The 72,089-nt window shown below is 40.6% G+C and overlaps 3 protein-coding genes and 1 long non-coding RNA gene across 5 annotated transcripts in view; all 4 read right to left on the bottom strand.

The window, feature by feature from the left end:
* The window catches only part of LOC118106592 (CD166 antigen homolog), a 39,174-nt gene extending 16,459 nt beyond the window's left edge, over positions 1 to 22,715 (bottom strand). For both annotated transcript variants that reach the window (XM_035155269.2, XM_035155270.2), the window contains exon 1: positions 22,411 to 22,715. In XM_035155269.2, coding sequence (XP_035011160.1) covers positions 22,411 to 22,471 — 61 coding nt within the window. In that variant the 5' untranslated portion in view covers positions 22,472 to 22,715. The remainder of the gene's footprint in view (positions 1 to 22,410) is intronic.
* Positions 22,716 to 36,785: 14,070 nt separating this feature from the next.
* Positions 36,786 to 38,484, bottom strand: LOC118106492. Its single transcript, XR_004695212.2, has 3 exons — positions 38,394 to 38,484; positions 37,617 to 37,782; positions 36,786 to 36,896 (listed from the first exon to the last, which is right to left on the bottom strand). It is a non-coding gene; the product is annotated as an uncharacterized LOC118106492 (long non-coding RNA).
* Positions 38,485 to 55,153: 16,669 nt separating this feature from the next.
* LOC118106765 (zona pellucida-like domain-containing protein 1) lies at positions 55,154 to 59,814 on the bottom strand. Its single transcript, XM_035155537.1, has 10 exons — positions 59,718 to 59,814; positions 59,031 to 59,251; positions 58,460 to 58,644; positions 58,286 to 58,358; positions 58,045 to 58,142; positions 56,666 to 56,746; positions 56,171 to 56,339; positions 55,973 to 56,075; positions 55,455 to 55,475; positions 55,154 to 55,290 (listed from the first exon to the last, which is right to left on the bottom strand). The coding sequence occupies exons 1-10, from the start codon at positions 59,812 to 59,814 to the stop codon at positions 55,154 to 55,156; spliced, it is 1,185 nt and encodes a 394-aa protein (XP_035011428.1).
* Positions 59,815 to 62,960: 3,146 nt separating this feature from the next.
* LOC118106356 (zona pellucida-like domain-containing protein 1) lies at positions 62,961 to 70,704 on the bottom strand. The gene is made up of 12 exons (XM_035154819.2): positions 70,675 to 70,704; positions 69,373 to 69,495; positions 68,712 to 68,850; positions 66,752 to 66,972; positions 66,473 to 66,654; positions 66,010 to 66,082; positions 64,895 to 64,992; positions 64,475 to 64,555; positions 64,090 to 64,261; positions 63,904 to 64,009; positions 63,368 to 63,397; positions 62,961 to 63,147 (listed from the first exon to the last, which is right to left on the bottom strand). Exons 1-12 carry the CDS (start codon positions 70,702 to 70,704, stop codon positions 62,975 to 62,977), a joined length of 1,428 nt encoding a protein of 475 aa, XP_035010710.2. The 3' UTR covers positions 62,961 to 62,974.
* Positions 70,705 to 72,089: the final 1,385 nt, after the last annotated feature.

The raw sequence follows: 72,089 nt of genomic DNA, 5'->3' as shown, positions 1-72,089 counted from the left end.
CTGAAGCCTGCAGTTGTTTAATAACAAGAGTCAGTTATATTCAGGTTACACCGCAAGCACTGCAGTGTCGGAAAGGTTATCGCTCCTCCTGTATAATAGACTCCTTACATTTCAAATTCAAATAGACGTTTTTGAATATTCAAATAAAGCCGGGTTCAGCCCCTCAGAAAACTTTAAAAGAGTCTGTATTAAGGGAAAGGTTTTATCTGCACAGATTACACAGTTACACAATGAGAACTCAGCGCACATGTTGAGTTGGAGAAGACAAAGCTCCTGCTGCTCACCGAGATAAGGTAATCCTTCGTAACTAAAGTAGGTGAACAGTGTGAGTTGGCATTGACAAACGCACGCACGCACACACACACACACACACACACACACACACACACACACACACACACACACACACACACACACACACACACACACACACACAAAGCATATAAAGATGATCTCCTCTAGCAGTTGTCTATGTGATGAAGGGACGGTGAGAAGTGGCCTCAGTTTAACCTGTTGTGTTTAGTTTTGATTTAATAGTTTCTTATTGTTTTGATTCCCACATTGTTGAGTGTGTACTCTGGAAAATGGAATAAATTATAAATAACATATTAATTCTGGTGCGGAAATCACGTTCATCGACACCCATGTGGGCCCTTATCATGTACATGTCCTTTTCAGACATTTTTCAGACGGGGGGGCTGGCAGGAAAAGCTCAGCAAATTGTCGAGAGCAACTGACTCGGACATTTCTGCTCTCACATACAGCCCCTCTAGAAAATTTCAAGAAAATGTCCGCGGTGATTGTCTGAAGCAGCAGAGAATGTCACCCTGTATAACGAGCTGACTGAGGATTTTAGTAAAACTAGTCAAAACTACACAAAGACAAAGTCTAAATAGAAAAAGAATGACCATCAACACCAATTATACATATAATGCAGATGAAAAACCGTTGCACCACATTTGAGACGCCACATAGACGTGTCACTTCTTTATTCTCGACCTCTGACACGTTATTAGTTTTTAAATAATGTGTTTAAGTCATAAAGTATCCGGCTGATGAAACAATATCATTGTGTTTTTAAGCTGTTGAACAGGGGCTCAGCAGATTCACATGTATGCTGCTTCAAATCAGTGAACGAATCCAGTATTTGGCTGCTTTTTTTGTCAATTCTCCTGCATTTATTTTAGAGTCACTATTCTGGACACAAAAAAAAATTTGCTAATACCCTGGCGATGGTAAATAAAGTAATAGACAGGCGAGTGACAGAGACAGGAGGCAGCACCGCAGGAGACACTTTCATGTTCCTGATTAAGGCGCCTCTTTCCCCGAGAAGAGACAGGTGACGACAGCTCAGACATACGCTCACCAGGGAAATCAGCTACCTCCCCACACTATTCTTCTCTATCCCTGTTTGCTCCCTTTACGCCCTCCCATGTGTGTGTGTGTATGTGTGTGTGTGTGTGTGTGTGTGTGTGTGTGTGTGTGTGTGTGTGTGTGTGTGAGCCTTTCAGCTGCAACGTCCAAAAGAAAACGGAGACCCAAACTTATTAAGTGCTGAAAATGAGGATTGTGCAGTGAATGGAGATCCCATGGCACATGTCCACAAAGACCTGATGGCAAATAGCCTCGCTCCGGCGGTAAAGGGAGGGCAGCCAGAACCATTTCAACTAGATCAATAATGCTTGAGGAAAGGCGAGATTCTTTTAGTGATCGCTGCTTGCCTAAGAAGCGAGAAATCAAAGAGAACCTAACCTCCCGTGACATTCTGCTCCTCGTCCTCGTCTTTGCTTTAATAATTAAACATGTGCTGAATTTTGATTTGCCATATCAAGTATCTGAAATGAGAAGAGATCAGTGATTTAATAAGCCCAATCTCTCATTACCCGACGACCAGCAGAACAGAGGGACTGCTGTCACGTGGGGAGGTGTGGGAAGGTTTCAGGATATTTCTCAGACTTGGGTCCACGACGCTTCCTCGTAGCTATTTAGTAACATTCGAGTTCCACAGGCTGCTGTGTTGTCAGCTCTGTCGCTCTCAGTTCATTTGTTAGCCACTATGATGAGCACATGAGTGTATTTAAAATGGAAGTATTCCAGCTCAACTCACTGAGGAGGGATTTTTTTTTTTTGCTATACACAGCATCATCCCCACTCTCTCCATCTGTCTCTCTCGATGGAAGAGGTGCAGTCATGTCACAGATGGATAACTGACAGCACACGTGCACGACATCTCTTTCACGCAGCTTCCCTTTGTGTTGCAGGCTGAACCGCGGAAGCGTCGTTCCAAACCGAAAGTAGCAGACTTTCTTCTTGCCGACTGTAATTGCCTGTCAGAGTCTTTATCGCATGAAACTAAGTGCATCAGCTCGTATTTATTTGCCAGGCTGTCGAGAGCCGGCTACAGAAAATACTAACGTCCATAACTGAGTGACCCTAACTCTGCCGGAAGTACGCACCACAAACTGGGCTGTGTTCTGTTCTGTACATCCCAGTGAAACGGACTGTGCTGGGAGTATTTTTCTTTTGTGTGTAGGCTTCTTACTTCAGCAGCCTGGCTCTTTGGACGACCATGACTTTCTGTCGGTTACATATCATCAAGATATTTTGCTTGTTGCCTAAACAATGGATCCTTAGGACTTGGTTGACTCACTGTTTTTTCTAGTATCGATGAAGTTGACATTAGAATCATGAGCCTTTAGGTTCTTTGCAATGAAATTAGTTACAGACATTTGTCCCCTAATTTAGTTGCTTGTCCTAAATTGGTTATAGTTGCAGCGAACAATTACCATATTGACCCAAGTATAGAACGTTTTTTTAATCTTGAATTTAGCTTTGAAACAGTGGGTGTTTTCTTATCTTCGAGAACTGGACAATTAAGTGTTCATCGGACATTCTTTTCTTATTGCGACAGGACCAGTGGAACAGGGTGTTTTATTAATCCAGCGATGGAGGAAATAAATTCGAGATTAATTTAAACATGTTAAAAACTAAAAACACGTCAAGTCTTCCATTGTTTCAGCTGTAAGAATGAACCATAGACAGAATCAGCAAAAGATGCTGAAAAATGATTCTTGCTGCTGAGAGGAGAGCGTGTTAGTTATGGTGGGTTTGACATACTATCTTCTTTTATTTTCCATTTTTAAGAGAAAACATGCTGAAATGATAATAACGCTCTTCTTATTATAACAGTTTTGTTTCTGAAAGGCCGACAAATAATGACATTTGTTTTTTCTAAAGCATAAGAGGACGTTTTCGGTCTACAATACAAATCTATTTCTCAGATGTGAGTATAAAGTATGAGCCTGTTGAGGCACTATGGTATTGACAAAGGCCACTTTATGTAAAATGAAGTGCGCAGAGAGTGACGTGTAGATTCAGAGTCATTTTCCAAGCCTCGCTTTATGTCACACCATCTGTTTCCAGGCTCAGAAAGTTACCCAACGCCCTAAAGACATTGCCCTGGGTCATTCTGACCTTCAGAGTGGAGTGAGGGTCTTTTAGTGGGAATCAATCTGAAAAGATGGTCCATTTATAAAGAGAAAGACTTGGGACAAAGGTTTCATTTTCTGACGATAGTCCCCACAGGCTCTATCTATGGTCCAGCTGAACTGATCCTGTCTAGTCTTTCTTTTTTGTTTTTAATAAGCGATTCACTCTCTGCGGATTCTTATCTCCGAGTTTCATGAGAAACGTGGCCCAAAGTCTAAAACATTTATTAGTTTTAAGATGAAAAAGAGCGTGTGATATAATCTGACATTATATAGCACTAAACCGACGCACAGCCATGAAATGAAACAATATTAAAATGAGAAATTAGTCTCAAGTACAGCAGACACATTTTCTATTTTCACATTTCTCCTTCGACAAATAATCACAACATCACTGTGACCTCAAGCTTTGAATGAATTCATCCACTGCCGACATCCAGACTAAAAGTTATTGTCCTCATTGAAATAAAGCAAGATTATTTTTAGGATCTACGTTAAAGCCGAAACAATTGATTAAATGGCGAAAACATATTTGTGATGAAGATGATTTTGAGTCATCACAGAGTTCATAACAAGATTTAACTCTCTGGCAATAAATAAAATTAGGATTTGGGCAAAGTTTTGGTCCAAAACCTGATGATTGATACGTCCATGTGTGCAGATTAAAACAGGCAGTTATAATTATTGACAAGGGATTCAATCGATGACTGATTATATTCATCTGTGAGTAATTTCTTCAGTTAAAAATAAAAAATAAAAGAAGCAAATTCACACATTCACATGAAGGAATCTGGAATCTTTCCCCTTGAATATTACATTAACTACCATTCCATTATCAAAACAGCTGCATTGCTTTTGCTGATTGACTAATGCGCTAATTGAAAATTTGTTCCAGCTCTATAATTGACTTGTTTTTTGTCAAACACATGACAACCTTAAAAAACTAGAGGAAAAAAATAAATAAGAAGTCCCCACATTTTAACAGTCGGGACTGTGCAGAGGCGTATTTGTCACCTTGGGGCAAAACAAGCCTGTGCATCACTAAGGTGGAGGAATAACAGCAAATAGAGAATTATGCAGAGTATCCAACACACAATATTATTAGTGTAAGTCTATTACGCATAATAGCTGCACTCCTTCACCCCGGCAGCATGGACACGTTTTTAGACCACTGTGCTTCCATGCCACACAATAGCGTTCATGCCTGGCAAACATAGCAGCCAATCAAAGAACACATGTTAATCCTGCTTGTCATTAAGGACAAGAACTCTAATGTGTATTGAAGAGTTTTGATAAAATATAAGAATGCAAAAGCACAAAGGAGCGAGGCTCTGCAAAACAACCCTAGTGCAGCTTGATACTTCAGTGTACCTGAGCAATGAATAGCCCAGCCAGCCTCACCCTCCCGTCTCGCTAGAAGTGAAATGCAGTTTCCAGTGTGAAATAAATAACATTTTTTTTTCTAAAGAGACATATAGATAGCTCTCTCCCCCTCAGGCGAGGAAAACAATGTTCATTTGCCGCATCATGTGTGGTCAACAGACACCCAGAGACGACAGCAGGCGGGAACAGGGCTAATGCATTGCCTGCAGTCCCACCTGTCGGGTCCCCATTGTTGCCTTGTGACTGAAAATGCTGGCTCCATTTTCTCTGATTTCCGACTCGTTCTGTGGAGTCCTCAGTACTTGTGCAGACCTGCTGCTAAGGGATCAGGTTGCTGCTTCCGCCTCTCATCGGGGATTGAGAGGAGAGCACAAAGAAAGAGAGGGGAGGGGGCTCAAGAAGAAAAATACTTATTCTGCCTTTGGTTGTTTTTAAGCCACTTGTGTAATTAATGGCTGACTGCACAAAGGTACACAATGGTGTGATGTTTGATGGAACTTTTTAGAGGTCTACAAAACTTGTTTTTCTTACCGTGGCCAATGTCATGAAAACAAAGTTTGCTGCTAAATTTGGAAGAGATTTCTTTATTTTATTTTGCTACATAAATCGAAATAAACTGCAAACAAACTGCAAACGAACACTTCTGTTTTAGCAGAACTTTAAGTTTAGGTGAGGACAAAATCGAGGGACTGTCATCAAAAACTGATGTTTCCCGCTGATGCTTCAGATAGTAAAGCTTTCCATTAATCATCACCGAGGCTGAAGTGGAAATATCTCAACATGATGTCATGTTGTCCATTACTGAACCATCGCACAAGGTAATAAGAAGAACGCAGAGTAAAAAAAAACAGACCTCGGACTGCTTCTGCTTCGACTTCTAAAACCTTTTCGTCATTAGATGTGTTTTTCTCACACACCCAGGAACACTCTGAACCAAACAATCTAAATTTCTGCATCATTATTAATTGACTATCATTCAAGCTTTGAAGCCGGATAATAAGCGACATAAAGACTTTAAGAATACAAAAAAACTGCAACGGATTCAAAGACCTCTTACATCTTTCCCTTTGATGAACGAGGGACTTCAATATAAGATTTTGAAAGGCGACCATTGACGGATGCTTTTTAATAAATGATGTTCAAGTTGCTTTTAATGACTGTCTCGCTCTAAAGATGCTGACAGTGCAATCAAAGCAGACAATCCAGCATTGATTTAGCTTAAATTGTTCAGCTGAGTTTCATCAAAGCTCTGAAAACCAATATCTGTGGGGGGTTATCGGTTACTGGAGATAAAAGGGAGTTTGAATAAATGTTACCACAAGGCTTAGAAACACATCTGCTCCATTAGGAAGGAAAATAGACAAACTTTTATGTAGAATATCTAAGGAAAATTGCCACTTTTATTTCAATTCAATCATTTATTCAAACGAGGGGATGAAAGTTCATATTCGAACTGTAATGACCTGTTTGAATGAAGAAACACATAAGACGGTCTAAAGTAGTTTGCCTCTCGATCCAGTAGAGGGCGCTCACTAAATCAGCTCAACCTCCTACATGTAAGCCAGAAATGTTGCATTGTTTAGCTACGAAGGACGACGCTAGTAACCCAAGAGTTCCTGAGTCAACGATCACCAAACCAAAGTTTGTCTGAGAAGCTGTTTTGTGTTCAACACCCCGACCTGCTGGCACCACTGCAGGAGCAGCCCGTTGAGCTCTCACTAAAGTCCTTCTACAATTAAAAGTTGAATTAAATAAAAGTTGTGAAATGAAGTGTTAAACCTCGAGCAGAATCCCAGAGTCATTCTGCTGCATTTGTCTCTGCCGGGTGAGACAGATGGGAAGAATAAGGGCACATTTCAAGAAGGGTGATTATCACTCTAAATGACTTGCCATAAGGGCTTCTAGAAATTGATCCTATGGCATAATCATTAGTCTTTGAAACGTTCTCCTCGGTACACTCAAACACACAAGCGTCCGTAAAACCCTCTTTAAAAATGTCATAAATCGTGTCAGCGGATGAGCTGCATGGGTGAGGGGACGCGCTGCTTTTAAGACAGCAGCCTGCCGGAGTGATCAGGTTGTATAAGTGCACTCAGAAATCATGTCCATTATGTAGTGAATTATGTATTTGAGGGGTGCAGGCCAGGCAACCCAAGGGGCTAGGTGGTTTGTGAGATGCCTGTGGGTAGACTTGGGGCCAAATCATAGGAGAACTCTCGGCCCTGACACTAAACATCCAACAACAGCTTCCATTAACGGTGGGCCATTAAAGGCAGCATTACGCCATTAACAAAGCACAGCCACACCACTTCCCACTTATCCATTAACCCATCCTAATGCAACTCTGTGCCTAATGTCTCTAACCAGAAGAGCTGACATTACCTCACTCAAGTGTCTTGCTTATGAATGAACAGATTTTTAATATTCTCTATCAGTACCGGACATGATTGGATGCTGATGGATCTTCACGTTTGCCGCTATGTCACGATAACAACGTGTATCAGGTAAGAATTAAAAAAAAAACTCCCATCACAAAAGGAATCAACACTCGCCCCCTCCCTCCCTTCAAAGTAATTTCCCTAAAAATAGACACAGCCCCGCGAGCATTATCAAATAATTTCCAGCTATTAAAATGGAAAAACTGGGCTTTGCCTACTTGAATCCCGCTGCTGCGCAGATAAAGCTTGTGTTAATTAGAGTGGAGATTTGCAAATAATCATACATCATCATTCTGACTGAGATCTCTCTCGAACAAAGTCAACATGTGCCGAGACAGGTCAATCAAAACCTTTTCCACATTTAATAACCCCCAGAAATGGACGGAGGATCTGTATCTATATACATTTAATATATATAAACAAGATATAACTCTGCAGCCTGATCTATGAAAGGAAAAAGTGATTCAATACCAAAGAGGACCAAAGAAAGGATTCCTATTAAACTTGCTTATGAGTTAAATGTAAATGCAGCTTTTGTGTAAAGGATAGCAAGGCTGAGGCCAATTAAGTCTTAATTCAGCTAATGTGATTGGAAACCACTCATTTACATTTAATTCTTTCAGAGTCATTTAAATGTGATAACGCTCTCACAGGCCAAGGAGCCTTCAAACTTGATTAAACTGGAGCATCCTACGAGCTTTATTGAATTTGTCCTGCTCGCTCATGCCTTGTGATGAGCCAGCGTCCACATGCAACAACTCTTGTTTCTAATCGCGCGGGCTTTAAAATTAATGCTGTTAATCTTTCAGCTGCTCGAACATTTCTAAGAGTAATTCATGGGAGCTAAAGTTGAGCTGAATCTTAAATACAAAGATGGTTTTCTCCTCCGTTCTTTCTTTGCCAGTTGTTTTAGGGACAAGTGGCAAGGCAGACTTGGATTTTATTTTTTCAAGAATACATGAAGAATCCATCATATACGCAGTGGGTGTGTGATGGAAAAGAACATAGGAGGCAAAACATGTCCTGAAAACACCGTCTGCAGCTCAGATTCATGCTCTGAGTCTAGATCTTTGGGGTTTCAGCACATCCAAGTAAACTCCCAATTAACATGGAAAGGGAAAACTGCAGTCAAACTGAGAAGTAAATAAATGTTTACACTCTAATAAAATAAGTGCAAGGGTTAAAGAGGTGCAACAGATGGCGTGGTGCCCCAGATGGAGCCTCTAACACTGAGTAATGCTTCTTACTAATTAATACGGTGCTCTTTGAATTTCTGAAGTGTTTAAAGCGATATCAAAAACATCGGAGTGCAAGAATCTTCAAGTTCTCAAAGCGTTTCACACCCCCTCTCCCTGTTCAGCCACATGTCTTAATAGGCAGCTTTAAAATATTCCTGACACATTCAAAACAACCTCGCTGACATCAAAGTACCTCGTCGTTTCACCGGGTCTCTTCAAGTGGTATCACATCAGACAGGAGGTATCAGTTTTTTTGCACACAGGCCATAAAGCTGCCAGCCTCGCTCGCCTGGAGCAGCCCAGGCAACTAGAGCAGCACCGACTTTTAGGGTAAGTGTCTGCTCTCTGGATTATAGATTGAACATCATTTGTAGTCAGTGGTATTATTAGCCTAAAAGGTCCTAAGCACTAACATCTGCCAAGAGGAAGAAACAGGAAGAGAGACAGACTGGTACTGCGACCATTTATTGATTAAGTGATTAGTCAATATAATAATTATAATCAAGATGGACCAATATGGGCTTTTGGGGAGATGATGGTGATACCAATATTGAGGGATAAGCTATTTTCGAATACCAGTATATTGGCAGAAAATTGGGAATTATTACTTACATTTGAAAGTACAATATGAAACTTTGTAACTGTGTCACTCAATACAATAACAAAACATCTATTTTGAGGATGTTGTGAAGCAGCGTGGGATCCTGGGAGTTGTTGTCTTCAACACCTTTGCAGATGAAAATCTACCTGATGCACGACTCAGGCATAAATCATGTTCACGGATGAGATCATGTGTTAAGTTTTATTCAGGTTACGCAGGAAATGGCAACGAATAATAGAGATCCATTACAAGTGACAATAAGACCAGTGGAAGGAAAAAACTGCTGACTGGCTAACTGGCTAACAGTGTGTCCTTTGTCACACGACACTTAACCCGGAAGTCGAGATGGGCAAAGCCAGTGGTAAAGCACGTAAGACGAAATTAAAAGGCGACAAAATGAAGCATCACTGGGGATTTCTCAGAGGTTGAACATTGCTGGAAACATTTTGGATAATGTGTGTACACAATTCAACAAAATATTTAATATAGGTCTGGTTGTTTTTGGACATTTTAATAAAGAATTGTTCCATATTGTATCTTAAACCATAAACTTGAAAGCCGACACCAATATGTCAGTGAAGGGCTGATTACGTCAGATGTTTTGGGGGCCAAGCAATAAATTGGACAGGCTCCAGAAATGATAAACCATTTTAACAACTAATTCACTTTAACTGAAAATGTCAAACATGATACTGCTTCCATCTAAAGAGTAATGTTTCTCAGGTTTATATAACTATACATGGGAGATCTCTGGGCTGTTGAAGCAAACCATTCAAAGATGTCACCTTGAACTACTGACACTGTCTTGACAACAATAATGAATTGCTTCATTGTTAAAAGGATCTTTTTCAATTAAAACATTATTTTGTAATGAAATTAATCATTTGTTGAGGTCAAACCAACACTCTTTACTCACTCCTACACAACATTGGGGCTGCAACTAATAATTATTTTCATTTCCTACTCATCAAATGACTTATTTTTGTTCGGCCTGTGAAATGTCAGGAAATAGTGAAATAGCGCCCATCATAACTCCTGGGAGAATACGGTGATGTGTGCCTGCCCAGACGGCCGCTAAATATCTATTTTACGGTGATATAAAAAAAAGAGAAAAGAACCAAGTCCCTATGAGAAGCTTGAAATAGACTGGTTGACATTTTTGCTTTAGAAATACAGAAATCTCGTATCGATTACCAAAGCTGTCAGTGATTCACTTTCCACCGATCGATTAATTGGCTAATCGCGTCAGCTCTCTATTGATTAGTGAATTCATTTATCAAGAAGAAATGTCTGCTAAACGTTTTTTTCTGTTTTACATCATTGCAAATTTAATATCTTTAGGGTTCTGGACTGTTTTCCAGATGAAGCAGGCGCATGCTCTGGGGAACATGTGATGGGCATCTCCCACTTATTTTCTGACAGAAATATGACAGTTGAATTAGGGATGGAAATAATTGTTAGTTGCAGCCAAGACGCATGACAAACCCTTACGCTGAGTGTATTATTTTATATTTATGAGAACAGAGAGAGCCCTGCAGCAGGGTCAAGGTGGAAAGGTCCAGCACACCATCAGACTAAAAGCATCCTCCTACTGGTAGACATTTGGTGAATTTGATTAATTTTTGAAATATTGACCGAGCTGGCAGATACAGATTCCACTATTTACTCAATTGCATTCAGCTTTTTGTTCTAGTAACTGCGTGTCTATCTACCAGTATGTGTTTGTGTCCGACTATCTGTTGGCACCACAGGAGCTGTCTCCTGTAAAAGCGGCTCCGCCCGGCCTCGGCCCCCACGCTCCAAACTGCCTCAATAGGAAATCCTTTGAACATTTGTGGCCCATTGGTCCTGGGGGAGCAGTGTGTGTTTACTATTATATTATCTGTTTGACCATATTAGAGTTGCAATTGGTGCCTGAGGATACCAATCAAACCTGCTGTCACAACACACCCTGTTCCAGGTAAACGGATCCTTGTCCGCACACACAGCAGAGCTGGTAACAGACCCACACAACACAGCTAACCCTGACCAGAGCTGTGGAGAAAGAGGGAGATGAATCAGCCCAGGGCCCATCACATTTGCTATGTGGGTAAACAAGAAAGCATCCACCTATCGATCTTAAAGTGCTTCATTAGATGCTGCATGAGGCATGATAAATGGAAATATGTGCAATTAGTTTTATCATTGTCTGAATTCAATGCACAGCAGAACCTTCCAGTGTCAATAATATATGCCTTGTTAGGCTGTAAGCAACAGAAAATGTAGATATTTCATTTGTGCAGATGACGGCTTGTGAAGCTCTCATCTCTGGTAATTGCAGTAGCGCGGCTGATGCTTCCACATTAGTTGAGCAAAGAGTTGTGTGTGCTGTTGTGCACTAATAATGACAAACCTGACCTTCTAACCCTTCACTGAGAAACAGAGCAGGCAGTGCTTCCCATTCCAATAAGCCAAGCAGCCTGGTTGGTATTAGGAGGGCATGACGGTTTCGAATTGTGTCCTGCTTCAGGTTCTGGCTCTGGGGGGGTCCTAAAGCCTCGGCCGGCTGAACAGAGCAGAGAGCGGCGGGAGGAATACGAGGAATGCAGATAATACACACAAAGGATTAAGTACCTGCTTGAACATCAAATCTGTGTGGTTTTACATATAATACCCGTAGACCAAAATCTGCTTTGATGGAGTGCTGTGAAAGGTTGGACATTAACATGCACTGTCACACCACTGACTCTTCACACAACTTTCAGACTGGTAACATGATTTGTCTGAAAACTGGTGTGAACTCCAACGAACGGTGCCAGGCTGGTTTCTCAGGATGATGAATCTGTGTACTCTATAAAATGGCAAACATTTGCTAATGTGAAGTAAGCGTAAACAAAAGACATTTTATCTTTTGCCAAAGCAAGGTCACTAATGGTGTTATCCCCCCCCCCCTTTCTCAAAGACACATGGCAAATAAAACTGCCACGATAAACCCAATCTGACTCTTTTATTAGGGCTTTTTGTTTCTGTAGGATGAGATAACCCTTCTCGGTTTATGTAATTTGGCATATGTCACTGTCATCTTGGATGCACACGTCCTTTAAGGCACAATAATTTCATTAGTAGTGGCTATTACATTTTCCTTTCTTCCATCATGGCATGAGGAGAAGCCATACATCAGGGTAAGTGCTTTTAACCATCCACCACTGTGCTGCACATCTCTAACCCCCCCCCCGCTTCTTGTCATGTGTGGTACATGCAGAACACGAGTAGGAGAAGCCCTGCAGTTCTACCTGACAGTGAGCAGCAGAGAAAACACCCCATTTCACACAGAAACCTGTCAATAAGTAAAAATGCACCAGCGCCTCCTCCACCAGAGAAAGATATCTACAACATATCTACAATGTGGCCTCAAGAGCTCAGGAGTAAAAGTCTCCATAGGAATGTTCTGCACATACTTTCCCGCTTCAAGCAAAATGAGTCAGTGTGGTGTTCGGAGTCTTTTGGAGCGACGAGCTGTTTCTACTGCAGGGTCAGACAAAAGGAAAACAGGGGCCTGAGGGTGAAAGCTATAAATTGCAATAGAACAAAACACCCCTGATGATTTGTAGCACCTTCGTGGCAAAAATAAAAAGTAAAAAATATATATATTGGAAATTGTACCTGCAAATATGCAATGTGAATAAAGTTTGAGCCAAGTTCGCAGTGTGGCTACAGAAGCTGATGGAAGTTGGTCCACTACTTTGATCCAGAGTGAAAAATCCTTGCAACTACAGGATGGATTGCCCTAAAATTTGATGCTATCATGACGGCTTTCAATATAGTGCAGCATACTCTTACGTTGAAAGGTCTGAAACAGGAAGCAGTGTGGGTGGAAGCTCCGTATCCCATACTGACAGTTCTTTATTTAAAGAAGCTCGAAGTTAGACTCAATAACATGAGAACCTACTTAACAGCAGCATGTTAGCATTGTCACTGTGAGCAAGTTTGCATTTCATTCCGTATTTCTGCATTTTGTCTAAAAATGGACAAGATGGAGCAGTACCTCCAAAATTGAGGGGGGCAGTGTAGCCAATAGCTCAAGTGAGATGACCATAGGACACAAGCAAGAAATTTCAAAAATTTGAGGAGAAACTTTGGGAGTTACTTTACCTCGGCAGAAGGACGGACTCTTTACAACATGCCCGATACTGCATCTTTCGTAAGAAGTACATTATCAAGAGGTACATAAAAACCATGCCAACGTAAAGGACTCAGATATATGTCGGCAGCCAGTGACGGTTACATCGTCTGAAACGGACGTACCTCTTTCCATATGTAAAAGTAGAGCCTTAAGGCTTTTGTCAGATTTGTTTCTCAGAACAGATGCTGACGACCGTCCACACTGCGATCTGTGATTAGAATGGATTTGTGTGCCCAGATATCACCAACCTATCTGTATGATTTGCTGTTGTATAGACGGGCTTAAGTAGCTACTGTCAAACTGGATTTGACACGAGTCTCATTGTCAGTGCATCAAAAGACACTTTGAAATCCAAACAGTCAGAGCATCTGGACTGAGAGGCAGCTGCAGAGAATCAGATGTGTCAGAAGTGGAATCGTGTTTCAAAGCACTTCCAATGTGGTTTGGTTCTGATTTGCAAAAATTGCATTTCTTGTGGTTTTTCACTGTCCAGACTTTCTCAAATCAATCTGGGTACAATCTGAATATGCCGTTTGCCATATGCTCATTTAAGGTTTCAGTCTGAAAAAAAGGCCTTAGTCTTGTTTTATGATTCATTAAAAGCTCTCAGCAAAATTTCACAAACATGCTGAGTGCAAACAGAGCCAGAGAGGGAAGAATTACCTCTAAAGAACTAATTCCTCACCTGCATTCACTGTTCCCAGTTTTTTTTAATAAGAAGAACATGCATATTTAAAGATATAATGACCTGAGATGAGAAAAACACAAAACATTACTGAGGGCAATAGGAAATATGTTCATCCAAGCACGATATCAAAAGAAATGCCACCCTGAGCGGGAAGGTAACAAAGTTGTCTAATTATTAGAAAAAACGCTCAGGGAGATCTTATAGTCTGAACAAATATCCTCATTGTGACAAACTGTGATCTTGTCTTAGTTTGGTGTGTTCGTGTGTTTAGATAAGCGTGCTGTGGCAAGCCCTCCACAATGAGACAGGTAATCCTGAGATTTCCGCAGAAAGAGAGTAAAAACATCCAGGTCGCTTTACCCTAAAAGTCCCTGCCTTCACACTCACTAGAGGAAATGACTGCTCATTTTTCACCGTCACATTTTTTGCTGCTTGTCCCTGCACATTCAAATGAAATCATAATCATTATATGAGGAAATGATGTGTCATCTCCTCCGTATCTAATACTTGCGTAAAGGGAAAATGAACGGTAGCATAATAGGTTATGGCATCTTCATAGCTCAAAATTAAACACCGCAAAGTTCATTTAATAATGTCCTCGCTCTATAGACCAGCCAGGCATGGTAATAATGCAAGTTTGATGTGACAAGGGCATCAGGTAGACAGGCTGCCTGGGAGTTTACTAGTTTCCTTATGCGACCGCACTGCAGTGGAGCCGGGGTAAAAAAAAACTAAAAGGCATACTATTTGTACTAAGAGGATAAGTCAGAACAAAAGTCGTTATTTAAATTGCATCAATGGGATGTGTAATGCTTGGAAATTCTCCCCGGGAACACGGGGCTACTTGACCTAAGACGTCCCATTAGAAAATTAAGTATTGCATCCAATTACCAGACAAGCATCTCTTCACCCTCGTCGTAAAGTCTGGCAGTGGAAGAGCGGAATACTTAACAGCCAAGCAGAGCGCCTTATCATGAGACATCTAACACATCCACAAGTCATGCATTAGCCAGAGCATTGCTGCTAGCGGCGGTAATCGCCATGCGAACAGCCACCGCTTGGCTTCTTTGAATAAGTACTGAGGTGGATCCTGAGGAAACAGTGCAGCTGCTGCTGGTGCGTTCAGCTCACAACTAGACAGGTTTGAGTAACAGTTTAATCTGTTGTGAGGATTACATGTCTTCTCAATTAATCATGTTTTTTTAAAACTTTTTTCCATGAAGCTGCACATTAGGAAGAACATGCCCCGAGGCAATGATGGAAATCTTAACCGTCCAAGGACCGGGGGTGTGAAAGTGTCTCGCTTTCAAAGGGGAGTGAGGGATATTGATTTATGTACATAGAGAGGAGAATTTGTGTGTTTAGCAAGAAAGTAGAGAGAGTAGTCAAACTTTTTACATGTTTGATGAAAAAACCTTATATCTTATAATTCACTAACTATTTCAAATGTTTGCTTTTAGCAAAATATTTCAACTGTCTATCTATCATGTTTAATTCGTTCATTTTAACTATTTACTTTTAGCTGTATCACACGTTTATTGTTTTAAGTATATATTCTCTCTCATTATATAAACCACTTATTAGGGCTGGACAATCAAAAGGTATCAATACAATTTGTATCAATAGCAAGAGTATAAAACCACAACCTTCACACAGGAGCAAGTATTCTTCTTTAAACTAAAAAAAGAATGATATTGTGACATTTATTGTGCTAGTTATCGATATCGGCTTACATTAAATGTTTTGTCTTGATATAATTTATTGCCTCATCTCCCAGCCCTACCATTTATCCATCAGTTGCTTTATCAGATGACAGTGGGGTGTTAAACCTGACTCAGGTTAGTGGGAGGTGTGTGCTGTGTCATCCGCCTGTTGTTGTAGCTCTTTGCTTACTGGTTCTTTATAAATATATTAATAAATTCAATTCATGAATTAGTCCAGAGCAGCATCACACAAATTTATTATATGATGTGAATCATTATTTTCCTCCTTAGCACACATTTGTGAAGATGTTAAATAATAATTTCTGCCTTTTTACAAATTAGTTGGGCTGCTCCACAGTCCCTAATTGGGAATCTCATACACAGAGCAGTTTGAAATCAAGTAAAGGAGACTTTTATAAAAAATATAACTAACATGGTAAGAAAATAACTACCTGTTGTTATTTAAATTTAAAAATTACATCTACAGTAGTTTTTCCAGGAGCGTGTTTTGGACCTCTGGAGAAGATAATGGGTAGTCCCGAGAGCATAGATGACCTAAAGAGACAGGAGGACCACCATGGAAACTTCAATCCTGTTTCTTATTTAGGCTCTAACTGACTGACAGGCTTTTAATTCCAATCAGAAATATACTCTTGGTATCCCCTGTGAAAGAGTCTCCCTGAATGAGAACTACTGTCTCCCGCAAGTTCAGCCAAAGCAGCATGTAATCAAAGATAGCTCGAGGCACTGCAGCCGGCTGCTGCAGCCCATGAAGGAGGGATGGCGGACATCAGCACAACACAAAGAAACAACTTTCAAAATGGCAAGAATGTGAATGATGAGGTCAAACGGAGACACAGGACCATTCTGTTGATTCCCCAAAACAAGACATAACAGGGAGCGGCGCGACGTTTCATGAGGGAAAAATCGCCAAACTGCGTCCAAATGAATAGAGCATCTTCTCAGTATTGCGGGAGATTCGGATGCAACAGAGGCTGATTCAGAGACGAACGGGAAATACAAAACTCTGTGTCATGTTGTTAGTTGGCCGGAGGCTGGAAATGAATGTTCACCCTTTTGCACAAAAGCTGTGTCAACCCGGCCGACATCCATGAGCCTCCGACAAAGTCAATACAAAGGTTTAATACAATAGCCACCTCCTGTCTCGCCACTTGACTCTCATAAATACACAGAAATAATGACTTTATGGGAGTGAAGGCATAAATATCAGAGGTTCACTGCTGACCCTCTATAAGGGTCAGATGGAGCCCCTGCTGGTGCTGCTGCTCCCATGCGGAGACACTCGGCTGTCAGCGGTGTGAACAGTGTTACTGCTTTGTCCTTGTTGTATCTGTGAGATACATTATAATGAGAAAAAGAAGTTAGTTAAATGTAACTAACAAAGACAAAGGGCACATAAGCACCAATGGATTTCCATACACATGTAACCCCTTCACGCTTTTCCTTAAATATTCTCTGGGGTGAAACGATTACCATCACAGTTAATGGGGGAGAATTCATTAAAACAGAGCAATGACTCTAATGGAGGATTTGAACAAAGATCCGGGCCTTGTTAAATATGGGTGTGGCCACAGGCTTTTCATATGGAGGAGCGAGGCCCTCCCCAAACACAACCCCCCCCCCCACCAACACTCCAGTTGCTCATGTGAAGTGAGGGGACCGGCAGCAGCTCCTCCGTGCCCCCTCCGAGGGGCGTGTGCTGTTCCATATTAATGACAAAGAGAGGAGCAGGAGCAAGAAGTCACTATCATACATTCATTTGTTTAAAAGGAGCCTGCCTCACAATGTAGTCGGCGGGAGTCCACAGGAGAGCAGTGAAAGCCGGGGGCTGCGTCAATGACAAAAGACAGAAACAACCTCACTTTTTTGTCCCTGAAACAAGGGCTGCCCAATTTCAGAGTGCCGTTGGTCTTTCACCAAAACCAAGGATACCTTCATGCATTTCAATGGGGGTATTCCTGCATAAAGAAAGAAGCACGACTGCATAGCACAGTCATCTCTCTCTCCTGTTGTTAAGCCTTTCTTTATGGCTGAAACAATAGCACTCTGGTCCCTCCCCTTTGGATAACAAATAAACCATTATTTTGCACAGCGGAGCGAGGAACCTCTGTGCAAAATGAGGAAAGTGAGAAACAGGCGAGGGAGATGTTTGGTAACACATTGTAAAGCCTACGTCTGCTTAAAATGGTCTCACCTCAGTCTAAATAAACTGCAAAACAGCATGCACCAGAAGTCATTAAAGTGCTGAATTCAACCTGCAGGGCGAATTAAACAAAAACTAAATGGACAGCTGAAGGTTTAGTTTAGCAGAGATTATAAAAACTGAATATACCTCACACTCTTGGTCTAAAACTGGGACAAGCCAATCACCAAAGTGTAATTAAGATTCACTTGCTGCTGTTTTACTGATAATTCTGTGTGTAAAAGCGTCAAAGGCAAACAAAAGACCCTTTTTCTCATTGAGTCATTGCCTGAGAGTGATTACTTTTGCCATACAGGTCCTTTCATTTTCTGAAGGCGAAGCCACTCATACATCTCCCCACTCAGTGAGCCAGCAGTACAGGAATTGCTCCCTCCGACATGGAGGAAACTCAGCATGTTCCTGTGGGGGCTCATATTTCTTCACTGCTGTCCCACAGTTCGGTTCATTGGCGAGTTCATTGGCGCGACATTGGAAGAAACTGCTTTAGTGCTTTACAAAAAAACAAGCCTCTTAAAGTTTTAATCAAATGTTAAGGTAAGATCATTTAGCTGAATGTGAATGATGGGAACACACAGCTTTTCTTACAACAACTGCACTAACAAACAGGAGCCATAAAGAGACACTTGCCCCCTGCACGGCCCTAAAAAACCAACACTCCTCCACCTGTTCAGAGATCTGCCGGGGGTGGAGAGAAACTGGGAGGGTATGTAGGGGTGGGGGGTAGTGGGTGGGTGGATGGTGAGCCCACTGTGGGATGGGTGCAGGGCAGACAAAAGAAGAAAGAAACCAGTAATACATATCTATATTAAACTGAGTTACATCAGAATTACAGTTTAATGGAAGAGTGCTGTTGGCTCCTTATTTGCATATTGTCAGACAACTGATTAATCTACATTTAATATTAGGTCTACTGTATGTGAGACACCATACCATATGGTATAAATATGCATATGTTATAAGCATCCTGTCTCTGGGGACAAGCTGATGCATTGGCCTGCTGTCTTGTTTAGAAACTGTAAAGATGGGAAGCAGGTTACTGATCGACTCATGTATGAAATTACCCAAATACTAGATTTGTACTAAACACTATCTTTGCTCGTTTTGTGCTGCATAACAGATTATGTAATGACCATGTTTTCATTTCATCATAACTGAAGGTTATTTGTTTATCTTAGCTTTACATCACCCACAAATTCCATCTCTATTTCCCCTTCGTTGTAATTTAAAGCTAAATTTATCATTTTAGTAGTTAATTAAACTTGATGCTGACATCTAGGCTTTAAAGTGCTGCTGCTTCCAGGGGCACTGGGAGGAATTCTGCACCCCCTGATGGGAAGTGACACTGGGCTACCCCACCCTAATGCTGCCTTAATTTACAGTACAAACTCGGTGAGCGGCCCGCTTTGCCTAAGGAGCGCACAAAAGTGTCCCCCTTCCTCCCGTTCAATCAGCAGCACCTCTGCCCGTCTGCTCACATTACCGCTCACTTGTTATTCCAATCGAGGCCCGAGGAGCCGATAATGCACACAAACGAGCACATGCAAACTTAATCCTCCTTACCCAACATCTGCTTCTTTCTTACATCCCGCTCGCTATGTGATTCTTGGTTGAGTGATGACATCTGTCTCTCTTTCTGCCCAATACCGAGGTCGTTTCTCACACACACAAGGAAACAATCTGTGTGTGTACTAGAGAAGAATCCACTTCATAGTTTCGCTCAACGCAGAGGACTGAGGGAGCCTTTCAGAGATATTATGATCTGCCAAATCTGGGCTCTGCATCCAGTAGGATAATGGCACACATAGATGTCACCTTTGAGGCCATTTTAGGCATTCCTGTTGTAAAAAGCGAGGGGAGCTGTGTGGATTAGGACATGGTTTGTTCATTTCGTCAGTTTCAGACCTTGTCAGTCAGATTACATATGTTTTGAGGTTGAACTTAATTATTTAAAGACTGCAGCTTCTCCTCTTTCCTCGTGTTTTCATCCTTGTACTCCAAAAAATCCACTGCGTTCTGCAGTTTGCGAACTAGCCGTTTTCTAAATTTGATGAACTCACACAAACACATAAAGGTCCTTTGGGAGGGGAAGTATTAAAGTGATGGCACAAAGTTATGTACAGATGCAGCATTTCCATTCAAAGCCATGTTTCAATCGAGTTGCCATACTTCTCGTGGCTGCAACTGAATTTTGCATGAAGGGATACAATACTGTGCAAGTCACAAAGAAATCTCTCTTCAAAGAGGTAACAACCACGAGCAGTCTTCACACATCAAGAGAAAAACCTGCTTTTAGCGAGACGGGACACGCACCAGCACTCAAATACAGTGGTACAAAATCTTAAATATCACCATAACATACAATTACAGCAGCTCCTTCTTGTTCCTGTGCATTAGCGGCACAGCATTAATGAGGCAAGTCTGGACGTAACCTAGTTTAAGATGATAGAGAGAAGAGTGAATCTCTCTCAGGTGAAATTGGGTGACCCATGCGGGAGATTAGCCCATTAGCAAAAGGGAGAGCCCCACTTGCTTGACAAGTAATACCAGCTGTGACACCGAGCGCTGTGTGTCTGTTCAGGAGGGGCGGTGTGTGGGTGGTGGTGGTGGTGGTGGGGGAAGGGTGGAGACAAGGGAGTGAACAAAAAAACAGACGCATCTTTTTTCCAGACTGTTTGTTCTAAGACTAGTTCAGGCCTCGGTTTTTCTGTTCTCTCCGGTTGTGGCCGCGGCTCAGCCTTTAACACTGGAGCCCCTGGGGCTGTTGCTTTTTCATCTGTTCAGATATAATAAACACAGGCCTGTTTTTATTACGAGTATCGATGCAGTTTTTATTGCAAATCTAAAACTCAATAAAAACCCTTCAGTCCGGATTTTTTTTTCCATATTGAGAAAATTGGCAAAGAATGAGGAATATTCGTGTTTTCTTGGAACTCAAAAACAACTTCACATGGATCACTTCTCGTACATCTTTGTCTGACCATCTGTTGTGAGCACACATTTCGACCATTACCTAAGGCAGCATGTCTGCTAAACAAACAGCAGTGTGGGCAACCATAAAGTCGGAACCTCAACACCAACTCACTGCCCTCTCCTCTGCTCTCAAGTACACGGCACTGCAGCAGCACAGCGGCGTAAAAAGCACCTTAAAAGGGCCATTCGTTTCCTCGCAAATAAACCACCTGCGCCTGACTGATAGGTGCTGCACGGTGTTAATTTACAACAACAGGCACCACTGTAGTGTGACATGGTGGAAGGGAGTACAGTGGGATCAACCTCTCCGCCCCTTTCCTATCCAAGGGAGTGCTCTGAGCTCCTGTGCAGCTTTGCTTAATGGCCTGGCTGAGTGATGTGAGCACATGGCGCTGGTACCTGTTGGCCTGAGGGAGCAGAAAACCACAGAAAGGCTCGAGTCTAGTCTGCATTAAATACAAAGAGCAGAATTAAGAACAGCATCCTTTGCTCTTGTTTCAACTTTTTCAGACAGCCACCGTCTGTTTTTCAAAGTCTATTTTTAAATCACTACTTAATGCCAAGTTGCTGTGCACATCATAGCCAGGGAACCACAGGTCTTTGCTGGAACTTGGAAGCATTCACTTCTACGAACCATTACAACTGCCCACATCAAAAAATGACTCCCATCCAATGTGTAATTACAAGAGGGAGCGCTTTCCCCACCCAACAGGCAGCCCATAATTACAATAAATCAGACAGGATGTGCACAGCAGCATCATTCTGCTCCACAGCCTGCGTTAACAGGGGGCGACCACATACAAAATGAGGGGCATCATGATGACATCATGGCATGAGCGCATGAGGACTGGGTGATGATGCCTCACTGCCTCTCCCATCTTGTGAGGGGTAAAAAATAGAGGGGGTAGCACAATGGACCAAATCTGATGTCTCATATAAGCAGTTTATACACAGAAAAGTCACTTTTTTAGAGGTATGAGCAAGAATTGATCACATTAGATGGAACAATAAACCCTTTGGAGGTTTGGTGGACTCCTAAGAAACATTTTGTTCTGTTTAAGAGGATTTTCTTTTTAGAATTAATGGTCAATTTAGATCATTTAGATAATTTAACAAAAGGAGTGAAGTGAGCAATGCGTAATATATCGTTTATAAGAGGAGAAAACCAACATGAATGAATAATTTTGTGGGGGGGGGGGGTTTAAGAAAGGGAGGGACACTTCTATTTCTATGATTCAGCCACATTAAAAAACACACATTTAAAATAAACCCACACGATATGAGCAACAGTAGAAACTATATATTTCAGCTCACTAACTTATAAGTTTAAAAAAAACAGCGACGAGCCGGCTCCACTTCTCCCGCAGAGAGGTGGCGATAACCCGGCACGAAGTTTTTTTATGGAGGCACCTGCGTGCGACAGATGGGACTCCCCCACGGTGCCCGCGGCTCCAGCGGCCGGGGCGCACGGCGCGTGGAGCGCACCGCTGGCCGGTGGATGAAGACGGGGCTTACCTCGGTGGAGCAGCGCGGTGATGAAGAGGGCGCACACGCGGCTGGCGGACAACAAGTGCATCCTTGCGGAGTGTCTCAGATCCTCAGCGGCTGGTGTTTGGTCTTCAGAGGTTTGCTGGTCACCTGCTGGACTTTCTTTCTCTTTTTACTTGAAAGGTGGATTCAAATGGAATCAACGGAATCGGTCCTCGCGAGCGCAGGAAACAAAAAAATGCAGTTCAGTTCAGTTCAGTTTCTCTCAACGTGGCATGTGCTCGCCAACTCGCGCTCGCGTCAATTCTGGTGAAACAGGTAATTGCGAGGGGCACAGAGAGGAGCGAGGGCGGGGGGTGGTGTCTGGAGCTCCGCCCCCTGCGCGCGCACACACACACACACACACACACACAGGAACCCACCCCCATCCCGCCCATTTTCTTAAAACCTGGCTCACAACTCGCCCCCCTCCTACTCCCCTGTCCTCTCTCTCTCTCTCTCTCCCTCTCCCCTACCCCCTCCACTCTCATCTCTCACCACCAACACCCCAAAACCCCCCACTAACACACACTACATGCACACACATGCACACACCTCTCACACTCACACATGCAAGGGGAAACCCATCACACTTGTTTCATTCAGAAAAGGCTGGAACAAGCAGGAACAAGTGCCAAAAGCTTTGGAAGTGGAAGAGCACATTTCGGCAGAAAGGCAGTGATCTGAAATGAAATAGAAAAATATCACATATTTTCACTCTGAATACAAAATATGAAAGAATTAAGATTCACAGGAGATTATCGGAGCAGCAGCGAAACCTTAAATTTGAGGAGCTGGAAGCCGATAACATGAAATTAGTTGCAGATAAATATTCTGTCAATCAACTGAATGATTATTTGCCCTATAACCAAGCTCCCAACTGTGTTAAAATACTGATAATACCTGAGTAATGCAAACCTTTCAAAACAGAAAAATTGTTATGACATTTTTAAACATTTATTTCTTCATATCGGCCAATTGATTGTATTGAAGATTTGACATTTCAATTTTTCATTCCATTTTAATTGAAAAAAGTGACATTTTATGAGCTTATTACAGCAATCAGTCATCTGAAAGGAACTTGTATATGTAGGCGCCATACAGAGAAGTAAACAGTATGACACATTGAACTTTACTTTTACACATTCTGCAGATGCTTTTATCCAAAGTGACTTATAACTGAAGGACAGTTCAACACTAACGCTTAAGTACAGTAGGAGACCTTGAAGTGTTCAGCAAGAAAATGTGTAGGAGATAAGTTGAAGAAGTGTTTTCAAAGTCTACAGCAAGTGCTAGTTGGTCATGTTAGGGTGTTAGGAGAAGAGATGCTTTCAGATGAGATAAATATTCAACGGTTTCTTGGAGATAGAGAGGGACCGCCCTGCTCTTATGGTGTTTGGGAGCTTGTTCCACCACTGGGGAACCACAAACAAGAGCAGTTTTGAGTTTTATGTCCTTTTAGGCTGATCCTCTGTAATGGTTTCACTGAAGGACAATGCAGTAGTCAAGGCCAGATAACTATGGCATTTACCAAGGGCTCATCATACCCAGTAAGGTGATGCCTGATTTTTCTTAAGATCTATAGTGCAAAGAGGCCAGACTGTGGCCAGAGATTCATAGTTGGTCATCAAACATCACACTCAGGTTTATTTTGACCTAGGTTGGAAAATACATCTGAAGAACAAGCAGAGATTTTTGTCAAGACTAGGGTCATGCAAGGATAATTACAGGTTGGGTGTTGTCTGCACAGCAGTGAAATGAAATGCAATGCAAATGGGTAATTTGACCCAATCAAGTAGTTCAAATTGCAATGAGAAGGGGCCCCACCACTAAGCCCTGGGGCACCCCATGGGTGAGGGATGGGATAAGGATGTTTGTCTTTGCCATGAAACATTGCAGTAGCATCCGGGGAGATAAGATTCAAACCAAGAAAGCACTTTGCCTGAGATGGCCATATCGGACAGTACAGATGGCAGGCTGAGGTGGTTCATTGTATCAAAGGATGCCGATAGGTCTGGCATGATAAAAACTGAGGCCTGAGCTGCAGCTCCAGCTGCCCGTAGGGCTTCTGTCACAGATAACAGAGCGGTTACAGTGGAGTGGCCGCTCTTATATCCTGAGTGGTTTGGATTGAGAAGGGCGTTCCATGGAGGAATTATATCCATCTAAGATGAAGTAAAACTAGATGTCTCCCAAGATGGAAAGTGCCAGAATCTCAAAATTGTACTTAAGCACAGTTCTTGAATACTTGTTACTTTCCACCTCAGCTGACTCCATCTTGAACTCTCAAATACACTGACAGGAACATGCATACTGAGGTATACTTTCAATCATACCCAACCTTAGACTTGTTTCAAACTGAAAAATGACAGAGCATCGCATCACTTTGTGCCTCGCAGGCAGAAGTCAGAAGATTCATGATGAAACAACCTATAGGATGTGGGTCCAAGGGTAATTATAATAAGAACCTTATTTAATTATTATTAAAGTCCTTGCTCATGCATCCTTACGTTTCACTTATTTCAAAGAGCATATTCAAGAGCTACACCACAATTATTATGATCCATATAATTACTGTGATAATAATTTGAATTAATTTGAGTGCTTTGGTACTGAGAGCTTTCACTTGTTTTCACTTGTACTCATTTCCGTCCCTCTATTTAGTTACAAAGTATGTTGTGGCTCCAAGTCAGGTTTCTCATGTAATGAAAAATAGATTGTGGGGGTGGGTTTCTGTAGTACCACGCTCTAACACGGGTATTACAGTGACAACTTCAGCGAGTCCATTTCAGAAGTTGATAAAAAATAACATCCGAGCATGTAAAATGTCATTAAAACCACACTTGCTGAAAATAAAATGATTTACCACTGCAGCTGTAACTGCATGATCATGCTTGTCTGATCAAAAAATGTGTGTGTCTGCATATGTGCACAGTGTGTGTTGAACTTTTTGGCTAAAGAAGTAAGTATTCCTCACCCTGGGTGTGAAATTCATGTTGGTCTGTGATGGTTTGTGCAAATGGAGTGAGGGCACAGGCTGTGAAAACCTAATGCAATTTGATTAGAAGTTAACCGCAAAGCAATATTTTTCCCGCCTCAGTGCACTGAGAGAGAAAAAAAGAAGTATTTGCTTTTTTCCGGGTGGGTGAAAGTGAATGAGAACGCCCGATGACCAAGCCTGGAAGCATGGTGTTCAATTACTAAACAATACCACCTCAGTCAGAATTGGGATTTCAGCTGGTCAAAGATCAAATATGGAAAACTAAAAACACAAACAGAAAACACAAAAAACAAAAAACAACATATAAACACAAAATGTAGATAACCAAAAATAATCTGTGATAAACTTGTGAGCTGGTTGTGCTACAACGACATGTTATGCTTTGGCTTTTTACTGGAATGAAAGCAGCTGAAGCTCAGGTTGATTTTGTATTCACAAGAGAGCATTTTCAGTCAGTCCCCATGACTGGAGAAAGAGATTACACACAGAATAATAAATTACAATATATCATGTCACAGTGAGAAACTGTACCAGCGCCTGCCGTCTTTTATTTAATGAAAGAATGAGCATTCCTATTTTGACATCTTGTGAGACATCTTGTGACACCGCGCCTGCTATGAGCATGGAAACAAACAACCTTGCGTTGCTATGGACTCAGGCAATGAAAGTACAGATTTTTGACATTCGGAGGCGCTGCTGACAGGAAATCTTTTTTTCATTCCTCACACTGTCTCACGCTGTAGGTCTACACTAATTATTTCAAGTATAAAATTAATCAAATTCAGCTTTGTCAGAAAGAGCACAACAACAACGATAACTAGAATTGACAGTAGTGCAAAGGTTACAGACTTAACGGGATACTACTCATTTGTGGCCCTGCAGTCGTCAATTCTCTTTTGAATTCCTTCGTTTTCACCCCGGTTGGAGCATCAAATATGGCCCAGGTTAATTTGGCTCCTCAACAGGTTTTGTAAAAATCTAATTTCTCCCCGATCCCGCGGAGATATCGGCCTCCTCACAGCCGCTCCTGGAAGGCAGACGAGTGATGAGTCTCCCACAGATTGGGCTTCTGTAAACTGTGTCAAGCAGCGAACACAATGACCCTGACATTTTCGGCATGGCCAGGGGAGGGGAAGATCCACTTAATGGCCAGTCCTGTGCTGGCCGGCAGCCCCACTTTGGATCGATAATTGCTTCATTAGTTAATCTGATTGAGTGTGTGAGCAGCCTGTAGTCGATGCAGAGTTACCTCTCTTTCTGTGAGGAGTCTGTGTTGTATTGATTTCATTGTTCTCTGTAGAGCCTAACTTTCTCCGCCCAAACTAATCCTCACATTTACACGAGGAAAAGCTGAAATAGATCTCTTTGTCTGAGTTCCTTATGGCATCCATACCTCGCTTATATCAGAGCTGGTCAGTAGCAACTGCTTTTTGAAAGCAACTGTGAAACAAACGAGGAGACTAAATGGTTGGCAGGTTGTTCTATTTCTGAATGTTTAAAACACATCTGTGTAAAATACATTAATCATGCACGCAAAGGTACACATATGGTATTTGAACAGTTGTGTTCAGTACATCAGCTAATGACAGATGCTGTGTACGAGTGACTAATGTCCAATTAGTCATCAGAAGCCAGATGGGAAAAATGTATAATTTCTCATGCACGTTATTACACAGGATCAATACACTTGCAATAATTGATATATTGGGCACTTTGAGGTAAAGTGCAACAAGCTCTAAACACAAAACTGACATATTATTATTATCCATAACACGGCAAACGTCTTGGCATGCTGTTGCTTATTCACACAGCCAACAGGTATGGAGAAACATTACAAATGTAAGTCACTCTCTTTTAAGCTCTGTTTTGGCCTCCAACGGTTCTTAAGGAAAATATCTGGCTCTTTAGCTGCTAAATTATCACACATTAAAACTGTGAGCTGAACGAAAACGGAAAACTGTGAGGGGAACTGCAGCGGGGGGGATAATTCTCTGTGAATTTATGATTGAGCGACCTCACAGTTAATATACACTACTCACGTGAGCCACTGTTAATATTAAAATATTGATTACAGCAGATTTAATTGTTTTCAGCCTCCATGTTGCCTCTTGTCAGGTTATAATCTGGCGTCCTATGCAGTTGAAAGCTTGAAGACATACATTCAGCTTCGTGTTACATCAACTATACTGACTGATGCTTCAAGGCCACTGACTGTCATTGGCTTCCTTGTATCATTTCTCTGTCTTTCATGGTTCTTTATTATTCCGTTGTCAAATCTATTAATAGCAGAACAGTGGCAGTGTGAATAGAGGAACCAGAACAATAGATGGCAGTGACAGAGGGCTATGATACTACATGAAAATACTATCATTAAATAATAAGTGGTAAGCCACACTTAATGTTGCCCTAATTTATAGGAAATGTGTTTGATAATAGATGTTGATAATGAACATGAAGGAACACTAAAGTGACAGAACCAGGTAATTCAATGGAAGTGTCGTATGCAGAATCATAAAAATCTATTGAATAACACGGATAAGAAACAACTGCATTTGGGCCACCTAGTTTACAATACTTATCCTATGAATGGTCGATAAACATCCTATTGAATTGGTCCTCTTGTTATTCATGCACATTTTACCATCGTTTTGAGTATTAACTGCACTTCAGTCTCTTTCAGTAAGTCTTGTCATCACGTGTGAGGCTTTTACTCACGCTGCCTCGAGTCGGTTAATCCTGTATTGTCTTGCATGTCTGCACAAAATTACCGAGACAAATTCCCTGTGAAACTATTGTGCCCGGTGAAAGGAAGTGATTCCCTCAGGCCTAAGACCTGTTGGAAAGATGCTACAGAGAGGCGACTGCACTCAGTGTTTGCAGAATGGTGCTTCCGGAACACATGGGAGAAAATTACACACAGTTCATGTATACAAGGGATTAAACAAAGCCATTTTCTAAGTATGTGCGACATGCTTTGTCTTGTTTGCTTATAAACCTGTTCTCACACATGAATGTACAGGTTCATAAATTTTCCGAAGAACTTCTTTCACCTCTGACGAACGCAGCTGGAGATTGTCCTGATCAGACGCATTCACAACAACAGGAAATGTTCCAGAACATTAAAGCGATGGGTGGTGCCTGGGTACAGCATGCAGGAGGCGGGACCATGATGTATGAATTCTGTGGAAAGCAGTGTGATTTTGTTTACTGCAAATCGACACCGCCGTTGGCCCTTATCACCAAAAAGCTCCAGAGTCTCGTTGTCGATACAAGTGTCTCCTCCGTGTACGTGTACTCTTTTTCCTCCTGACATATTTGAATTATTTCCGTTTCACATCCGTCTTATGTCAGATGTGTCATTAACATGCCAACTAGTTCACCAAGTATTATCTGGATATTTCCCTGCTGTATTGTCACACGGACAAATGTGGACAATTTCATACAAATGTTCAAACTTCAGTGCATGTCTAACAGCAGCATAACATATATAACATATATTTGTCATGTTAAGAACCAGATTTGCCTCAACACTTCCAAACCAAACAGAGAGATCAACTGACAGCATTCAATCAAGTAACTAAAGGATTGATTGAGGAGGAGAAAGATAAGAAGCCAACCAAGCCTGTTGTGGATCTTTTCTTGTGAGTGAGAATCAATTACACCAAAGGCTAAAGGGAAAAAGAGTTCAGATGTATTACAGGTGAAACGTTCACACTCTCTCTCTGCCTGTGCTCTGCAGTGAATGCAGCTGTTGATGTGTGACATATTCGACCCAGTCTGGCAGCTTATAGGCCACTGGTTGCTGCCGTCTGTTTTTTCCCAAACTACCTGGTTGTGAATACAAAAAAAACATAATTTATTGACAACATGAAAGGCTGAGAAATTATTCATGAAGATGTAGGCCGGTCTGCTACAACTCAGGCATCTGTCAGCTGTCAGTATTGTTTATTTCTCACCTAAGCCTCAAACTATTTGTTGGTGTGCCATAATGGCGGCTCGTTGTCAGTGGAATCGGCGGCACTTAAATGCCGCCTGCTGCAGGCTGATGCTTTGCACAACAACGCAGAGTAAACACACATGGCAAATTCTTGTTATCTCTCTTTAATATGCCAGTGCGTATTTTGGGAACTCGTCTCCAGCCACTTTTCTCATAATGACGCACAACGCCCAAATGTTCCGTGAAATTAACTCTTAAACAAAAGATAAGTAGTGTTATAGCAATTCTCCTATTAGAATTAAAAAAGTTATAACTCTCGCCGTCGTAGAGGGATTTCAAAGGCGAAGTTGTCGGAATAATTTGTCTGCGCTCTGCTATCATTCGCCGCTGATTTTTTCTCGCTCTTTATTTTCTCTCTCTCTCTTTTTTCTTTTGACAATACAGTGGTGAAAGCAGGTTGACATTCTGTTTGCCAGTTAATCTTTAAAGCAGGAGGTGACGATACCAGCCGAAGTGAGATACCATCTCCTGATGTATATTGGAGTGAAAAGGGCATGTCAAGAATATCAAACGGACGACAGAGTAATCAAATATAAAAGAGGAAGACTTTCTTTTACAACTGAATCAGCTGATGCCATTTGTGGTCTGGGTGTGAAGATTAGTTAGGATTTGATCCAAATGTAGGAGAACTTTCACTTTCATTCACTGAGGCCTCACTGGTCCGTTTCTGAGCTTTATAATCCTGCTCTTTGTTAAACATGTCACCAGATGCAATTTGGTGATTTTATTTGGAGAATAGTGATATTGACTCTAGTGACTGTTAGACGTATATTTAGCAGCACAACATTCACAGCTCCTGACGAATCCATACAACAAAACAGATGCCAGAATGCCAATGTTTCACACAGTGGAACCATACAATGCCCTAGATGCTCCTATGTGACTGTACCAGGAATCCCACGAGGTTTCATGAAATCACTGAGCACCTGAGGAGCCTGGTTATGTTGACATTCACAGGTGAGTTTATGGAAAAACATTAGGATTCACTTGGAGTTGTGTTTGTGGACATCTCATGACTATAAATCAAATATGCTATGAACTCAAATCCAATCTTCCCTCTTCTTTTAGCTCTGTTTTGTTTTCCGCCAACTCCTGAGGGAAATATCTGACTCTGGAGCTGCTAAATGATCCACTCACATCAACAGCTAGCTGCTAACTGCGCCTCTCTGTTGTTTGATGCTGGGCACTTGGTGCGCTGAGGGTTTACTGAAGCTTTCCGCTAAAAAAATGTACCTGCTGAAAACATTTGCCTGCTGAAAACAAGCTTATTAGAGATTGAACTGTGATGTAACATTCTACAGGTGTAACCCGACATTGGACTGTTCACAGTTAGAGGGTGAATGAACCAAAACAGTCATATCCAGGCAGTAAAAACTAAAGCAATGCGCTCAAAGACAAAGACACGCTCTTCAGAGGTAAAAGGAACTATGAGTCTAAAGCTGTTTTCAGACATCAACTCTGGAAAATTGGGTGTGGACATTTTCCACAGTTTGCCTTTCACATATTAAGAGGGTAGCAGAAGATTGTTTTCGGGTGGGACACGTTCACAACAACAGGAAACAGTCCGGAGCATTGAGGTGAAGGGTGGCATCTGAGTAAAAGATGCAGGAGGTAGGACATGATGTATTGATTCCGCTGCTGGAACCACGTTTTGTTTACAGCACATCGACACCTGCGTTGGCCCTTATCGCCCAAAAGCTCTCGGATCTCCTCGTCTATCCAAGTCTTCGTCAGGGTCTTCAACGTGTATGCCACCTCTTCTTCATCCTGGACATTTAACTAGGGACCCGGCAGGAAAGAGCACCAGCAAATGTCCAGAGCCAGGGACATTTGAAGCCCCTCCAGAACATTTCAGGGAGTTCAGTGAATGTCTGAAAGCAGCTTAAATGTGTGTAGGTTTGTTTTTGCAGTCCTGCTCAACCTTGACTCATATTTTAATTGGGAATCTGACACATTTGTTATGAACAATATAAAAATTGGATATCAAGGACAACTACTGAAGTGAAAATGTAATGTGTCTAACTATGTAGTTCCCTTAAAAAGCCATTACAACCTCTTGAGTGCTGATTTTTTAAAGCCTTTTCTTTTCCACTTTATTTGTTAAAATATCTCGCCAAACCTATTTGTTGCTGCCTGACGTTTTCTGAATTTATGCTCATCTCCAACTGAGAATAGGACTTGTCTTTTATTGTGAGAGGATGACATCTGAACGCACTGCTGCTCACGATCCCTGTGCAGGTCCCAATTTGGTGACAGTTGAACACAAACATGCTGCATTCATTGTCATTATTTTTTGCAATTATTTGCAGATTGAATTGATTGCGTCACGTGGCTCAGGGGTGTTGCTTTTTGTTTTTGTCCTTTACTTCAGGTATTTCTACCAACAGACATTACTGATTGCTGCTTGTTTGTAAGATGTCTTAAGTGTGTCCCTAAATAAATTCCACATCATGCAGTGATCAAATCAGTCAGTTTGAAATGCTACTCAGAAACTTCTGGCTCGTCATTTCACAGACAGAGCTGAATCCCAGTATTTTTCATTTCCTGAGGATTTTTCAACTATAATAAAGGCAACAAATTAAAGTTAATGAGAGATCATTTGGAGTTAATGGTTTCAAATTATAAACTGCATTTACTGTAATTTACTTTACCTCTATAATGAGAGGGTACCTTTGTGTTTTTTATGGGTTTAATGCTTCCACATTTTTACAATAATGTCTGTCATCATGTCCTTTCTTTGGCCTCTGACTAGAGAACTCTTTGTTGCTCCTGTTTTGAAAAACCGTCACATAAATTAAGCTAGCTTGCTTCCTTGTTTGCATTGTGTGACAGGAGCACCTTACAGGTGTCACCCTACACCGCAGCCACGAAGCCGCTCATTGTTTAACGCAACAATGCGGATAAAGCCCTGCCCTCAACAGTCAGACCCAGAGATCTGATTAAGACTGTTTAAACAGCGGCGGTTGCACTGCAGACGAGGGGCAACTAAAGCCCCCGGACTCTGGAATGTGGAGGGATTGAAGCATCTTTGCCCTGAAGGTTTAATACTGATCTGGGACAGGAGCAGTGGTGGTGAGCCACACCCTCAGGGGCTCTGGATCTAAAAAAAGCCATAGAGTTTATGCTCATTGGCGGTGACATAAGATTACATAGCGTAATTAGCCACACCTGCATTTGCACTACACCTCCAAACAAACAGATGTTACCATAACAATCAGCTCTGTTTTCGAACCAGTTTTCCCTTCCCCTCATGCCGTGTCCATGACAATGCACCCTCAGTTGCAGAGAGGCAGCCGAGTGGTGCAGAGCTGGCTGCAGTCACAGCTCCCTATAGAGGAGGGCATGGTGTGTGGCATTGTTTCCTTCTCTGGCTGCTTGAAAGAATGCAAATGACCCCGGAACCTGCCCGAGGCCATGTAATGGACCTAAACACCCCCCCCCGCACATATCTAAAAATCTGTCCTTGAATGCATGTTTAGTGTTTACAAGATTTGCTCTATTGTTCATGTTTACATTTCAATAACCCTGAGGTGCCTCTGCTAACTTGTTTGACGTGTCTGCATTGGGGTTTACGTAATGATATGTTGTTGCTTAAATTTTTTTGGATTTAATAAAAGTCTTGTGAGATAAAACTATTAACTATCAACTGTTTATGGCCTTAAATTGTAAAAAACGTTATAGACAAGAACGGCTTGAATTGGTTTTTTGACTGATGTTCTCCAGACTTTGATTCCGAGTGTTCAATGCCTCTAAATGATACTATTTTGAATAATCAACATGAAAAAAATTTAGCTAAGCACTGACTGTGCTTTTTGTATATTACTTTGGGCAACAACAGCTTCTGCACGTGAACTCGTGGGACATTTATAGGGTAGTTCATTACTGAAGCCGACGTGTCCCTGCTCTGCTGCCTTCATTCTCCCGTGCTTACTTGCTCCATGCCTCATTCTAAAGAATTACTCTTTGTAGCTAATTTTCCCCATTGTTTTGTGCATTACATATGGAGATTAGTTGGCTGTGCCATTCAACCCAAACCTGCTCTGGTGAAACATCTCTGAATTTCTTATTACTGAGGTTGATTGGCTCCAAATAAGCTACTTTTTAAAAAAAATTTATAAAAAAAGTAAAGCAAGAAGCAACAAAACCTGATAATTCCAGATACAGATGGTGTTTATTAGAAATACTTTGAGGGTGGTGATGCCAGGCTGTAATTTGTAAACAGCTAATTTAACCAGTGGTTAAGTTTCAAGTTATGTTTTCACCCTGTCACCCTGAGTTACTAAATAAGTAACACCAAGTTTAAGAAATGAGAATTTACTATGACCATCTACAATGGACTTCCTAACCCTCTATTTAATTACCCATTATTCCTCTTCTAAACTGAATTCGGGGCGTGTGAGTTCCTGTTCTATGAAGGGCAAATCTAATTATTTCAAAAACATACTAAACACTAAAATGGCATTGCACCCCCAAGGCTCAAAACTCCCCTTACGTAACCACATTTGAAATCTGGATTTTGATCTGGATCTGCAATAAATAGCAAAATAGGCTGGTTGATAAATATCAATCCCCTATATATGATTACTTTTTTCCATCAAGATAAACTCATAATTCCTCTGAGAAATCAATGAAAATGTTTAACAAAAACATTCTATCTTACAATGTTAATACGTTTCGTAGAAATCTGCCATCCTGCTCACTAACAAACAAATGAAAACATAACCTCCTTGGCAGAGATGGTTACTAAGAGTAACTCTCTATCTCTGCCTTTAAAGAATGGTAAAAGATTTCTAAGCAGCAATGACTGACTTATTGTTGTTATGTCAGTTATCAACAGTTGCCTATTTACCTCACAGACTGTACTGTATATAAAGATGGACGACACATCTCCACTTCCTCCCACTATGCAGAAATGAAGCCAAAATATCCCAGATTCTGCTGCCATCTTGGAACCTCAGTTTTTTAATCAAATAAATAACAAACATACTGGAAAAACTGCCACTTGAACAAACATGAGTGTGATTAAAAAAAACTATGTAAAATGAAAGACACCATCTTTGACTTTTTAATTTGGTTGAGGTCCAATCCACTAACATGTGGAAGGCAGGAGTAGTATATACACTAAGATTTACACATCCAGCAGATACCAAGCAACATTAGAATTATTTTGGAGTCGTGTTACTGACCGCCTTATCAATGAAAGTCCAATAACCAGTTTCCTTTAGGCACTGCTCTTATCTAACTTAGTTTTGTGCTGTTTTGTGCGGTTTGTGTACACTCAGTTTTAGAGCCTCTTTGCTGAAATCGTCTCTCTGCTGCTGCTTGAAACGTAGTTGAAGAGACTAAATCCCAAATTTTGTATGTGGAAAACCAAAGTGATAACCTGATTTAGCTTTTAAGACGAGACAACAGAAGCAGGTGATAAATCTCTGCAGGCTGGTCACTTGAGTAATACCTTACACATCAAATGTAATTTTCTATTTGATAGTCAATGTAAAATAAATATTGATTTGGGCTGCCTTAATGCAAATTAAAAGCATATATTTGCTGTAATATCCAGGGAGCAGAAACATCATTAAATGAACATATGCATTCTGCACTTGCCATTCAAAAACAAGCCTTACATTTCTGAAATGGAAAACATTTAGAGTAACCCAAGTGTCTCAGTGAAGCAGCTTGTCGGGCGGCTGTCAGGCTGAATAAGGAAGTGCTGCTTATCATGCACTGAAGAGGAAGTTTCTGCAGCATATACCAAACAACTGGGCCCGAGAAAACAGACCCAGCAAAACTATATTAAAAAATCCTTCATATCCATCAAAAGCTCTGCACTGCTCTTTGCAGCTGTGAAACCTAAACCTGCTTCTTTGTCCCCGACTTACACCACGGGTATATCCGTGATGACCAAATTTTCATAATTGAATTTATGTGGCAGTAATTCTTTACCAGATTAACCCCAACATTCACTTAGGGTCAAAAACAGCCCGAGCAATCGCTCAAATTTGTATTTTGATCCACTCAGAGACTGTTTGCTGTTGCAATTAAGTGCAAGCAAATGCATTTGCAAAGTAAAACAAGATTATCAGTCCCTGGGCTGGGCTGCTCTCATAGTAAGTGGGCTGCTTACACCTCCCGTGAACCTGCCACACCTCCTAGCACACATGCAAAGTATTTAACATTGGGGCTAATATTACCAGTGCTGAACGAGTTTTTCTACTGCACGTACCAAATTACCACAGAGAATCATAATGGCAGGTTTGCCTCTTCCATTTCATTATGTACAAATTGTGTATACTTTACTTCACTGGCTATTTTCCAGGGCAAACAATAAGAGTGTGGATTGATTTCCTATCATCTCGCCAGCCATTATTTTCCATTCATTTCACTGCACTATTAAAATCTGCCTTGCAGGGATTTGAAACTTACATTGGACAGGTAATCCATCACTGTGAACAACTTGCTGCCTCTGATTTAGTAAAAGACTTGTTTGCATCAGGAACTAAAGATTGTCCATTGGTGCGTTCAAGGACTCTGACATCTGGCTTTTGACATGTTAATTGCTGAAACAATACAATAGGTTGATTAATTGATTTGTAAATCGACTGATACAATATTAATAATTATTTCGAGCAGAAAGTCCAAACATTCGATGTTCCCAACTTTTCCAATATAAGGGTTTGATGCTTTTTAGCCAGGCAATGTGGACCTAAAGATGGTAATCTCAGTGACCCCAGATTGAAATGTCTCAACAATTATGGATGGATTTCAACTAACTTTTTTGTTTCTTCTGAATTTGATTATCCTTTAACTTTTCTTTCGAGGATCATGTTTGAGTGTTCAGTGCTTAGCGCCAATTAACAAATTTGAGCAGGCTTACATGCCATCCAGGAACTGTGGACTTAAATATTATAAGAAACTTAGCTTTATCATCGTGAGTGTATTTAGCATAAAGCACCACTTCACATATATGGCCCCACAAAACTGCAAACATGCTAAACTGAAACAGTGAACATTGTAAATATTATATTTGCATTTTAATATTATCATTGTGACAATAGCATTTATTGCAAACCAGCATTTCACTTACACTGCCACACTGAGTGTGGCAGTGTAAGTGAAATGGCAGTGTGGTTGTAGATTATATTGTTGTCTAATTGAATATTCATCTGAAACTATAAGATAGAGAAGACTATTTGTCATTCTAATTTCAATACCAGTATTTTCTTTTAAGTATGTGCGTGTCATATTGAAATGTTCTTTCACTCGGCTAATATGGGGATATTGGCACTCTTAATGCAAACTGTTGCAATGCATAGGGGAGATAGAGGTGAGGGGTAATGCAATTACTCACCAGCGTCAACCCTGTTTTCACGTCGGGTGCCTGTATGGGTTGATAATGAGAAGGACTGCCTATCGCTTCCTTTAATAGGACAACCTCTTTAAAGTCTCCTTCTTTTTTTGTATATCGGTGTCCCTCTCCTGCAAAAACAAGCCACATTTCATTCATCTTCCAGCAGCCTTGGCAACTTCCACCACGACAACAAACCACTAATCTGGTCTAATACGTGAACAGCATAATGGCCCGAACAGACCTGCAAGTGCCTCTGCTCTTTGTAATATCTTATGTGAGATATACCCCAGAATAACAAAGGTAAGCCATGGTCTGTATTTGTAATACGGGGGGGAAGCAGTGTTAGAGACTGTACACTGTAAAGATGTGGACCGAAATGTCTCTGTATGCACAGGAAAAGACTAAATCTTTGAGTATTAAAAATGCAGTTTGACATTTTGTGAAATACAGTGTGGTTATTTACTACCCAGCTGAGAGTTAGATGAGATCTCATGTGTGAACAGAGGACAACAGGATAATGGACCATAGACGATAAAGATGGACGATATGACAGCTCCCAAAAAGATAAAGCATCTTAATCGCCGCCTGCTGGATGGCTTCAATGTAGGTCATAAATCCTGCTTACTCCATGTTAGTGAATGGGACATGGACAAAAATAAAAAGTACCCCCCCAAAGAAATTCTCAAAGATGATCTCGGCCATTTTAGTTAGTTGTAATCACACTGATGTATGTCAAAGAGTTCAGTTTTCCCTTAACTTTGGTTCTTGTCAGTTATTTATGTTGTTTGTTAGTTATCTGCTATAAAAACGGGGTGAAACGTCATGATTGACGACTGAGACGGACTCACAATTGGACAAGCAGATGTATCAGCAGGACCTCGCTGCTGTGGCGCCATCCCCGATCATTAATGCCTCTGTCTCCAAATGCCCAAGACGTTCGTATCCAGAATATTTGAGCTTTTTTTCAGGATTGTGGGAGGAAGTGGACACAAGTCATCCATCTTTATATAGAGTCTATGGAACGGACAGACATGAACATGTTAACAGTAATCCACTCTAAGTCTGGGCAAAACAGCATATTTGCCAAAATGTCTAACTCGTTGCCGACTGGAGGCCTGCAACATTACTGAAGATCTTAGAACTAATCCCCAGTTTTACACCAATAAAATAAATTATATACATAAATATGTATACCAAAGGGACACCTTACTTCCTCCTTTCTAGCTTAAACTAGTTTATAGCGTGGCAAGGTGTTAGCTTAAGTTAACTAGCTTATAGCATGGCAAGGTGTTAGCTTAAGTTAACTAGCTTATAGCATGGCAAGGTGTTAGCTTAAGTTAACTAGCTTACACTAGGCAAGGTGTTAGCTTAAGTTAACTAGCTTATAGCATGGCAAGGTGTTAGCTTAAGTTAACTAGCTTATAGCATGGCAAGGTGTTAGCTTAAGTTAACTAGCTTACACTAGGCAAGGTGTTAGCTTAAGTTAACTAGCGTATAGCATGGCAAGGTGTTAGCTTAAGTTAACTAGCTTACACTAGGCAAGCTGTTAGCTTAAATTAACTAGCTTATACTAGTATAATACTTGTATTGGCTGTTAAATATCTTGTTCTACTCATTCAACTTACACATTCTCAAACACGAAGCACTCTTATGAAGGGACACAGTAGAAATACACAAACTCTTCTTCAGCCAAGTGTTTCACGCACAGTCTATGGTTTCTCGACAGTAAGGAGGAATTAAGGTGTCCCTTAAATCAACAGCTCAGGGCTCCCCCTACTGGAGCCCTCCGGTTACTGCATGATATCAATGTTGGATATAAGATAAGATAAGATAAGATAAGATGAGATGAGATAAGATAAGATTTTTTGTACCCACAACGAGGAAATTAGCTAAAACACAATTCCACTGCCGAGAAGCAGCTGCTGCGACTGTAATAACTGTTCTACCATGAGGCTTGGTGAAACATGAAAATACTCAAAATATGAAAATATGACCCAGTTAAACTCCATTACTGGTTCAACACTGGATAAGTACATTATTCCATCCTACACATCTGCAGAGGCTCTTTCAAAACGTATCGCTCAAATTACCTACAGCAAACATCTTTCATATTCTGCAGAGCCACATTCTGGATCACGATTAACCACATACATGTAATTTTCCAATGTAACACAAAATCAAGGTTTGTTCACCTTTATTGTCACGTACAAGGATGTTAATTCATCTGTGTGAAAGCGGTTGTTGGTTTACATTTGTTTGACCATCTCAAGGTTCATGTTTCTCCTTACGCTGAATTCCATTTTTGTGTTAAAGTAAGACCAAAACTACCAAAATAAGACAGGTTAAAACCAATCACAGTTTCATTGAATGCCATGTTGTCATCTCCTGTAAACGACCCTCACGGTGGTATCTCTGCTTCCAGGGACGTTTTAGCTGCTGAGGCCCCCACACGGCCTTCTGGCTCTTTCTCTCCCTCCAAGCCAGTCGTCCTTGCCGACACTGAGCACATTCCACACACTGGGGTCAGAGGTCGCCTCCCCAGCCTTCCCTGAATCCTGACAGCCGGTACCCTCTCCAATTCAGAGAGGAGACCTCTATTTCCAGAGGCCTCAGAGCAACAATGAAGTGCTTGTGAGCGGGTCCATCAAGTTTCCTCGGTAATGAATCACCGGCCGCTGCTTCCACATTCATCTCTCACTCACTCACTTGTGATTAGTCGACTGCAAACAACACATTTTGTAAGAAAATGAGCGCCATCAGCCTGAGGTAACCCCGAAGCCTTCTGAAACAACTGCTTTTAATATTTCATCTCATAAATCTTTATTTCTCACTTTATTATTATTTTTCTCATGGCTGCCTGTATTGCTCTTTGAGGAAATATTGATGAACAAATACAAAAATAAAACATCTGATTAAAGAGATTGACTTGACATTGCTCCAAAACACTTTGGCTAAATCAGTTTTTCAGCTAATTTGGAAATCTTCGGGTGACACACTCCTCCTGCACCTTCTCATTTACATCGTACGACTTTATGAAAAAGGAGGAACTTCCCAAAGCTTTTACTCCAGCAAACCAGTGGAGAATTAAAGGGCTGAGAGAAGGCTTTGCATTTTGATTCTCTGACAGAGACCAATTAAAAGTCAGTGGTGTTGTCCAAGGCTGCAGGGCACAGGCAGACTGACAGCCTCGGTGGAAAACAGCCCACTCAGGTGCATGTGAACCAGCATCCTTTAAAGCGAAATTACACCTCTCATATATCATCACACTGCGATGTTTAATGCTCTCTAGGAGGTCATTTGTAATCCATTTTCTCTTAACTCAATATGTGTCCTTTTATTTTACCACTGCAAATGTCTCCCTACATTTCCCACAGAATTCCCTTATTTTTCTGTGTCCTTATATTTATGTACATTTCAAATAATAAAATAGGGACGATTGTGGTGAAATCAGCAGCAGGACAACTAATGGAAAATGAAAAGAGTCAGGCCCCCATTTTCAAAACACATCACGGCTAATTATGTAGAATGCACTGGGCCCACATATAGATGTTGTCAGATATGAAGGTGTCCAGAAAATTGGGTCCTGATATTTTATGTAATCAGCTTTCACATAAATCTGCGGCAGGAAAAGTTTGGGAAAATGTCCAGAGCATCTGACTCGGACATTTACGTTATCACACTCTGGAAGCTTTCAGGAAAATGTCCTGAGTTCAGTCCGTGTCTGAAAGCAGCTTTAGTAAATGCAGGGAAAGAAATCAAATGTTTAGGGAATATAACCATCAAGCAATATTTCCCAATATACCAATTCAATTTCAAATGAATATTTCATCACTAGTCAATGTCAATCCATTACTTTCCATCTTACATTAGTCCAGAGGTAATTGTAACTAAACCTTGACTTCCTGCCATCCTGCCCATATATTGTCTGAACTGGTCCCCACAGAGGTTGCTTCTGGGAAACACAAGTTTTATTGTGCGCACAAGCATTCTATGAACACACTCGCGTTAGCAGACACATCTCCAAGGAAGAAGTTCACACACCAATTTCACACAACTGTTATTTGCTGACTTCCGACTTGGAGAATAGAGAACACACCTGATTTCGGCCCCTATAATTTACTGTCATTATGTTTTTTATACTCCATGGTTCCAATTCATCCTCAGATCAAAGTTATAAACATTGACACTATTATTTTCTTGACACAGCTTGCGTAGTGAGTGTATAGCACCCCCTGGCTGTATTTATTTTACATCTGTTGTTATTTTGTTAGTCTTTGACACCTGTACTTCTTCCCTTGTACGCCATCGTTACAACATATCCAAAGTGTAAATTGCAGGCTTTAATTTCAAACATCCTTGTTCATTGAGGAAGAGGTATCTTCTCTTGAAGTGTGAAGGACACACACTAAAACATTTGACAATTACGATGTTGTCTTATTAACCTGTATCACTGCTACACTGAATAATGGATGTTCCATCAGCTGACCTCTCTGTGGTCTGTTATCCGAGGTAATCAGACAAATAAACAACAAAATGGAGCCACGAATTCAAGCTGCATCCTCAAATGTACCTTTAATGGTTGAGGGTTTTGCCTGTTGGGGGTCATATTACTCCCCTCTCATCAATTTGCTTTCAAATGCACTGCCGTCTCTCTGAATGCAATATTGTGCTTTGGGATGTTTTTCACATAAACATGCCTGGATTAAAAGTTTATGTTTATTAAATGAATTTGTCAGGGGAAAATCCACAAGTACATCAGCCACAATAGTGGACTGTGCCTTACAGACAGTGCCGAGCCATCCCCAATTCAAATGTAAATCTGGTGAATGGAGGGTTTTCAACATTTGTTTAGAATAGAGAATGAATGAAGTTCAGCTCCAGTCCAGTCATGCATAACTGGAGATAATCCAAAGCTGAAAATCAATAGAATTTTAAAAAAACCTAATGATTTTTGCACCGTTTCAATATGAGAACATATAAATCTAATATAACCCCCATTGCATCCTTTTATTGCTGCATATTTAACTCAGTCAAAGTGAATATATTTATTAAAAATCCACATCTCTCTTGTTTGGGATCCCAGATGCTGAAAAAAGCAGCAAAACAACAGAGACAGAGGCCACTCCCTCACCTTAAACAGCTCTCAGCCGACGCAGGAGATTCGGTTTGCAAAAAAATGAGAGAAAACACGTCTGAAAGGGTATAAATCTTTAATCAAACGGTGGTGATGTGCCTTGCCTCCAGCACTCACAGTACCAAGCTGGAGAGCAGATGCTGAGATCTCAGATCTTGCCTCCCCCAAAACAGGATAAATCCCCTTCTCCAATACAAATGTGTCATGGGAGCAGCTCTCTGTGCACCGAAGCTGCTGTGTTTTGGGTTCCCTCCACACAAACTCCCACAGGGACTCTCTGCTCTGTTGCAGCATTTCTGAAAGGGTGAGGAACAGGAGGTATTGAAGCACATGCTTAACGGTATTGCCTGCAGTTAAATATCTAAAACAGTCCTCGTATAAACATGCAAAAGGGAGATTGTTTATGAGGTTCACAGCAGAATGAGCATGAGCTGAATAAGAAAATGACACCGGAAATAGGATTCATGAAGTGTAGATTATTTTGTTACTGAGTCAGGTTTCGCAAACAGAAAGGATTCTCACACACTGTCTTCTTACAATATGAATATCGACTATGTTAAAATGAAAAATAGACTACATTTTATTTTAATAAATCGAAGTTGCTATAGTGTTTATTTATGACTTCCTGCAGTGCTAACCATATGAGTATCTCTCTTTCTCTGTAGTTTACGTTACAGCCATCATAACAGTGTATAGATTTTATGATAAGTGCTGCTTGCACATCGTGCATTATGGCAGCGGTAAAAGGAGGAAGTGATTATTTATGAATGAAACAGATTAATGGCAGCAAGAGATGGAAATTTCAGCGAGATGTGGTGCATTAGACTGTGGACGTACAGTGCTGCTGTAATCAGTGCATCAGCGAGTATTATTTGTACAACTGTATTCATGTAAAGTGTTATCATACATGGACAAAACATTCATTATGGGAAAGTATTTTAGCACTGCACAGGCACTTAGTCGCATTATGCAGGTTTTCATGTGGCTCCGGAGCCAGAAAGGTTTCAAACTATACAGACATTTCAGGAATATGCTCCTACTCATGTAACCACTGCTGCCATTCAAAAATTCTACTTACCAGCAGAGGAAATGTTCGAAAATGTTCTGCCACACGCTTGCGCACACAAAGACGCAATGCAACCTGCAATAATTTCTCTCAGTGAAGTCAACAGTGACTTCAAAGAGGCTATGTTCAACTCACTGCCAGTGTTTACTCGTGCAAAAAATGAAATGCACGTGCACCCACAGGAGAACACACGTACTGTACATACGAGAAAGATGAAACGAGGGGAAATAAACAGCAAACAAAGGCAATTGTATTTCTCTAATTCTATATACATGCATTTGAATCTGTGCATAATTACGATGCACACATGCCGTTTGAAGGAGGAGTAGAAGTTGTGTTGGTGTATTAAGAAAGAAAACGTCAAACAAAGGATGCGTCACCATTGGAATGTGTGAATAGGTCCTTTTTGAATGTTTCAAACTATACTGAAACTTCACGAAAGAGGAAATAAGACAGGGAGACGGATGCTGCCGGAGGAGGAAGAAGAATGGGTAAAAGGAAAGTCATGTTCGCACCTTAAAGTGAGGAATCACTCCTTCACCCTCTATCAGGGAGAAAAATGAGAGGATGGTTTAAAAAAATGCTGATGAAGACAGAGGAGACAAATTAAGAGCGTGCCAAGTAATTCATCATTCTGCTCTATAGACTAAAGGTGGAACCAAACATTTTAATGTGTGTGAGGGGAGTTTGGTACGGTGTTATTGCTGGACAAGCAAACAATCCAGAGTAATGGAAATGTGATTTTTTCCCCCGCTTATTTCTGCTGGTCATGACTTCATCGTTGTCACACATAGACGCAGCTTGATTGAACGCATCGCCTCTACCTCTCGCACATGGAGGTCAAAGTGGAAAGTGAGTGGGGCCCCTGTAGCTGTCAGAGTCTTGGTTCGGGACACTCGAGATGAAGTCTTCTAGTCGGGAGACTGCGGGGTCTGCACATGCAGGAAACGGAGACAGCGTTGGTCTGTAAATGGGTAATAATTGATTTGTTTGGGCCATTCAGGGGAATAGTGCAATACGCTGCAAACACAACACTGACTTATGATCTTTTTGTTGTTATATATGTTTACTCTCCCTTAGGGTCTGTTTTTAGTCTCTACCTACTCCTGGGGGAAATTTCGGTCTCTTTAGCTGCTAAATGCCTCACTACGTTCCGCAGGTAGTCGCTAACTAGCTGTAGCTGCTGGGCAGGTATTTTACAGGCGCTTTTAAAAGGTTTTTCTAAAGGAAACAGTAAAGCTGTCATTGACAAGACCAAGCTAATGAGCTGAAAGACGTTAAAACGCTGCAAAGAGCTGAGGGGAACCGCAGAGTTGGATGATAAATGTAACTTACAGCCATTTTGGACCATTGGTAATATAAAAATGATTGACCCAACTCAAATAACCACAATGAAGACTTAAATGTAACCCAAGACCTAAAGCTATATTATTATTATATAATTACTATTTCATCATATTTCAGTAAAGCTGGTTTTTCCTGAATCTTTTTGGAGGGACTGTATGAGAGAAGGCATTTATGTCCAAGTCGGTTGCTCCACACATTTCCTCCCTTCCTGCCAGCGCCTAAAATATCCAGAAACTGTTTGAGTGAGCCCTACGTGAGAATAAAGCAGAAACATCTCTGTAAAATTCAAAGCGAGTGAGTAGGCGTATATAGACAATGTTTCTGTACTGTAAACAAAAACATGGTGTTTCCGCAGCTCCATTTCCATTTACTGCTCCACCCAGACACCACTCCTTGCCTGAATGTACCATGAGTTTTCCTGTTGATGCCGACAATCTCCTGCTGCGTTCCTCATATGTGAAAAGCAAGTCTAGAAACAGCTTAATACTGTTCCCACATACTTGGCATTGTGCACACGATGCACACAGAATAATAGCTGGCACAGTCAGAGACAGAAGGAGAAAAAGATGTTGTGATTAAATCACCAAATCTGAAAACAGCCTGGACCCAAAACTTTCATTGCAATAACATCGCCCAAAACCAAAGAGATACTCGGCTCTGTGTCGTGACCTGTCAGTTTCTGGTTGGAGTTTATTGCTCTTGCTATTCTACTGCCTAAAGTGTACTGTCTGTGTGAAGAAAGAAAATACATTACAATTTAATTCAACTCTATGGTCCACTGTAGAGGAAGCGTGTCTTTTACTTCACCTCCGCAGCATAAAACGTTGCAATCTTATGGGACATTAGAGACAACAATACCATGTAAAACAATAATAACTTTACCTAAGACACGACTTTAGTGAAAATAGAGTAATTTAATTCTGGCTCCGGCATCCCATTAGCATTTGTCATCACTCTTAACTCTCGGGAATGCGGCTCTGTAGTGAGTAGTGGGAGTCTGACTTCACCGGGGGGGATTTGTCTAAACCTTTAGTGCCGTTGTGTTTGCCACTGCTTTACATCCCAGGAGCTCTCCAGCTCATCCCGCTTAATCACTGACCTATGCAAACACAGAGTGGAGCCTACTTCACATAGGAATGTATGCAATTATTGTACATTCTGTATATCCTCCTGCATGCCAGCTCTGGAGAGCGTGACTGGGTGTGCACGTCTGACTACGCTAATAACACACATTCACGACTCTCTAAAATAAAATCACAGAGCATTCAGCTTTCGCTTTTTCAGAGACCCGCAGTCAGAGAGCCAATGCATAATGAAAAGGGTTGGTTCATCCAGGCAAGCCCCCTCCCTTCAGCCTGGGGTTGTCTCTCTCTCTCTGGATGTCTGGCTCCTTCTATGAATTATGAACCATGATCCCCACTGGCTCCCCAATGACCACAGATGGATTGGGGGTAAAACTGCCCATCTCCGCCGGCGGTGTGGAAGGGCATTTGTATTGTATGAGGGGATACGGTTGTTTGTGTTAGTGCTCTGTGTCCTCTTGCCCTCTGTGCGTCACGTCGGTGTCAGGTTAAAACAAGGGCTGAATGAGTGATGGATTCCTTTGTGTGAACAGGTGTGACCGGTGTTTGTGTTCCAACTGGCAACAACAACAACATCCAAGGATTTTTCTTAATTTATTTCATGTTTGTTTTTTTTGTAGCAGTGTGGAAATTACGAATAGTGAACAAGTCCGGGTGCTTTTCGGCCGACAGGATGACTATTATCTGGTTCTGAATCCAGCTCAATATGACCACCACACAGCATTCATTCATGGGGGAGCTTCACCCACAGTCCTTGAAAAGTTAATTACTAATCAGCTGATTGCATTCAGGAATAGAAATAATCTTTTTGAGGAGTTTGGGTCTGGCTTTTAAAACTGAAAGCACTCAATGGCTGTGTTTTCTAAGAAAAACACTTTTCCCATCCTTTTAAACCTGACTGTGGCTTTTGACTCCACTGATCACGTGATCCTCCCTGATATTATTCTCCCCCAAACGCTGAACTGCAGCTTTAAAGCAGTTACACTTTCTCCGTTGGTAATGAGAATTGTAGATCCTCTCCGGTTAAAGAAATGGGCTCTGCGTGGTGCCCCTCTCCTGCAATATGTTTCCCCGGGGCCACTTGATTCAAAGAGATAATCTTACCTTCGACTGTAATGGAGAGGATACAACTGCATGTGAGGGAAACGCAGACGGAACCTCCCCTCACTGTCTTTATGACCTTCAAAATTGAATGTTTGAATGTAATTGAGTTTAATATAAACAAGTTGTAGGTAACAAGAGTACGATTGCCTCAAATGCCAGACAGCTTGGACCCACGTCACATTATACCGTCTCCGCTCAAGGAATGGAGTCAGTCGGTTGCTTCCCTACTTTGTTCCAGACCATAGACTGTGGAGAAAGATGGACGACATGACAGCTCCCCAAAAATGACACAAAATCAACTGGATCGCCCCCTGGTGGCTGACTGCAGCATGGGCCATAAACCCAGCCACCTCCATGTAGGGAAGCAAAAAGAAAATGACATGTTAAATGAATTCATCCCAGAAATTGTTCTCATTCTCTGTTGTATCTAAACTACGATGGTGAACAAAGACATCATTGTGTTGACTGAACCTCAGCATGTTAGCATTATCCCGTGTTGGCATGTGGGTGTTATTTACCTCAAAGCACTGCTGTGTGTAAGTACAGCCTCGTTGAAATCTCTGCAGCTCTCTTTGCACGTTCAAAGATTTATACTCTGCTATGATTCTGCTAAAAACTTCCAAAATGCTCCCTCTGTTACATCCCATTTATATCACAGCAACTTTCAAAAAACGATACGGATCATGCCCAACAAGTGCACCATTGTTGCCGTCTCTCTTTCCATTTTAGGATAGATATTGATTACTTTAAAAGCACATTTGAGCAAATCCCCAAGTTATGACCCTGACCTTCACACTACCCATTAGATATTGTGTAAGGCTTGAGATCCCCACATGAGGCTTCTCTGGCCCTGCTGGCATAAAGGCCTTTACACTCCTTTACTCTGTAAAGTCCAAATCAGAGATTATATCTTCTTTAGTCATGTCTAAGACTTATTTTGATAACCTTTCTGTGGATTTACTTTATTAGATATCCTAGTGATTGCTGCATTTCTTTGCTTCTTTTACCGCCTCCTCCTGTCTCTTATCACGCTGTGTCTTTTAAGTGTTTTATATAAATATAAAAATAAAACGAACCTTCAAAATGTCACATTTTATTCACAGTCCTTCCTCAGTGTGCCGTCTACTTGAGGCAACCATATTTCCTTTTTATAGACAGCGCGTGCAAATATATGACATGGGTGATAAATCAAAAAAACGATGGCATTCTTCTTATCTTCCCGGTGACATATTCCCCATGCAGCACCTGCATGGGCCGCATCCTCCAGAGACACGAAAGCAACTCAAGAGGAGTCTCAAACATCACAATGACTCGGCAATGCAACACTAAATAAAACAATGATGCCATACATGACTCAGTGTACAGATCTGTAGATACTGAAAACCATCGCTTCACCACAACAGTGCCCAGGCTTTTACGGCGCTGCTTCAGCAAAAGGCTTCCCCATGTGTACATTATTGATGGGGCTTAAATTGAATGTGTCTTTGTTCCTTCCATCGATGGACACAAGGCGTGTGTCTCCCTTACGTGGAGAGTGGTGGTGAGTGGTAGGAGAGGGGTGGGTGACTCCCCCCCCCCCATCCCATCATGCAGCAGGGGATTCATCCATCACATTAAGAGGTGCCGCATTAATCATTAACAAGTAACCCCCTGTTGAAAGGATGATGGACAGCTTGACAAATAAGTTAAGATAAAGTGGGACAAGGTGATGCTGGCCTTTTTCACTTTTCAAGCTATTTATTCAAGACACGACAATGAGAGATCCAAATACAGACGATGACACGATCCCAAATAAGTACCGTTGCTCTAAAAGGAAGAAAATAATGGATAATGGCTCCTCTCTTAAACAGTTTTAGACTCAACTAGACTGAACTTTCAGAGCGAATCTTCAGAAGCTTTCAGAATCCGAAGTGGTTGAGCACAGATGACACTAAATACATTTTCTCTTGGGTGACCAGCTCTTCTTCTTTTTTTTGCACTCACCCAGGTGTGCGGGATACACTGAATATCTACAAATCCTGGCTAAAACCGTTGAGAGGATTTTACCTGCATGTTTGGAGAAAGACTAGAGCCGCTCACCCAGAAAAGGATTATTCAACCCTTTTAGGGGGATTTCACATTTTAGCTCTCTTAATTCTGAGTTTGCACAAAGACAAAAATCTCCAATCTTTGTTTGTCCTGACACAAGCACCTAGTTGCTTTCTAACCTAATGAGTTGTGTAATCAGATGCCGGAGACATAAATAACACTATTTAAAGTTAAGCGGATCAAGTGACTGTGTAATGTGAGTCAGAGAATCATCACTCAACTCTGCCTTCAGCCTGCACACTGCATTTTAACATCTTTTGGCTGCTTTTGTTTTATAGCCCAATTTACATCTGCAGCAGGCAACTGTTTTCAATGAAGACGCTGCACACATTACCTGTCCAGATTAAAATAGCCTTGACAAATGTGACGACTAACTGCAGGAACATAATCGAGCGTTTAGTAGCATTTTGTAGTAAAGAGTCAGATGTTTCCCCCGGGGATTGATGAGAGCCAAGACAGATCTAAACTGAATATTAAATGCGAACATTGTGCCATATGGGCTAGATGTATAATTATCTATCTATCTATCTATCTATCTATCTATCTATCTATCTATCTATCTATCTATCTATCTATCTATCTATCTATCTATCTATCTGTCTATCTGTCTGTCTGTCTGTCTGTCTGTCTGTCTGTCTGTCTATCTATCTATCATCAGTATATAGTTGTATTATTTAAAAAAGACAAAATAACATCACGTCAAGACACGTGGGCACTGTTCAGGAGTAAAACAATCAAGGTACATAAAGATGGATGACATGACAGTTCTCCAAAAGTGAAGCCAAATTGAGGAATGAGGAATGGTCCAAAGTAAAAAAAATAATGTATCTGTATTTTGTATATTTTTTTTTACCAGAGACGGTTTCTGTCATGGGTTTAAGGGAGTCTCTGGGAAGTGACATCATGATTGACAGCTGAGGATGACTTGTGATTGGTTGGGCGGGGGCATCAGCAGGACCTTGGTAGTGTGGCTCCAGTCCCTGATCACTGTTCAGAATATGGCTAAAATATTACGTCACCAGTGTTAAATGGCTCATTTGTGACAACAGATGATTTACAGCATCGGACCAGTGTATGTGTAATTGAATTAAATCAAACTGCAGTGCCCGTGCTCATGCAATTAATGTCACCCAGAACAACAGTGTGACTCGATATGTTTTCAAATGGTTTTAGAGAAAATGAAGCAGTAAAGCACAGAAGAATTAACTACATCAATTTTTGCCGACACAGAAAATACATTATCTTTTCATTGTATTGGTGCAGTACGAAAAAGAATGTCAGGAGACTTATCCTTTCAGTATTTACACAGCCAATATTTCCAAACAGAAGATGGTCATGAGGCTATTAGAGTTTGGTCTAGCATAAAAAAAAATCATACGGAATGTTTTTTGATGACCTCAAAGATATTTTAAATTAAAAGTGACTTTGAATATATTGCTCAAACAAAAAACAGTGCTTTGTGTTATGACCTTTTTTCTGTTACAACATTTTCCAGCTCACTTTGGCAATCAGAGTTCCTGATTGCGTCCATTTAGAGCCAAACAGCTTGTCACATTTCACATTTCAAAATCCCCGTACTTATTTTAATAATAATGATTCAAACTTTTGTTACTCTCATTCAAATGTTTCATAACAACTCATTTCATTGGCATTTAGCTGAACTCGCTGGGATCTGATTAGCTCCAAGTTTTATTCTCCATCCCTGAATTTATAACAGTCCAGTTTTTTCTCTTTCTGGAGTTGAATGCCTGACTCTGAATCTCCACAGCAACCGATTTATTTTAGAAAATCTATGCTTATCACAGGATTAAGCTCTCATATTCACACATCACAAGTTGCGCTTCAAGCTACACGCCAATCAAACTGTTTTCATGATCAGCTCAAACTGTCTTCCCTTCTTTTGAGTTGTCTGTTTGCCTTAGATTCTGCAGAGATCAATGAGTGGAAATAATCTTCCCTTGTAAGACATTCTCGGTCAAGTGGGCACCGGCACAGTTTGTTTGAAACAGCCCCTGAAGGCTGAACAGTGTGTTCTGGTGTCCTACATTCACCCTTGTCCACTCCCACTCCCCACACTAATTGGACCAGCACTACAACCCCTTCACATACACAGCACTGATACTACACTTGGACATATGCTGCCCTCATTCACATGCTGCATCTATACGTAACACGTAAATACCAGCTGCTGACTGAATAAACCTTGTCAAGGCCTTGATGAAATTGCCAGAATGTTGAGATTGAGGACGAGAATGAAGTTGTGATTTAATTTATCCTTGCAGTCCACCACTACCAAACATTTCCTCCACGTTCATCCACGTCTGTGTTGTTCTAGACAGTTTCTTGCACAATATATTTCTGGAAGTTACAGTAATGTAGTGCTGATGTGACAAAAGATGTACGATTTCGTTATTTGTGAGACCTGCACTCAAGTTTATCTTTAAAAGATGCTCCACATTTTGTATTTAAACCAGGCGACAGGCCGATCTTCTAATATTCTCCATTAAAATGACACATAACCTATAATTATGACTTTATTCTTCACCAGCCTTGAATGTTAGTAGTAACTAATGTGGCCTGGAGCAATTAGCCTCAAGCAGAGATGACGAGCAGAGGTCCGCTGAACTCACTTCTTAGTAACTGCACACCGACAGATCACACCTTTTTATTTACAGTCTGTTTAATGGATGATGACTCAAGTGGCATCATATAGGGTAATCTATCTGACAGCTAGCTTCCACACGCAGTACAAACCTGTCAACATGTGCTATATCAATGCAGTTTTCCTTCAAATCTTGGTTGAACAACAAAAAGTTGCTGATATAAAACATTCAGTTTAGCTTGCACTTTCCTTATTTCTGAGTTCAAACTCAGAGTTTTTAGAAAAACACAGTGCTCATATGTCCGTTAGCTGAAGCTAGGAGACAGTTAGGTAAAAGCTAAAAGCCCAATGGAAATGGAGACTGGGAGAAAACTTGCTTAACTCTGTCCAAAGGTAAGAAAACCTTCTCCCTCTGAAGCCCCACAATAAACTTGTAGGAAAGATAAGTTAGAATTTAGCTAGATTAGTTTACTTTATCTTAGCTTAACGTCACATAAAGGGAAAATGGGGGAGCACCTAGCCTGGCTCACTCTATACCCAACTCTGACAACCAGTCAGAAACTGCCAAATAACTGTATTTAATATTTTACAGTGAGCTTAAGTTAGTATTTAGCTTAGCTTGGCTTGTTTTAACATAAGTAGTAGACATGGGGAAACAGCCTGGCTGAAGGGTGGCCACCCACCAGTACCTCTGAAGCCCCTTAATACAACAACAACAACAACATATTCGATTTCTCAAAGAGAGCTAAAGTGAGGATTTAGCTAGGTTATCTTGGCTTAGTTTGGCTAAACGTAATTTAAGGAGGAGAAACAGCTCGTCTGGCTTGATTTGCACAACACAGATGTCAAAATCTGCCCCTTGAGTAACTAATTGACTAATTTGCTGATTAAAAATTCAGAACCTTTGTATATTTACAGGATTTTGTGTACTGTGGACTGTTTAAGAAATATCCACACAAGATATATTTGTGAGCTTTAAGTGTGTTGTTAGGTATATTTGTACCTTGAGACAGAGACAGACTACTTTCCAGCCAGACGCTCTAGTGTCCAGCCTGGTTGTCAGATAGGAAAGTGTCGTCAATCTTCTCATCTAAGAAACCAATATTCCCAAATCTTGGGATGTATAAAACACATGCCGGAGGTAACAAAGAAAAGCTGCCCTATAGGTCTCTCATTCTTCTGGCTCTGATGTGACGTGATTATGACATTACACTTTGCACAGCTTCCCAGCTACATTCATTACAAAAGGTTAATGGAACAGCTGGACCCTCCTGCATGACGTTGCCCGCTCAGCAGTCCAGCAGATTGAGTCTTACCTTTATAAAGTTTTTCACATTTACCTGCCTTGAACCCATCCCCGCTTGTTTGCCTTTGTTTCACACTAGAACATCACATCACATCAGCTCGTTAGCAGGGCTGTCACTGTTTATTCAAAGCCGTCATATTCCAGGAGTCTTCTTATTCATATGCCCGCCCTGAACTACAGCTGGTCCATCAATTTTTCATGATTTTGCTGTCTACTAAACCTTATGTATAGCCTTAAGACAGCCTCATATGCATATTAATTAGAATGGAAATGACAGGACAATTATTCTTTCAGCTGAGGACAAAACAAAACGTTAGGCTGATAAAAAGAAAGAGCAATTTCATCCTCACAGACAGAATTCATGTCTTCTGCAGAAAATAGTCTTAAATAAACACAGATCCGACGGCAGCAATACAAATGCCGCTTACAAAAACACGTCTCACGACATGACTTGATTTAAATGTGATAAGATACAATAAAATATGCATCGTCAGGAGCAGCAAGTGCAATATACAGATTTTTGACTCTGTTTTCCCCACAGCTATTAACATTTTAGAGGGCAACACAGCTGGTTCCAAAGGTTAATGTCCACGCCATTAGAGAGCGACAGAGCGTGCGTTTATCCCTGTTTTTTAATTAAATTACAGACAACTCACAAAGGGTGATTTATCCTGAACATACAGTCACTGCAGTTCTAATGGAGCGCCAGTTCCCAGCTCAGCTGATTTATCCCCCTTATGTTTCAAAGTGGGTCGTCTTGTCATGGAGTTTGTCATGGCCTACTTAACAAAACAGGAACTCATGATTAGATCATTTGTCTGGCCAGCTGATTGCTTTGCTCGTTGTTTTTATGGTGTACATGAGGTGACATCTGGCTTTTCATCGTCCAATGACCACATAAATATGAGAAGTAGCGGCGACTTGTGAACTTTCCATCCCTTCACAGAGCTGATATATAACTTACGTTTGAAGAGAAATACGCTTGTGATGATGTCAGAGCAAAATATTCATTTAATCCTGATTGATTCAAAACATTTAGAAATTAATATCTTGATTCTCAGGCAGTATTTATGGAAATTTCTCGATGCTTAACAATCTACAGTACTAATTAAATTAATTAAGTAATGGCACTCTGCAGGTGCTTATTAGTGACATATATTAGTCCCTGAAAATATGAAATTAAAGAAATGGTGATTAGACACCCTCTAGTGGAGGATCATTACAAAAACATGACTCCACAAACCCCAGCATACATTTTTCTTTTATCCTTTGGCTTCAAAGCTCAAAGGGAAGGAGCCTCCTGAAAATATGAATTTGAAATACAACTATTCATATTGAACAGCTCCACTTTTTGTACGATCTACATTCCTCCAGTCATAAAACAACACGGGGGCTCGTGTGTCAGATATACTAACTCTTGTGAACTCAACTGAAGATGAGGAAAATCTTCTTGTGTCTGCGAAATCGTTTCATGTGGACTGTGAAATGCTCTCTCTGACATCGGCGCTCACAGCACGCACAGTTTAACTGCAGGTGAGGGTCTAGTGTTAGAAGACACAACCTCTTGTTTCGTATCCTCCAAGCTTTAATAGTAATAATGCATGCGTGACAAAAACAAATGGCACAAATATACACAGCAGACATCATTGACTCTGTGGAAATGGACATAGTTTCTCAGAACAGTTGCCACAGTAGATGATACATTATTACAAGCATTACAACTAAGTAAATCCCCCCTGATATTATGCAGGCTTGAATACCTCATCCAAACAAGCATATTCTGCAAATAAATAACTAAATGCACCTTTTCATTCTGTTGTTATCGATCCTTTTTAAATGATAGATTTTTAATTCAGCCATGCAATCTGTATGAGCAGCAGAATGCAGAGTAATGTCTCTAAAATTCAATCCATTATACATGAATTTCTACATACAACACGTCCGCTCTGGCTCGCCCAACAATACAAAACAAATCTATGCTGCTTGTCAAACCATCACAAGTAGGAATGTGAAATCCACTTTCTGTGTCATTCAGGTTCAGGATTCATACACAGATTTATGGATCGGCGTGTAAAAAAAACAAAACAAGTCTGAGTACGTGAATCAAAGAATATTTACATACTGACAATAAATCAAATTTTATGTGAGACAGAAATGTAAAGATTCACATTTTCGCCATATATATATATATTTTATTATTTTTCACTGCAGCTGCTAGAGGAAAAGTCAAATATGGTAAAATGTTCTTGACAAGAAGATTGATGCCGCTCTTGTGTCTGTTTCTTATCACTGTGGGTTAAGACAGACCCTGGCTCGCCAAGTAATATCTTGTTTTTCAAATTTTTACTGAAAACAAATCTGAAGACTGACAGCTTGCTGTCAATGAGGAGTTTCGTATTCTCTCTTTTATTTCTGTCTTTTCTTTTCTTTTATTCTCTTTCATCATCGTAATGGGTGCATTATACAGACGTCACCTTCCATAACTTGTGGCAGTCTGTGAAAGGTCGGACAGAAACATTAAGTGCTCCAATCAATAGTTTGATTCAGTACATCAGAGTCCTACATACATACATTAATGCACCTCCACCAGCTTGTGAATGTCACCCTGTCAAACTCATTATGTCATTTAGCCTCTCATCAGCATTATGGGCGGCTGCTAGCTTAGCCGCTTCAATTTTCGATAAAAAGAAGCCGCCATCAAAATGGCCGTCACCCCTATCACAATGAGGACGGCCACGGCAATTCCCAGGCCGACAGACGCGCCCTTGCCATCGGTCTGGGCACCGGAGAGCGCTGTGCACAAATGAGAGTGATACCATTACGGGATGCTTAATTCCAGCAGGATAAAAATAAAATGTTAAGATAAGAAGTGATTTCATTTCTGGAGGAATCTAATTAGTAGAAAATTTGTGAATGGCTGTTCTCATGGCAATCAGTTCCATAAATCACATACTTACCCTCGTCTTTGGGGAGAATGGCTGCAAGAAAGACAGAACAAGTCAGCCTTTCGTTATGAGGGACCATTTCATTTCATATTTTCCAAAATATTATATTTCCCAAAGATATTTGAGAAATAAACTAATGATAGTAAGAGATAGAGTAAAAGCCGAGGAGAGCAGACAAACTGCACCTAGCTGAGTTTTTCAGGGTCTAGACGATTAAAAACAGATTAAAAGCAGTAGTCAGACTATTTTTCTATTGACAAATTTTTCCCGTGAAGTAGTTTCTATAATTGCCCCCCCATCTGTGTGTTAAAGTGCTCATGTTTTGGCCATTTACATGTTCCCAATTTCAGACGGCCAATCATAGCCACCTGATGTTTTCCTCTCTGTATGTGACTCGCTCTGCTTTGGGGAGTTCACTTGATGATGTCTGAGAAGTATCTCAAGGGAACTGTTAATACTGACTTTGAATCTTTTGTCTGACTCTTTTAAGACCTCATTTGCACAGAGACAAGGACACATAGAGGACTTACAGCTCTCCGTCTTGGCCCTTATAGCCACTGTGAGCACGGACGGCTCAGTGATGCTGTCCTGGACGACCGTGGTCTCCACGCTCCTCTTCTTCCTGCTGCATCTCTGTGGATCAGAGCAGACGGACAGACTTTGAGTTAAGGAGGATCTGGCTGGAACTGGAAATTTCTGCTTGAAATGCATGTGGTGCCATCCAGTACCTTGAAGGAGCTGCAGGTGCTGCGCTCACAGAGCCGAGTAATGCAGTGCAGATAGTAGGTGGAGATGGTCTGGTTCTGCTGCTCGATGAAGCGGAACGCTGGGAAGTAGAAGCGAGCCTTTTGGCTATCGCCGTTCTCCAGCACGGTGGTCAGCTGATCTAAGGAGCACCTTTCAATAAAAGGCGTACCTCACAAGTGCCCCATTTGCACATCACATGGATAAATACAATCAGTGAATTAATGATAGAAAGGCAGGGAGTTGAAATCAAGACTAGGGCTCCCTTTGAATCTAGAGGTAGCTGCGGTTTACTCATTACACGGACGACAGGAAAACCTGCAGGTATGTGTGAAAGGTTTAAATTTAAAGCTGGACTGCTGGACCGAGAGACAGAACTCATTATCAGGCCATGACGGACTGGAAGAAACGTACAAGTTACGAAAGGAAGACAGCTCACACTTTATTCGCACAATGTTTTAAGGTGTTTTGTGACTTACGAGACAAACAGATTAAAGGAGCTGTCGTTGGAGGGCAGCGGAGACACTGAGGCGTAGCACCGGTCCAGAAGCACGAAGTACCTGTGGAGAAACAACGAGGTCCCCAGCACCGAGTCAGAGATTCCAGGTCACAGGTGGAATCCTCAGATTTACAGTCTATTAACACAGTCCAGTGGTTGGAGACTAGAGGAGATGGAAAACGTGTTTTTATGAAGCTATCAATCAGCTGTCAGTTCCCATGGATTATCAGCATCCAGGACCTGTTATTTATCAAACTGCTAAGAATTACATCTTCGAATTTAGAGAAAGATTAAAGTAAAGACATTAGATTAAAACTGCTTTTCATATTTAGCCTTACAACAACTAAAATACTAGGTTGGTTAAGAGTAGCTCATAAATGACTGCAGTGCAGAAACAGAGGGGATCACACAACAGCTCAAATTTTGGAGTGAATTAACAAAAAATGGAAATTGTGCACCATGAGTAATAAGTTATAGTTGAAGTGATATTGTAGGATAATGTTTTTTTATTTTATATATAATTTTTTCGGGTTAATTATTGTAGGAGTCAGTCCACAAAGAACTTTTTAACTCTTGAGTTTTCTCTTTATAGAAGTTGTGGCAGAAGTGACTTTGAACTTTTGATAATCTAAAAATACTCCATTACAAGTTAAACAATCCTGCTTTAAAAAGCCGTAAAAATAAAGTAATAGACCATGTACTCCAAAGTACAAAATACTTTTACTTTGATATGTGTATCAAAGTAAAAGTATTTGTTTTGCAGAAAAATGTCCCTTGAATTGATATATCATTATATAGCATATTACATTAATAGGTCATTAAAACTGATTCATTTTCATTTAAGAATCATTTACTACTGTGTCTGCTCTTGGTGGAATTTTAATGGATTTTAATAGTTAATAGTTCAATATCAAACTGGATTCTTTTCATTATACAACATATCTGTATATATTGGTAGTTTCTAATATTGGGTGTCGGGTCTCTTTAAATGCCACAAGAGAAATCTGAGGGGTTGTGAGATGATAAGTTTCTATACATTTTTCTGACTTTAATTCTTTATTTTCTCCATTTAACAAAATATTGAATAATTCGGCCTGAACCTGTTTTGTTCATGAAACCCCATGAAATGTTTCTTTGGTAGATATGTCAACAACTGAAAAATGACTTGATTTTCATTTAGTAAGTGTTTGAAACTTCTGTTTGTATGTGTATATGTTTTTAATGTAAAACTTTACTCTGAAAAGCTGTAGTTCCTATGTAATTTTGTAAAAATTGCAAAACTACATCAAATTTGATTACTCAGGTCTGAACCAGACACGGAGCAGGCTGTAGGTGGGATATAATGTTAACGGATCTTACTGTGATGTCAGGCTGGATGCAACAACCTCCACGTAGATGTTTGTCCTCAGTTCCACACCCAGAGGGGGCATGGCAAGGGGCTTGGTGTAATTATCATCCTAGCAAAAGAAGAGAGGGATGATATTTAAGAATACAAATTATAAAAGCTGTTTCATAAGATTAATCTTCTACAGTTACACATTGAACAAAAGTGTTGATGTAAGGGAATGTATAGTGTGTGAGAAGTGGTGTAAGGTGGCACCTTGTACAAGGCCATGCTCAGAGTACTGATGAAGCTCCCATTGTTGTCCTTCAGAGCCGTGGTGGAGGATGACCTGCGAGGAGAAGGAAGAATGAGATCACGCTTGTCACGCGAGCGAAACATGAGCGGTGCTAACGTATGTTTTCAACCCACATACGATAATTGTACACTTACACGTCCACCTGGGTGTTGTTGATGAGATACTCCAGAGGATAAGCACACGAGTAGTAATACTTGAGCTCCGCGTTGTAGGTGATGGTCCCGATGGTTGGGTCGAAGGATCGCACCACCCCGCTGACATTGACGGTCTGGATGTTGGAGAAGTCGGAGAAGATTCCCGTCCCTGGGGCGCTCGTGGTCTGAGGAATTATTCAGGAGGATCTTGATTATTTAAGAAATGGTTAAAAATAAATGGTGGCCAACGTCTTTCCGCACAGCATGCAGCAGTGATGAAATCCCATCAAGAAAGTGGAACAGCTTTCTAAACTTTCTCCCTCTCCACAGAGAGGATTGCATCCATCTGTGTTACATTAAGTCAAGAGCAGTCTGATTCATCTCGTCTGAAAATCCTCTTATTTCTCCCCTCTCTTCTCTTGCCTCCTCCTCGTGCTCGGCCCAAAACACAGCTTCTCTTTCGGTTTCCTAAATCTGCTCTAATTCTCTTTAGCTGAAGACGAAACAAGCCCCACGATCACCTCCACCATCAAGAGTTGAATTCAGGATACTTTATTGATGCAACACTCACCAAGAAATTACTTCCGCAGGCGTTTCCCTCGCTGATGGGGAAGCTGAACCTCATCACAGGAGGTGCCACCGAGGTGTCCAGCGTCCCCTTGCAGGCCACATTGTCCCGGATGCGGTTCAGGATCAGTAAGCTCCCGTTGTATCCGGTGTAGATCGCAGGGCAGATTTGAATAGCTAGTTCGATGGCAGACGTACCACACATCACCCCGATATCAGTATATTCTGATAACGATAAAAAAGCATTATCACGAAAGACTGACAACGAAAGACTGAACTGACATGAATTTCATTAGTTTGAGTAGAATCGTACCAATCAGGACAACTTTGCGTCTTACAATGGAGGAAATGTGTCAAAACAATTCTGAAAAATATTGTGCATACATAGGCATATGACAAAACAAATTTAATAAAATAAAAGTGTTAAGTAAAAATGTATGTCAAATTTGAAGAAAAAAACACTCCACCACCAGCACAGTTAATGAAATCAGAAAAATCGAAATATAAAATTTCTCATCCCTGTTCAAACATCTACTATTTTACTGTGAGGACATATTTTTACCATCGGATACAAGTGTGCTAATTCAATATTTGAACTAAAATCAATATTGCTTCCCTAAAGGTCTACATTTGAAATATCAATACAACCCCTCGTGTCTGAAACCAAAATGTGAGAACAAAGGTCTTTAACCTGGTCTTCTGGCGTAAACTCCACAGTCGGATAAGCTGAGGGCCTCTCGGCCCACAATACACAGGGAGGTCAGGATAAGGAAGCTGAATAAAGCCATGTCCCCACTCTGCCCTCTGTGAAAAAAGCTGAGGCAAACACAACAGATGTCAGACACAGAAAATCCCAAAAGAAAATCCGGAAGAAATCATCTCTAAATCCACTGAGGTGATTTCTACAAAAAGAAAAAAAACTTTTTTTAGATGCTTAATCCAGAACTGTCAATCAAGGAATCTTAGCCAGATGTTATCTTAGCCGGGACCTTACCTCCGCGGTCTCTTTGCTGGTTTAGGATGAGAGCGCAGTGGGCTGTTGTATATAAGGTGAACCTGACCTTGTGTAGTCACAGCACTGTTTTAGGATTGGATGGAAACAAGGTCAATGCCACTTTGCTGGGGCTGCCTCGGTTTGCACGTGAACAATTCAGTTTTTGTGGCTGAGGTGCCGTGGTCCTCTCCTGGAGGCAAATGATGAAACCCGACACAGTCGCCTTCGAAGTAACATGTTTAAACAAAGTCCACGAGGCCTTTGTGTGTGAAACGCAGCCCCTGTTTCCTTAATATGACACTTAATAAAGTGAGGGCATGTATGGTTTGTTGTCACCTGGGACCTCACACATAAGAAGGAGCTGTTGTCTTGTGAGGTGTTAATCTTAATGTAAACTGGATGACCTTTAATTTAAACATCATCACAAAAAATATTATATATGTTTTTTTTTTTATATTGTTTTATTAGTGACATGTTGTTATCAACATACATTTTAGTCAGACTGTTGACAGAATGTTTTTATGTAACTTGGACAAGATTTACGTTAGAATATTTGTCTTTTCTGCGTCAGACGTTGTAGAAAGTACAAACTCACATATATTTGAAATGGAGAATTGTTTTTTATTTGGTTAATGTTGAAGTTTAACTCAAAGAAAACAATCGCGTGACCCTTGGAAACCCGATCCTGTCAGGTGAGCCATCTGGGAAGAGAAAACTCTGATCGGGGTCAAGTTGGAGGATGGGTGTCTCTGTCAGGCTTTTGTAAACCACGCAGACAAATGCTGGACAAATTGTTATTGTCATGACGTGTGCACTTAAACATGCTAAGCCTTTCTGCCTTCTCGCCCACACACAAACACCCTCACGTATATTACTCACAGTGTGTGTACGTCTTCTTTGGCGTCAACATCCAAAGTAAAGTCCCAGCCTCATTTCCATCGTGGGAGAAGAGTTTAATCAATTACAACAGATAGTAAACTGAGAGAAAGAGATACGATAGCATTTATTCCTCTCATTTCAGTTATCTGTGGTCATTGTGGACTCTGAATACATCCCAAAATGGCTGTTGAAATGAGGGATTAGGGTGATAAAGAGCAGCGAACGCAGCAGAGCCGTGCGGGTCACAAAAACACCCGCAGAGTCAGACATGTGAGACGCAGCGGCCGCCCAGCAGACGTTTATATAGGTCATCGTAAAAGGAAATCAATAAAGGAAAAATTGAAAGATTAATTCTGGCGGTCATCAAATGAGCCCCGGTGTTTTGTTCGTTTCCCTGGAGATTGGACACTCACAAGGCCGTGACGCTGTAAAAGAACTTTACTGATCGTAGTCGGATAAATCACTGAAGATATGCCATGAAAGTTTTTACCCACATAACAAATATGTGCAGTTAAAGTGCCAGCAGCTCAGAGATGGTTTTGTTTAGCCGATATTCAAATGATTTGGCTAGCTGACCTTTGCCAGCCACCAGGGGGCGATCAACATACTTAGACTGATCTCGATTCCTATTAAAATACCTGTTTAAAGTTAAAGTTTAAAGGGATGATTTAAGAGATATGTGTGGTAAGTATAGGATAAAGCTAGGATATTAGTTTAGCTTCGCATTGACTGAAAAAATAGAGAAAGTTAGTGAATAGGTACAAATTTTACAAAGCAGCTAAGAGCCAAAATAAATGTACATATGCGAAACATACTGATATTGCAGCAGCAGCTGAATTGAAACATGCAACAATACATCGACTTTCTTCATTTCAAAACACTGATTGTTTATTTGTAAATTTTAATAGTACACAGGGTTATACATGCTACACATTTAAACAGTTTACAGCGTTGTGTCACAATAAAAACAACTGTGAATATAAAATAGGATAACATGTCTTCACATACACACTAAATATATCTATTGTTTGTTTGATGAGGTATCAAAGGCAATAAATACACAAGACCTAAAACAATACAGTACAAATTTTATTAATATGTATTGAGGAACACACACATGCCAACACATCAGCATTGGTTTGTTAAAATCAGTGGCCTCAACATACTGTCAGTACAAAGAGGGGTAAGAGTTTATAATACAGTCAATGATTTACAGTGTGATTTTGTTGTATAATTAAATACTGACTAGTTCCTAAAAATGTAAGAGCAGTGGGAGAAAAGAAAAGAAAAGAAAGGGAACAAACAATCAGGCATTTGACAGAAATAAAAGTGTTTCTGTAAATGTTGGTATGGTAACAATGATATACAAACAATGAAGTATAATTAAAAAGTACTAAAAGGATAACAGCTACACATTGGACTGCAGCCCACAAACCTTGTTCTTATACAAATACTTTATCAAAAACCTATAGAGAGTTTCTCCTGTGTGTTGGATCAAAAATAGGTAATCCCTATTACTTAAGAAACTTAATAATTAAGTTAACAACCTAATTCTGTTGATGACACATTTAGATTGTTAACCATTTTCTTGCCAAACATCAACATTTGTTTCCCAGCACTGTAACTCATACTCTTACAGCTCAGTACAAATTATGAATAAAGTTTTATTTGATTTTGATCATGTGTGGACATCACATCTGGTTTTATAGTTGAAATGATTTGAACTATGTTCTAGCTCCCTCTGTTTCATCCTTTAGGGATACTGAGTGTACTATGGGCACAATCACACATTTTGTCTATGTGTCTGTTCTATGTCATGTACTTAAGGTACTTATATTGTGTCTACTTTGTATGTATGCAGCTGTTTTCCCATACTGGTACACACTAGGGTCCTAATGCCACTTTTGGACCATATGGTGCATTTGTCATGTTTCTTAAACTTAACTTACTAAGTACTAGTGTGAACTAATACGTATGTTTTAAGAACCTGACCTTTAATCTGATACCATAAAATCACCCTGTAAACCAGTGGCTGTATTAGAAAGTATTACTCAATTATGTGATGTACAGTTTATTTATTTGAAGCTGGGGTTCCAAACACCTGAGGCTGAGGTTGTTGGGAGGCGGGACTTCTGCAGGAGGCGAAGCGACAGCAGGAGGAAGCCCACGCTGACCCCACCCAGGACGACCACGCCTGAGATCAGAGCACTGGTCACCGGGTTCATCGGCTGGGAGGAGCCTCCAGATGCTGGTGGGTGGAAAGATGAACAAAAGCAGAAGGATGAAGGTGACGTGTTTCTGACGTGATGACCTGTCTCTCTTTTTTTCTTTTTTTCAGAAAGAGAAGGTGGAACCTTTGTGTCGTTGCCGTAAATCATCAATTTCCATCGGTATCTGCTATCTTCAGTGACAGGTGACATTTAAAACCTTTTTTTTTACATTGTGTAACATGGCATGAGGGAGCTTACCGAGCTGGGAGTTGTTGACAGGAGTCTCATCTGAAAAATGATTATCAAAGTGTTTATCAGAGTCATTTTTACAGATACTTTAATCTTCACTGTGGATTCACTGATTTATCGAAATACTAATACATATCTGCTCTATTGCTGAGAGTTGGAAGAAAAGATTGATGTCACTCTCTTAGCTTAGCTTAGCATTAGGACTTGAAATACAGGGGAAGAGATGGTGTGGCTGTATCTTAAGACAATACAATCCTGTTACTATTTGTAAAGCTTGCTTATTAACATATTAAAGATAATTGGTTTAATCCACTGAACAGATTTAAGTGCAGCAATTTCAAGGTTTCTGTACCTGAGTGAGAGGCTGTTGACTGAACCCTTGGTAAAACCACAATTTTTACAGTTTTCCTTTTTTCTCTTTCTTAAAAATTAAACAAACAACCTTGAAATGTGTGACTAGTTTTAATGTGTCAGATTTTGTGCCTCTGCATTCCTAACCCAGGCCTGTGAGTCTAATCTTTTAAGAGACACTGTATTCTTTATACCACTCCTGGTGATGATCGGTCCAGCAGTGATGACTGCGTTCCCAGACGCTGATGGTAGGGAATCATGACTCTCCTCTGCATCCCGCCTCCGCCGTCGCCCACAAATCTGCCAATCACATCATCAGATTCCAGTCCTCATTGAGGTCAGGGGACACACAAACTCAGATGCTTGGTTTTTACACTTACTGGCATGAGCATGATGCAGTCGTCGGCCCGGCAAAGCTTGGTGACGCAGTGCAAAAACACAGTCGACATCTTCTGGTGTCTGTGTTTAACGAAACGGAAAACCTCGAAGGAAAATCGCCCCATCTGACTCATCCCATTCTCGAAAACTGTCGTCTGTGGGTCTTTAGAGCAGCTGCGTCAAAGAGGACACAGATATGCACATACATGATGATATGCACTGCTACATGCACACTGTGAACATGACAGATTTGATGTATGCTTAAGCACTTAGAGAAGAAAAAAGTAGCATTCATGAGCATGACCCATTCGGAGGACCTGAATAGGTAATGACTCTCTTTTTGTGGTTCATTAAGTCATCATCTTGAGTGGGAAAAAAAAAGATTACCCAAAGAAAAGGTCATAGCGGAGTTCATCATTAGGATTCCCTGAGGGGGTTGTGTAACAGTAGTCCATCAAGATGTTCCACCTGCACAAGGACAAAAGTGCGAGATGGGATGAGGGATAGAGATCTAACTGCACATGGGAAAATACAACTCGGGCTTTCTCTGCTGCAGGCTGGCGCCTTCCCTTAGAATAATAACATAATGGCATAATGAATGTAGGCAAAGCAAAGAAAAAAGACTAATTCCTGGCGTCATTCAAAAAATGATGCTGGGAAAGATGTTGTGGTTGACCGAAATATCATATGTGCTTCACTGAAGTTGTTGTTGTTGTTAATGATAAGATATCTGCTGCTACATTAGATTTCTGACATTTTAAAATTAGGAGAATATCCAATAGTAAAAGGTCGGATATTATCTGGAACCTTTTGTCTAAGTTTGTGGCTTTCACAGCAGCAAATACTCTGGTTTTCAGAGCCAGTCCAGCCATTGGAATAGAAAGAGGTTGATTGTATGTTGAATCCTGTGGAGGACAAAAAAAAAACAGCACGAGATTAGGAACAAATAAGGAAAACTGTCACATAGTGAGTATAGTACAAGGCTTGTGATACTCTATTTATGATATTGTGTACAAATCCAGTGAAGGGACATAAACCAACAATGCATTGGTCCAAAACTTTCCTCTTGTAAAAAGTAAAAGAAAAGTTACATAGTTTAATGGTTACATTTTATTGTTAGGTGACCTCTAGAGGCTGTGACATTATGACACGACCAAAGGAGGAAGCCAGGTCATGCAGCTGCCCTGTCAGTGGCACTCAGCCTCAAAACATTTAAAATCTTTTGAGGCTTTTGAGAAACTGTGAAGAACTCAATGTGTGTCCATAGCCAGTTACAACTCTTCATCTAAGATGGTCAAGACAGGCGTTCCTCTAGGATCTATCTTAGGACAAAAATTGTTTTCTAAATAAATGGGGTTAGTTCAGGATTAGAAACGTCAAACATGCACTTTTATGCAGATGACACTATTATTTATTCCATGGCATTGTCTTTAAAAGTAGCAAAACTCAGAAGTTAGGTTTCTATTTTCAATTAAAAACACCTTTTCATTTACTGTTAGAAAAAGATGAGTCCAAATGACTTTTTTGTGAGTATTAGATTATGGTGATGTAATTTATATGCATGCATCTCAATCGCTTTCTGGGACCATCCTGGTTAAATATAGGATAAATAAAAATAGATAAATTAAAAATATGAAAATAAATCAGTTTTCTTTTAGTTGACGGATTCATTAGAAGAAAGCACCAACTTGATTGAAAGCTCATGAACTCAATCTTCATTCATTAATTGAGAGGGTTATTTACAATAAGAATGAGACATCACCAGTTGTATAAAGATGGATCTATTGAAATGATGATTCAGAGATCATGAACTCAATTTTCATCAAAAGTATTTCTGATACTTACAATTAAAAGATTCATGAATTGCAGAACTTTTTTTATTGATTGTGTACAAAAAAAGGTTTGTGTGGTTGTGAACTCACATTATACAGGATCATACTTAACGTGCTCACAAAGGTACCATTGCCGTCCTTGACAGAAACAGCAGCAGAGGAGCTGTGAAGAGTTCAACACCGTTATTATAATTCTATTTTTCATCTTTTTGGAGATGGCTGGTGCACTTAAAAAGAATAACACTTTGATAGCAGATGGTGTGATGGGATGTAATCACAAAGTTAGAGTATATTTATTTATTTACATGACTGAAAGACAACAGTTTAGAGGATGTATATTAGCATCTCAAACATTTGAAGAAATGCTTCTCAAAATATTATGAGACACAAACGCATTCAGGCTTTTAAACTAAAAGGCTTATCATTGCCACCGTTTAGGAAAACACATTTCTTCATTAAATAAATACATTTTAAAAAGTAATATCTAATCCACTGACTCCATGAGGGTCAAGCTTTCTTTTGGTGCTGAAGGAGTTTTTTGTTAGCAACTTACGATGCCAGCTGTGAGTTGTTGACCAGGTACTCCAGTGGATAGCTGCAGCTGAATTTATACAACAAGCCGGGCAGGTAGCTGATTATAGTTGGCGGGTCAGGGGTGTCGATATAGCCTGAGATGTTACCAATTTGTACCAGAGACATGTTCCCATAGGCATTGGGCCCGTAGGCTGTGCTGACCTGCAGAGAGAAACACACCACACACGTTGCTTTCTCCCAGGTCAATAAACAGCATTATGACGTTGCCTATGCATCTTAGTGTTTGTGTATTCCTTACCACCAGGCTGTTGCCGCAGGCCTCCAGAGTGCTGAGGCTGATGCTGAACAGGACCGCTGTGGGGAAGGTGTTGTTGTTGATGAAGCCACGGCACTGCATGTCACCATGGTGACCGTTCAGGGCCAAGTCTGCGTCAGTGTAGCCGGAGAAAAGCACCGGGCAGAAGTTGATCTTTAAGGTGATGGTCTGGACCCCGCAGTACACGCTGACGTCCCGCTCTCCTGCAGGAAGACAGAGGAAGAGGGTTCAGGAAGAAAAGGAGGAAGGAAGTTTTCAATCGTCTGCAGCCAGAGCTCGTTCACCACCACACTGATACTTACCTGGAATCTCAGGGATCAAACAGTGTCTGATTAGATGGTAGGGATCAAATCCCCATATTGAAAGGTCCATATTGATCAAACTCAGCTGTTCACCGAGTGTGAACAACGTTACCAGAGCAACTCACTGCGACTCAGAGCAACACGATAAAGAGCAACTTTCAAATAACATGGTTGTAAGGTCGATGCAAAAATAACTAACAAAAGACAACAATCTACATCTACCATATTGTTCATTATTTAAAATATAATAATTTTACTGATATATATGTGTCGGTAAAATATTTCCATTTTGTTGTTTTTTGTATTTTTTACCCCAATTAATACACATTTATGAAAATGATGTTTAATATCTGCCAATAGACACCTCTAAATCCTGCACACTTGAACTTTAATACTCTTATAAAATAGTTAAAGTAGAAACAGAAGAAATTCACACTGGAGCAGTAAAGTAATTTGCCAGCTGGTTTTCATCATTAAAAAAAGACTATAATTTAGTCACACACAGTCGAGATGCACAAAGAGTGATTAACACAACTAATATCACTTTTATTAATTTGCGCTGCAGCCATCTGTGATCTGCTCTAAACCAACTTAATAGACCTGCATCAGTCTCTTTGATCTAAGACTATTGTTGAATACTTAAGAGTATAATTAAGAATCATTTATTCTGAAGTTTGTGACTATGAGTAAAAAGTATTTTAATTAAATTTTTTGACTTCAGCAGTTTTTAGATAAATACAGACCCAGGCTGACACCTTTAAAACAAGACTTTACATCTGTAGGATTAAGATACTGCAAATGTGATATGACAATCAACACTTTAAAAAAGCTAAATAAGAAAACAATCATCAGGAGTTCAAAGAGGCCGAATCAGGCACATTCAAGGAGAAGATGCATTTGAATAAAAAAAGTTCATTCTCAAACATTATCTTTGTAGTAGCTGTCAAATTGATATTATGCAGTATCTGCACTCGTAAGATTTTATTTTTAGTCAGGTACATGTAGCTAAAAATAATATAGTTTAGTAAAACAAGGCTGTAATTAACCCTGCTTTTATTAGGGTTGTAATGCTTAAAAAAAAAAAAAGGCTTTAACTTGATGTGCTTCTGTCTTGGATTGTGTAAAACTGAGAAATGTTTGTACTTTGTCTATAACGTCGGGAGACAAGATAAGATCAATTAAAAAGTAAATATATAAACAACAAAGCCTTTCAAAAGACACGAAGGCCACAATGTAGAGATTCAAAAGAAAAATATAAAAATTATCAAAAATAGAAGAACTCAATATACACAATCTACAATGTATTGATATATATATAAATAACTTTGACAGGGTAAATTATTAAATACATATAATATCAATATTAATTCATAATAATATTTTACATGTTAGTAGAACAAGCCAGTGTCACATTTTGTGGTCTTATGTTTTGAGGTAAATAGTTGAATGCATCACATCACACAGGGAGGTAATAGAACTGCACAGTGTGTGGAGAAATACCCAATTAATCCAAAGTACACTCGCCAAATTAAAAAACCAGAGCAAATTCCACCTCTGACAGAATCATTATCTTGTGTTCAATATCTGCAGTCGGAATCAAAGAAGGACAGAGCGAATGAGTCTGTCTGCGTTATTCTCACCAGGAAACCTGCTGTGGTGGCTGGCGTCACAGTTGTATCCGTTAAACTGCGTGGAGACCGACGCAGCGTTACTCATCAGCAGGAAAATAAAGCACATTCGTGTCATTGCAGCACCTTTGAGGGGTTCGCCCAGCGTCATCTTCAAAAGGTCAACATTGCATTAATCACATTCCTCAGGCTCAGGTTTGTGTTTGAAAAAAAAGACTATACTCAAAATTAGATGTTGAAAAGCAGCACTCCCCTGTTTCCTTGACTCCACTCTGACCTCTATCAAAGTAGTACAACCTTCTTTCACCAGGTCCCCTAATCCTTTTTATCCTGCTCCCTCTGACCTCTGTTGCTCATGTTGGCCGAAAACCTCTATTACCCAACTCCTTTTAAACCGAGGTCACCCCTCTTTCCAGCTCATTTCATCCCACTCCCCTCGCTCTACCCCCACACACCCGCTCACCTGCTTCCTGCCTTTTCCGAGGTAATTGTTTGGAGCCCCTCATCCCCCCGGACTGTGTCGAGAGAAAGGTTCAACATGTGGCATGCCGTTGTAGTTGGTGGCATTAAAGGCCCCAAACCAAACACAATGTCGATGTCGTGAGTCTGTTGTGTTTGCACAGATGAAAAAGATAGAGCGTCTCTTTATCCAAACACTTAAACAAAACCCCACTGCAGTGCAGAACATGGGAAACTCTGTCAGATCTGAATGGCTCGGACAAATCTTTTCATATTGCCCAGAAACCTGAGCGCACTCGGAGGGTTCCCACTCATCTTTCCTCAGTCTGATCTCTGTCTGTCAGCTCACACAAACGGTGGGCCCCAGCAGGGGGGGACCGGGCCCGGGAATTAAGCTGTCATCGGCTGCCGCTGCAGCCCACATTCACATGAACATAAAAGTCAACTCACGGTCTGATGCGGGGCTGTGTGTGGGTAATTGTGATGCACAAGGCAACACTTAGAGTAAAGGTATTTACTGGTGTATACAGCTACAGTGTGCAGTGTTGCAGAAAGTAAACGAGGAGACTTGGGTCTGTTTTTCTTCTGACTGAATAAAAACTTCTTCTGCTTCTACAGTTCTTTTAAGTTCTTTGACCTTTAACTAATGTGTAACGTTAAAGATTGCTGCTGGAGCTTTAATGGATACATCTTTTACTGTCAAAACACTCAGGTCTCAGTTTATTAGGTAGGCCTTGCTAAAAATAACACAATCTAATACAGCAGTTCTGTTTAAACCTTATCGTCATGACGGTATCAGAGCCGCCCTGATTCAAATGTATGACTATTCTTGTGTTTCTTATATTTACCTGCAGCCATTTATATAAAAAGAGTGGACAAAATAATAGAAACACCTGTTAACATAATGCAAAACAAATCAACAGCACCACAAAGTGCATCCTACAAAATGGCATTTGATTTGAATCAGCACTATAAAACAGTTATAACACAAACCTAATCTTTATTTATTATTTATCTTCAGGATTTATCACAGAGGTATGTATTAGTTGTAGCTAGGTGCAGGCTTCCCTAATATGTTGAGTGTTAATCACATACAAAGACCAAAGTCAATCTCCTCCACTGACCATATTTATATATTTACTGAATATAATAATCTTGAAAAACAGGACCACAAGATTTAGTTTTTTTCTTTAAAAAGGGTAAAGGGTTAAGAATAACAATGTTGAGGATTATTTTTATTTTCCCCAGTGTGTATTTACAGCAGCAGGGTGTCATATGTGGGACTGAGTCAATAAACTGCAGAGCTCATGTTCATTATAATAGAGGAACATTCAGTTCAGTGTTGGTTGTGCTCTTTTCAGCCGATTTCTTGACAGTTAGAAAAGTATGAAATATTACCAGAGGTGTGAAACTGGTTTAAAAGAAAGTAACCGTATAAATCTTCATAATAAATCTTAAAAATAGGTGACAAATCTAAAGTTTCTGTTTGATATAACTTTTTACAGCATGATCTTACTTTGTGCATGTTTAGGTCCACATACGTCATTGCTGACTTGTCTTTGCATTACGTAAGATGATTTAAAGAGGTCAAGGTCACTGGTAGCATACAGTAGCTGTACTATAACTTAAAGCTTCCTTGGTGATGTATGTCCCTATAAGAAACCATTCAAACTATATGTTACAGGTTATATTTGTGCCACATCAACGGCATGGAATAAATACTGTGTGTTGCTCTTTCTCTGTCATTTAAAGATCCAGCGCTGTCATTGTAAGTGCCTCAGCAGCAAACCATCGGTCTCTCGTGTCTGAATTCAACCTTCCTCATCAGGACGTGTCTCCTCCATCATCTCAACAAGTAACTCTGAGCATCAGTTTAATTTCTTAAAGAAAAGGATCCTAGAACACTGTGGTTTTAAGTGTAAAAACATGTGTAAATAGAATATTTCCTTTGATGCATCAGTACACATCTGATGCTCTAATATTTGCAGTATATGGAATTGAAAATTCATCACAATGAGGGAACGTATCACTCAGTGCTACAACGTGCGGCTCATTGATCCGAGCGTAGACAGAGAATCACACTAACGGTGATCAGGCTTCAGCTGCAAAGGCAATACTTCACTGTAAAATCAATTTGTGGTTTGTTGTTGATGTTTTCATGGAATTTGCTAATGTTAATACAAATGATCGTTGAAGGCACGGTGGGTTTTTCCGAGTAAAACCTGCTGTTAGAAAATAATGAGATGATTATGAGCAACACACCCCGAAGAAATAACTGTAAACTAATCCAATTTCTGTCTAATTTTTCTGGTGGTTTCGATCAATAAAAAGTCTGTGTCTCTGTTTTTTGGGGAATAATTTCCCTTTTTCTCTTGTAGTCCTTCCTTTGATAGAAACACAGAATACCTACAGTCAATATGGTTTGTGTTTGGTCCATTTAGCTGGTTCTGGAGCTTTCAGCAGTATCGCAGGATATTCCGCAGCAGATGCTGTTTGCAAAGTTTAAAATGTTTCAGTGCTCAACTGTTTTCATGTATATACAGTGTACTTCAGTGTAGATTTGGAGTAAATTGTGTATGAGTTGTTGGGGGGTGGGGAGAGGGGAGGAGGCACAGGGGCCACCCAGATGGTCAGTCCGGCCCTGGGCAACTGTCATCTTCAGTTTGAGGTTCTTTCACACACTTAACATTGTTTTTTTCAGCCCCTCAAATACAAATACTTGTATTTCGTAGTTTCCAGTTTTTATAACATTAAAATAAACATTTTTGACATTTTATAGACTGATAAATAAATGACTAAAGAACATAACTGTTAGATGTATTGATAGTGAAAATCGTTATCGGTTTCAACATTACTCTTGTGATGGATTTTTACTTCCTCACTCGAGGTGTTCACCTGATTTCATAAAGCACAACACTACAACAAATGAAT

This window comes from Hippoglossus stenolepis, chromosome 4 (genome assembly GCF_022539355.2).
Source record: "Hippoglossus stenolepis isolate QCI-W04-F060 chromosome 4, HSTE1.2, whole genome shotgun sequence".
Lineage (NCBI taxonomy): Eukaryota > Metazoa > Chordata > Actinopteri > Pleuronectiformes > Pleuronectidae > Hippoglossus > Hippoglossus stenolepis.
Note: the sequence above shows the minus strand (reverse complement) of the source record. Positions and strands in the feature narration are given on the sequence as shown.

What these genes read in the sequence shown, in the direction of transcription:
- LOC118106765 (XM_035155537.1), bottom strand. Translation starts at nt 59,814, where the DNA reads ATGGCTTTATTCAGCTTCCTTATCCTGACCTCCCTGTGTATTGTGGGC. An exon ending in TCCTTTAATCTGTTTGTCTC is followed by an intron (nt 56,340 to 56,665) that starts GTAAGTCACAAA and finishes TTTTATTGAAAG; the next exon opens with GTGCTCCTTAGATCAGCTGA. An exon ending in AAGGGCCAAGACGGAGAGCT is followed by an intron (nt 55,476 to 55,972) that starts GTAAGTCCTCTA and finishes TCTTTCTTGCAG; the next exon opens with CCATTCTCCCCAAAGACGAG.
- LOC118106356 (XM_035154819.2), bottom strand. Translation starts at nt 70,704, where the DNA reads ATGACGTATGTGGACCTAAACATGCACAAA. An exon ending in TTCCCATGTTCTGCACTGCA is followed by an intron (nt 68,851 to 69,372) that starts GTGGGGTTTTGT and finishes GACCTTTTGAAG; the next exon opens with ATGACGCTGGGCGAACCCCT. An exon ending in CGCTATGACCTTTTCTTTGG is followed by an intron (nt 64,262 to 64,474) that starts GTAATCTTTTTT and finishes TCTTTGACGCAG; the next exon opens with CTGCTCTAAAGACCCACAGA.